Raw genomic sequence first — 72,089 nt, 5'->3', positions numbered from 1 at the left:
CTGGTCTAAATAGTGAGGCATCATCATTGCTTCACAGGTAAATGGAAACTATCAGTTTAAAAAGTTAATTTTCTGGATTCTTTGTGAATTTAGATATTGGTTTGTTTGGGAAGCACAAGGGAAGTAGGTTGCTGAACAAGCTTCTCTGAGCTACCTGAGCCATCCTCTATGGCCTCGCTGGAGAGTCATGTGAAGCACATTAGGCATTACTGAATGGTTCCAGGGAAAACTGTCAGGAAAAGGGAGACACAAGACACAAGCATTTGTAGTGGCAAACTGGCAGAACATGGACATTATCTACTGTGATCACACATGAGCAATGGCGGGACGAGAGGATGCTGGGGCCATCAGCATCCATTTTACTCAGGCTCCCTAGGGAAACAAAAAGACTCTAAGGCAAGGACTAAGTCTAAGTGCTTTATATGAGAAATGAAACCCTGGGAAAACAAAACAAAGGGAAGCTTATTTAAGGTTAGAAAGAATAGAGCAGCAGGTGCTGGCAGTACCCAGACAGGCAGGATTGGGCTCATGAGGTTGTCTGTAATACTATGGAACTTCCTGTCCACACAAATGCCATCCTTTAAGGAAGAGCTTGGGCTGTCTATAGAGCAAGTCAGAAACAAGAGGTGTGTGTGTGTTTGTGTGTGTGTGTGTGTGTGTGTGTGTGTGTGTGTGTGAATGTGCCTGGAAGCAACTCTCAAGCAATAAAAAATTTTCTCGTCCTCATGGGACATTTATGGGTGCTGGGTACCATCTCTCAGAAAGTTTTCCAGGATAGTACAGTGTGCCTTGGTTCCTTACCTCACACCCATTCGTTTATTCTTTGTGGATCTCTGCACTTTGCCCTGCCATATCCCAGTCCTTCACTGAACAGTCACATCGTAGGATTATATTTTAAGTCACAAATACTAGAGATCATGTCCATCTCATACTGCAAAATGTATTTCTCTTGAAGATTCCCTAGTGTTTCAGAATGAGCATTTCTTCCAAGTCCCCACCCAATGTCATCTTTCAGACTAAAACAAACTTATCTGGGAGCCTCTGTACAGAGCAAATGACCCCATTCCAAAACAGGAAGGTCTGGCCAAGTAGGTAAAAGTGACTGCTGTGGAAACCATAAAACCTGGGTTTGATTCCCAAAGCAATCTTAAAAAACAAAACGTGTGGTGATTTGCATCACAGCACTCCTGTACGGAGATGGAGACAAGAGAACTTTCTGGAAGCAACACACACACACACACACACACACAGAGAGAGAGAGAGAGAGAGAGAGAGAGAGAGATACACATGACACACACAGATGCATGCACATACACAGATGCACACAGACATCCCTACACACACTCATTTTTATTTTTTATTTATTTATTTATTTTTAAGAAAGAAGGTAGTATTGAGAGGTAGAATCAAAGCAAGGCCAAAACCTAGCACAGCAAACATTTAATCCTGTAGGTTCCAGTCAGACATTCGAGTCATATAGTAAACTCAAAGGGCTTGGACAACCACCCAGACCTTGCCATTGCAATCTGCATGGCCTCTTTCCTAGGATGGAGTTGTACTTTCCTCAGGAGGCTGTTTCACACTCCTGGCATCTCTGAAATTTTAGGGTCTCCATTGAAGCTTCAGTTCACACTCACACATTCACACATCATCCTGAGAGGGTCATTTGACCCTGCTACACATTGGTCTTCCAGGTGTCCATGTAAAATCTGAGTGTGGACCAGCGAGATGACTCAGCAAGGAAAAGCACTTACCACCAACACTAACAACCTGAGTGTGAGCCCCAGGATTTACATGAGGGAAGAAAAGTATTGATATGTTGTCCTCTGACTTCCACATGAGTACCAGGCACATGTCTGTGCACACACATGTTCTTTGTGTTCATACAATAAATGAGATGTTAAAAATTAAACTCAGGTCGAAGCCTCCTTGACTGCCATAGCTCTAGTATTCTGTATGCATGAGAAGTGAGCATCGTGAGGATGGCACTGTGAGCTGTTGCCAACTTAAGAGTAGCTAAGCCTTCTTCTTTTCTCTCTTCTCTTCTTCTCCTCTTTTCCTCTTCCTCCTCTTCTCCTCTTCTCTGCCTTTTCCTTCTCCTCCTCCTCCTCCTCCTGCTTTTTTTGGTTTTTCATGACAGGGTTTCTCTGTGTAGCCTTGGCTAACCTGGACTCACTTTGTAGATCAGGCTGGCCTTGGACTCACAGAGATCTGCCTGCCTCTGCCCCCTTGAGTGCTGGGATTATAGGGGTGTGCCACCACATTCAACTAGCTAAGCCTTCTAAAAAATTAATTTTATTCATTTATTCACTTTACAGCCCAACTGTAGCTCCTCTCCTTCTCCTTCCCTCCTTCTCATCCTCCCTCCTCTCCTCTTTTCTCTACCTCACCTCCCATACCCCTCAGAATAGGGGACCCCCCAACCCCAGCACATCAAGTTGCATCAGGACCAAGCTCATCCTCTTCCACAGTGGCCTGGCAAGGCAGCCCCGCCAAGGAGAAATGACTGAAAAGCATACAAAAGAGTCCTTGTCAGAGACAGCACCGGCTGTCCTTACTAGGGAACCCATATGAAGAGCAAGATAACCATCAGGTACATATGTGTAGGGGACTTAGGTCCCCCTATATACACATACATGGTCTTTGGTTGGTGCTTCAGTATCTGCAAGCCTGCCTAGGCCCAGGTTAGTTGGCTCTGTTGGTCTTGTGAAATTCTTGTCCCCTTTGAATCCTTTTATCTTTCTCCCACTCTTGAACAGTTTCCCTGCGTTCCACCCAGTGTTTGGCTGTGAGTCTCAACATCTGCTTTGATCTGTTGCTGGATGGAGCCTCTCAGTGGACAACTACATTAGGCTCCCATCTGCAAGCATGGCATAGTGTCATTAATAGTGTCAGGGATTGACTCCCTCCCTTGGTGTGGCCAGGGATTGGTTGGACATTCCCTCAATCTCTGCTCTATCTTTATACTTTCACATCTTCTAGGCAGGGTAAATTTTGTGTGGAAGTTTCTGTGGGTGGGTTAGTGTCCCTCTCCCTCTACTTGGAGTCCTGTCTAGTTGCAGGGTAGCTTCTTCAGACTACATGTCTCCTGCTACTAGGGATCTCAGCTAGAGTCACCCCCATATCCTCTCGGGAGCCTACCCTGTCATGGGTCTCCAGCTTGTCTCAGAGATGCCCCTGCCCATGGTTTCTCTTCTCTCTGCAAGCACTTTGTGGGGACAGTGTGGGGTAGGGTGAGGACAGAGGGCTTGTAGGTAAGTCTTCTTAAACCATGAGCGCAGTGACCTCTGAGTGGGGAGCTGAACACTGAATGGATGCTGAGGAAATGGTGTTCTTGGCCATATGAGCAGGGTTTCCCAGTATTGTCTCAAGAAAAATTCTTTAAGATGGCATTAGTTTGAAGGAGAGTGGGGAGGTGTATATGGGATGCATTGAAAGGAGGAAAGGAAAGAAGAAATATAATTAAATTCTAACCTAAAATGGAGAGATGGGGGAAGGAGGGAGGAGAAAAAGAGACTCTTTTAATTGGTTTATACTTCCAGACCTTTGAACTTAGGCTGAGGTGAGTCTAGCTAACTCCTGAGATGCCTTTAAGGGATTTTTTCCTATTGTGCCAGGTGCAAAGCACTTGTTATCTCTTTTAATAATGTTAGTCTCTTCATAAACCATGCCTTCCCCAGCCTGTGGATTTTTCTTATACTTCCATGCTTTCTTTTCTTTCTTTCTGTCCTTCCTTCCTTTCTTCTTTCTTTCTTTTCTGATTTCTTCTCATCTTTAGTGGAAAGCTGACTGAAAGTGGTCAGCAATATCCACACAACAGCCTAAAAACTAGACTGCCTCGACACTTCCTCTAAAATCATTAGGGGCTTGCCAGATAAGCCACAAGTACATAACACTACACATGCACTAAAACAGCAAAACCTGGTATCTTCTTTCAAAACTCAAGATTACAGAATCCATAACTTACATTTCTACTTGTCACACTGTAATGTCAACATGGTCATCCTTTGGTCTATCCTCTAACGTAGAGAAAATAGATTAAAAAAATACTACGACTACTAATTACACCGAGGCAGGAACACCAATGCTGTTTTCAATAAGACCACTCAAAAGCCATGTTAAAGGATGCCATCCTCTTTTGGGCTGAGTAATTTTTTTTGTTTTGTTTTTGATAAGTATACAATGAAATTTTATTTAGCTCCAAAGAAATAAAAGCAATTTTCAAAAAATGATGGAACTAGAAAACATTATAATATAATGAGATAGTCAAGGCCCAGCTAGAAAAATGGCACATGTGTTTTTTCTCTTAAATGGATCTGAGCTTTGGGTGATTTGTGTACCTGTTGAAGCTTGGAAACTAGAAAGGGACCAGTGGAGTAAGGGTTGCCTTAACAGAGAGGTACAATAGAATACATATGAAACCAAGGTATGGAGGGAGCATTTTAGGAGTGTAAATAATTCAGCAGAAATGAGGATTGAGGGGAGGGATGAAGTGGAGTTGGTTTTTATACAACAAAAGTTATACAACTGCATATATATATTTATATATAATAACATTTATTTAAGATTTAATAAACCACCATTAGTTGATAAGACCCTTTTGCTAAAGACAATAGACACCCCATAGATTCCTGTGGGCCTGGAGGGCAGAGGGACTGGAGGATGCACCATTGGTTTTGGCCAGCTGTCCCAAACTTAAATGCAAACTGTCAGGCAAGATGTACCCAAAGCAGTTCATGATTGGGTTTGAGGACTGCTCCATGAAAGGGAATGCATACCTGGTACCTCGTTATGGATCGGGTAGGGGCCCTTGGGGCCATACCCCTCCCTGAAATGCTTTGGATGTGATCTATTCCCAAAGGTTTGTGTGTTGTAGGCTTGGTCCCTTGTGTGCTGCTAGTAGTGCTGAGATGGTGAGGCCACTAAAAAGTGGGGCCAAGAGGGAGTTGTGTAAGTCATTGTGAGTGTTATCCTAAAACGTTGGATAGAAGTGACTCAGGTGGTGGTGGCACACGCCTTTAATCCCAGAATTTGGAAGGCAGAGGCAGGTGAATCTCTGTGAGTTCAAGACCAGCCTGATATACAGAGTGAGTGCCAGGAGAGCCAAGGCTACACAGAGAAAACCCATCTTGAAAAACCAACCAACCAACCGAACAAACAAACAAGCAAACAAACAAACAACTCTCCTTGGTCTCTGGCTTCCTATCTTATTTCTCCTTTTTGCATTTTTTGCATATTTTCTCACTGCAATGCCATCTTCCATGAAGTGACTCAGCTAATGTGAAAGGCTACATCAATAGGGTTGTCCAATATAAAACATTCCCCCCAAAAACTATAAGGAAAAAAAAAAAAAAGATCCGCACAAGCTACCTGGCCTCAGATATTTTGTTAAGGAAATGGGAAATTAACATAGCCATCAATTTGAATGGTAGTTTTACTTTTAAATTCATTTTCATCTTGGAGCAAGTATTTTCTTTCTCTAAATCCTTGATTGCAACCAAATAGTAAACATTGTTTAACCAAGAACTATCTTATTCTCTTCCCTATTCAGACAAGTAACTATGTCACTAGCTTTTGATTTCTTTTCAGTTTTTAGTTTTAGAAAACTGAGCAAATAACTGTGCAGAATTGAATCAATCCTCCCTTAAACATAGCAGCTACATCTGCATCCTGTGCTGGATTGGGGTCTTATCACTTAAGGCTAGGTCTTCCATGTAAGGAAGATCAGGTAGTATCACTGTGCTGAAACCTTCTTTTTCTTGTTTTAAAGTTGAATATAGCCATTGTGCTGAAGTGCCATGGTTTACTCAATGAAAGCTAGGGCAAATGCAATGGATTGAGTGGTTTGTGTCCCCCCAGGAGCTGTATGTTGAAGTTCTAGTTCCCAGTGGGATGATATTTGAAGTTGGAACATTGGGACACAGTTTGATTGTGATGGCAGAGCTCTCATGAATGGGATTCTTTTTTTCTGAGACTGTTTTTTTTTTTTTCTTTTTTTCTGTGTAGCCCTGGCTGTCCTGGAACTAGCTCTGCAGCCCAGGTTAGCTTCAAACTCAAGAGACTGGCCTGCCTCTTCCTACTGAGTGTTGAGATTAAAGGTATGCACCACCATGTCCGGCTATGGATAGGATTTGTATACAATGGATGAACAAGATGGTCTTCATTCACCATATGAAGAAACAGCAAGGATTCTGTTTGCAAACCAGGGAACTGGCTCTCACCCTGAATTCATCCAACACCTTGAACTTGATCTCTGTTAGAACGGTGAGGGAAGAATTCTGCTAAGCTACAGTCCACCCTAAAGTATTTTTAAAGAGGTGTCTATTTTATATGCATGAGTGTCTTGCCTATGTGTTTGTATGTGCATGGTGTGTGTCTGCACAATGAGAAGAGGTACCTTGCTGCCGCTTCCTCTGGAACTCTCCATCCCCATCTCTTCAGTCCGCCAGCACCTACATTGGTACCTATGTCCAAAATGAACACAGGTAGAAAATTTTGTGACCCCCAGTATTTTGTCATTTTATGCTACAAAAAGCTTTATATCACATTATTTCAATTTTTTAAAAATTTTTTATTTAACTTTTATTAATTACACTTTATTCACTTTGTATCCCCCATAAGCCCCTTCCTCCTCCCCTCCCGATTCCACCCTCCCTCACTCCCCCTTCTTCACGCATGCCCCTCCCCAAGTCCACTGATAGGGGAGGTCCTCCTCTCCTTCTTTCTGATCTTAGTCTATCAGTTCTCATCAAAAGTGGCTGCATTGTCCTCTACTGTGGCCTGGTAAGGCTGCTCCCCCCTCAGGGGGAAGTGATCAAAGGGCAGGCCAATCAGATTATGTCAGAGGCAGTCCCTCTTCCCATTACTATGTAACCCACTTGGACACTGTACTGCCATGGGCTACATCTGTGCAGGGGTTCTAGGTTATCTTCATGAATAGTCCTTGGTTGGAGTATGAGTCTCTGGGAAGTTCCCTGTGTTCAAATTTTCTGGTTCTGTTGCTCTCCTTGTGGAGACCCTGTCCTCTCCAGCTCTTACTATTTCCCACTTCTTATATAAGATTCCATTCACTCTGCCCAACAGTTGGCCATAAGTCTCAGCATCTGCTTTGATAGTGTGCAGGACAGAGGTTTTCAGAGGCCCTCTGTGGCAGGTTCCTAGGTTGTTTCCTGTTTTCTTCTTCTTCTGATGTCCATCCTCTTTGCCTTTCAGGATGGGGATTGAGTGTTTTAGTTAGGGTCCTCTCTCTTGCTTAGTTTCTTTAGATGTACAGATTTTAGTGGGTTTATCCTATGTTGTATGTCTATATGACTGAGTATATACCGTGTGTGTCTTTTTGCTTCTGGGACAGCTCACTCAGGATGATCCTTTCCAGGTCCCTCCATTTACCTGCAAGTTTCATGATTTCCTTATTTTTTATTGCTGAGTAATACTCCATTATATAGATGTACCACAATTTCTGCATCCATTCTTCAGTTGAGGGGCATCTGGGATGTTTCCAGCTTCTGGCTATTACAAATAAAGCTGCTACAAACATGGTTGAGCAAATGTCCTTTTTGTGTGCTTGAGCCTCTTTTGGATATATGCCTATGAGTGGTATGGCTGGATCTTGAGGAAGCGCTTTTCCTAGTTGTCTGAGAAAGTGCCAGATTGATTTCCAGAGTGGTTGTACAAGTTTACATTCCCACTAGCAGTGGAGAAGGGTTCCCCTTTCTCCACAACCTCTCCAGCATGTGTTGTCTCTTGAGTTTTTTATATTAGCCATTCTGATGGGTGAAATCTTAGGGTTTTGATTTGCATTTCCCTGATGGCTAATGAGGTTGAGCATTTCTTTAAGTGTTTCTCTATCATTTGATATTCCTCTACAAAGAGTTCAATTTTTTGACAGTAGCTTTGGAACAAAGTTCCAGAAGTATTTCTGGGGAAGGGTAATTGCACATGTATTTCTACTATTTACTAACTAATTCTGCTTCACAGGGGCTCTGCATATCGACATTACCACCTGAACTGCACATGACTCTATGTGTCGGTTCCCCATAATCTCATTAATGCTGCATGTGACAGATCAAGAAGGGACGGACATTCTTTAATATATCTCTCTATGACTTGTGGGATTGGTGTTACATCCCTTGAATATTTGCTTATTTTTGACTAATTTTACTAAAATAGTCTGGTAGGCCCAAGCTCAGTCTTGGAAAATAGTTGGGCTATCACAAAAGGCTGACATGATAGACAAGGTCTGGACAGTAACATATTTTCTCTCTCTTTTTTTTTAAATTTTTTATATTAGTTACAGTTTATTTACTTTGTATCCCAGCTGTAGCCCCCTCCTTCATTCCCTTCCAATTCCACCCTCCCTCCTTCCCTCATCTACTCCCTGCCCCTCTCTAAGGGGAGGTCCTCCTCCTCTGCCATCTGACCCTAGCTTATCAGGTCTCTTCAGGACTAGCTGCAATGTCCTCCTCTGTGGCCTAGCAAGGCTGCTCCTCCCTTGGGGAGGTCAGAGAGCCAGCCATTGAGTTCATGTCAGAAACAGTCCCTGTTCCCCTTACTAGGGAAGCCACTTGGATACTGGGCTACCATGGGTTACATCTGAGCAAGGGGTTCTAGGCTATATCCATTCTTGGTCCTTGGCTGGAGAAACAGTCTCAGAAAAGACCCCTGTGCCCAGATATATTTGGTCCTTGTGGAGCTCCTGTCCTCTCCAGGTCATACTAACTCCCCCTTCTTTCATATGATTTCCTGAACTTTGCCCAAGGTTTGGCCATGAGTCTCAACATCTGCTTTGATACACTGCTAGGTAGAGTCTTTCAGAGGCCCTCTGCAGTAGGCTTCTGTCCTGTTACTTGTTTTCTCCTACTTCCAATGTCCATCCCATTTGTCTTTCTAAGTGAGGATTGATCATCTTACCCTGGGCTCTCTTTCTAGTTTATCTTCTTTAGGTGTACAGATTTTAGTATGTTTATTCTCTTATAGGTCTACTATCCACTTATAAATGAGTAACATATTTTCTTAATAGGGAGTCTAAAGAACACTGTCCTAGTTAGGGGTATTATTGTTGTTATGAAGCACTATGACCAAAAGCAAGTTGGGGAGGGAAGGATTTATTAATATGGCTTATACTTCCACATTATTATTCATTATTGAAGGCTGTCAGAACAGGAACTCAAAACAGGGCAGGAACCTGGAGGCAGGAACTGGTGCAGAGGCCTTGGAGGAGTGCTGCTCATTGGCCTGCTCATCATGGCTGGCCCAGCTTGTTTTCTTATAGAACTCAGGACTCATCGTAAGGATGGCATCACCAACAATGGGCTGGGACCTCCCCATCAATCACTAATTAAGAAAATATCCTATAGGTATGTCTGTTTACAAGTTGATCTTATGAAGGCACTTTCTCAATTGAGGTTCCCTGTTTTCAGATGCCTATAGGTTGTGTCAAGTTGACACAGAACTAACCAAGGCATGTAACACTAAGAAATAAGACATGCCAATAAAAAACTGTCATGTAAATTGATGCATCAGGTATTATATGCATTAGACACTAGGCACCAGATTACTTTCAGGATCCACAGAACTAAGAGAAATAAAATTTTGCTGATTATTTTTGTAAGTTACATTTATTTGGTGTGTGGATGCACACACATACACATGACACACACATGGAGCTTGGAGGACAACCTGTAGAGAGGTTTCCTCCTTCTACTATCTAGGTCCTGGATATCACACTGGTTATCCGACTTGGCACTAAAAACCTTTAAGTTTTGAGGAAAATTAGTTCACACTGGTAGGAAACTGGATTCTGATATCTTAACTCTTGTTACAATGCTGAAAATATGCCATTAGCTTTGTTTCTGGTTAAAGAACAGAACATAGAAAGGCTCTGAGAAGATTGGTGAAAATTAGGAGGCTTTTGACGTGAATGTTATGGAGGGTTCAAAGTGAAGAAACTCTTACTGGAGCCTAGAGAAAGGAATCCTAAAATGTACTGGCAGAAAAGTAGCAGAGCTGTTGTTTGTGCATTGTGGATTGTGAAAAATGCAAAGGTTTCTTAATTAGTTTATTAATATTAATAAACAAATCCCTGGGCATCTCCTAATGGCTTCTGATACAGTATGAGAAGAGAGAAAGAAATGAGGAGTAACTATCTAATTACAGTTTAGATTAGGTATTTCCAAACCTGGGTTTTATAGGTTAGGAAATGAAAAAAAACTTCTTATCTTTACTTATATTCTTATGGCAAAAGACTAAGAATGATGAGGAATATGTTAAATAATATTATTTTATATATGGTGTCAGTAAAATCTCAAAGGAATTTCTTGGAGAGTATTTATGGATGTACCTTAAAACAATTCAGGTAGTACCTCACAGAAAAACTAAATGCCTTGTAAAAACATATAAGGGTATACTTTTCAAGTTAAATAATGAATAATGGGTTCTAATTTAGAATTTAAGTGTTTAGTCACACATCAGCTTCACAGGAGGTGCAAAGGTAGAGAGGATTCATATTGAAGAGATTTGTGACTGTGGCATTTGTCAAATTGAACTAAGCCTGATAAGATATAGGAAACTCAGTTTAAAAGACAGAATAGCCAGATTTGCAGCACAGGGAAAGGAATCCTAAAATGTTCTCATGTTGTATGCTAGTGACTCAAAGTCCAGCATACTTTCATTGACAGCCAAGTTGAGCGATTTGCCATAGGGTATCAATTTGCTCCTGTACGAGGTCAATCCTCTGATTGAACACCATCAAACCTCCTTTTAGTTGAGCATTAATACCTTTTTGTACATCTAAGGCATGAGCTACATTGGCTAAAAGGTTATTCAGGGTCTGAGCAGTCTGCCCAGTATGACTCATGGCTAATGCCGTGGTGGTAGTTCCAACAGCCGCCAATGAGATGGCAGTAACAATGGCAGCTGTAATTCCAGGATCCCTTTTCTGTCTGAAGAGTCATAGCGTGAGGGCATCAACGGGCACAGGCACCCAGCGAGGCATGCGAGTACCAGCTAGTAAATTTACTAGCATTCCAGCATTGGGCAAAAAAGCAAGTATCATTACCACAATTACTTGGCTCTATCTGGCTAATAATGAATAAAAATGGGGAATATAAACAAACAGGTGTGGGCTTATAGGAAATATTATGAGAAGCCTTAACCCCCTCGTTGGAACATCCTGCATTAGTTCTAGAACTAGCAGTGATGGTGTCCGAGGTCTGAGTAGGTTCAGGAGACCATTGCCCCCAGGGGCGAGACGTGCTCCATGTAAATTGACTAACTCCATGTTTTCCTCCACTTTTGAAAGTTATTTAAGGTTCTTAAATTATTTTTTCCCTTTTTTTTTTAAATTTTTCATCAATTACACTTTATTCATTCTGCATCCCCCCATAAGCCCCTCCCTCCCCTCCCAGTCCCACCCTCCCTCCTCCCTCTGCATGCATGCCACTCCCCAAGTCCACTGATAGAGGAGGTTCTCCTCTCCTTTCTGATCTTAGTCCATCAGTTCACATCAAAAGTGGCTGCATTGTCCTCTACTATGGCCTGGTAAGGCTGCTCCCCCTGAGGAGGAGGTGACTAAAGAGCAGGCCAGTCAGTTCATGTCAGAGGCAGTCCCTCTTCACATTACTATGTAACCCAATTGGACTCTGAACTGCCCTGGGCTACATCTGTGCAGAGGTTCTGGGTTATCTCTATGAATAGTCCTTGGTTGGAGTATGAGTCTCTGGGAAGTTCCCTGTGTTCAAATTTTCTTGTTCTGTTGCTCTCCTTTTGGAGACCCTGTCCTCTCCAGCTCTTACTATTTCCCAGTTCTTACATAAAATTCCATTCACTCTGCCCAACAGTTGCCCATCAGGCTTAGCATCTGCTTTGATAGTCTGTAGGGCAGAGGCTTTCAGAGGCCCTCTGTGGTAGGTTCCTAGGTTGTTTTCTGTTTTCTTCTTCTTCTGATGTCCATCCTCTTTGCCTTTCCGGATGGGGATTGGACATTTTAGTTAGGGTCCTCTCTCTTGCTTAGTTTCTTTAGATGCACAGGTTTTAGTGTGCTGCAAATCTGTCTAAACAATTGTCTAGCTATATTTTAGGTAATTGGACTGGAGAATTCGATACTACGATGGAGCAGCTGAGAGTGGCCATTGTCATGGTAAATTCTACCAGAGTGGACGCAGGACTAGCCACAGGATTATCATCATGGATTGCTGCAGCCATGAATCATCTGAAGGAATGGGCGGGCATGGGAGCGTTAGCAGGCCTTCTGGTGTTGGTCACCTTGGTTTGCCTGTGGTATATATGCAAGATTAGAGTCTCACAACAGCGTAATGCAGCCATGACCATTCAGGCCTTTACAGCCATTGAAGCAGGACAGTCTCCCCAAGCATGGTTGGCTACCATAAAAAGCCAAAATGTTACGCTCAGGATGCGAGGCTAAGCACTGCACTCAGGGTCAGCCGCTTTCGACCTAGAGAAGAGCATGTCTGATTGCATGCTGTTTGATGCCCCAGGTCCCGCCTCTGAGAAAAAGGTATCGGACGCGTCTGATGCTCTTTGGGTGGATGACACCTAAATGAACATCGGTACAAAGTCCCAATTTATTTCTAATATCAGAGATCAGACCTCTACTCTTGCCTGATGCGTCCAAAACAAAAAGGGGGAATTGTAGAGAGCTGCGTAATGCCGCGCCTGAAAGATGGAGCTGGTTTCCGCCTTCCACCTTCCCGATGGTGAGTGCTCTCTGTCACAGACAACTCCACATTTGGCTAAGGCTGAGGATCTGGCTTGCTTCCATGTATGTGGACCTATCTGCATTGCCCGCGTGGCATGCTGAGGTTGGCTACCCAGAGGCTATTTAAAGTGGGCTGGCTTTCCCCAGGGTCAGATGATTGTTCAAGGTTCCTGAATAAACTGCATTGAAAAAAAAAAAAAAAAAGACAGAATAGCTGGGCAGGACTATTGATTGCTTTTCTCTCTTGTCAGCTACATAACACTATCTAGTACTATGAGTGAAGGCTTTTAGTGCAGGGAGGAGTTTCCAGGTAATTTCCAGCTCGATTCCGTCAACTTGTTTCCAAAGTAAGCAGTATCTTCAGCAATTGAGACTTGCCTTCACATTCTGGGGAGGAATCAGTTATCCTACCTAGCTGTGATGCCTATGAAATGTAACAGTGATCAGATAGTACAAACAGTGGCCTTGGGTTAAACAATAGCTGTGTAATTGAACCTAAGACCCACTCAATAAGAGGGAATTCAGATCTAGTATTGTAAACCTAGCTAGTTACTCATGGATACTGAGGACACACCCACACATGGTGAAGCCAAGGACCCTAGAGGTCCCACTTTTCTAAACCAGTGTAATTTCTAACTACGTTCCAAGCATTTATCTTTAGACACACAGATAAGTATGGTTCTCACTCATCATTAAAGAAGTTTCTTTTTTGCAACAGTTGGAAACCATTACAGAAAGCTATAACTTGTCAAAATGCAGATAACAACTGACCATGAGACATCCATTCCAATTAATACTTCTACAACACAACTCCAACACGTAAGGTTCAGAGAACATTGTGGAAAACCTGGTAGAGAGGGTGTAAGATCCAGAGAACCAGGATACCCAGGTAGTGTCCTCTAGACATGAGAGGACGGTTACATCCATGAAATCTCAAAAATATGGTTGCCCGGACAATGCCTTAAAAATGGCAATGCCGGTTGACATGCCAATGTGTATGCCAATCTCTGCCCTATGTCCAGATGAAGAGTTATAGTCAATGATGGCTAAGAGAGGGAGAATATGTTTTTCCCAGAGATGAGGCAACTAACTGGCTATCCAATTCCAGTGGTCAGCCCTAAAAACATATATATACATGTAACACTAAATGGATTCAGCAGGTTGTATTTACCATGCATGTCAAACACAACTCTATCTCAGGGGCTAGAAGACTTCAAGGAAATCTTTCCTTGTCTCTCTGATGTAACACCGGAAATCAACTAAATCATCTGATATTCATAATGAAAGTTCTCACCTGAAAAAAAAAGTAAGGCATAAAAGCAAAGAAAATACACGTTAGATGAAAGGAAACAGATAGAAAGGGGGAATCCAATATGGCAGCAGCCAGTGTGTACTGTATCTGAGGGACAGAGGATTGGGAACTCCGAATCCAAGTGAGCGAATAGGCGACTGGATTTAGAGCATCGACTTTGGTGCTTTCCAGACTAGAAGGGACATCCTGGGAGTTGGGGTCGATTGGATCCAGGCCCCCTGTGACTGTCTCCTGGGTCTGGGAGTAGAAAACTGTGGACCCTTTGCCTTTGACGCATCCTCCAGTGAGTGTAGACCCCCAGATTCAGGGTCCCGATGCTCTAGCAGCCAGACATCAGATTCCTCCTACTCCCCTGAAGGCAGCCTCAGGATTCCTGTGACAGCATCCCAGCCTCCAAGCCACAGTTCTGCTGGTCACCCTGTGGAGACCACATAAACAACAGAATCACATGGATCCTGGATCTAAGATGGTGGAGCCCAGACCATTCTGAGTACCAAGAGCACAGTGTCCAGTAGGCCTGTAAACTGGAGCCCAGCTCCCTTTTGAGGGACCTTAGGGGTGCTGAGCCCTTTGGACCACCTACCCGTGCTCATGCCTGCACCCAACAGGTGTCCTGCACTTGCACCCCACCCTTCAGGGGTGCTCTCTCGAATGCACGCTCCCCTCATCTTCAATGCATCCACCTGTGCCTGCACCTGCATCCCACCCTTCAAGATACTTGTGTTCATGCCCTGCCTTTTGTAGCTGCATCCAAATCTACAGCACCCATTCTTGAACCCCTGTATCTCTCTCTCATCTTCCTGAAGACTACTCCAGACTCCAAAGACAGGCATATCCAATTTTCAGTGCAGGTTCCAGGAACAAACAGCCGAGGGTACAGAAAACAGATGGCTAAAGCCTGGCAGAAGAACACTATCAACAAAAAAACCAGACATCATGGCTCCACCAGAAACCCTCCAAAACAATGGATATTATAATGCAGCTGAAACACAGGAAAATGACCTTAAATATATGATTATGCAGTTATTAGAGGCACATAAAGAGGAAGCGAACAAATCTCTCAAAGAAATACAGGTAAATACAATCAAACAAATAGAGGCCATCATAGACAGACAGGAAACCACAATCAAACAGGTGAAGGAAATGAACAAAATAGTTCAAGACATGAAAATGGACTTAGAATCAATAAAGAAAACACAAACTGAGAAAACCTTAGAGATGGAGAACTTAAGAGATCAGGAAGCACAGAGGTAAGCATCACCAACAGAATATGAGACATAGAAGAGAGAATCTCAGGCATTGAAGATACAATAGAAGAAATCAATACTTCTATTAAAGAAAATATAAAAACGGAAAAGTTCCTGACACAAAACATCCAAGGACACCATGAAAAGACAAAACCAGAGAATAATAGGAATAGATAAAAAAGAAGATTTCAGGCTCCAAGGCTTCTATGATTTCAAAATCATAGAAGAAAATTTCCCCAACTTAAAGAAAGAGATGCCGTTAAGCATACAAGAGGTCGACAGAACATCAAATAGACTAGATCAGAAAAGGAATCTCCCCTTTCCACATAATAATCAAAACACTAAATCCACAGAACAAAGAAAAATTTCAAAGCGGCAAGGGGAAAAGGCCAACTAACATATAAAGGTAGACCTATCAGAATCACACCTGACATTTCAACAGAGACTAATAAAAGCCAGAAGGGCCTAAGCAGATTTCATGCAGACACACAAGAAACCATAGATGAAAAACTAAACTACTATATCTAGCAAAACTTAAATGGTGAAACATCTAAGAAACAACATAGATGGAGAAAACAAGATATTCCATGATAAAACTAAATTTAACAACATCTATGCAGCAACCCAGCCCTACAGAAGATATTAGAAGGAAAACTCCAACCCAATGAGATCAACTACACACAAGAAAACACAAGATATAGATAATTTTACAACAACAACAAAAAAAATCAAATAAAAGAAGCACACAAACACACTATTATCACCAACTACAAAATAAAAGAAACAAACATTCACTGGTCAATATCTATCAACATCAATGCACTCAACTCTCCAATAAAAAGACACAGACTAGCAGAATGGTTGGGGAAACTGGATCCAACATTCTTATGCATTCAAGAAACACACCACAACAACAAAGATAAACACTACCTCAGAGTAAAATGCTGGGAAAAGGTTTTCCAAGCAAACAGACCCAAGAAGCAAGCAGGAGTAGCCATCCTAATACACAAGAAAACAGACTTTCAACCAAAGTTAATCAAAAGATATGGGAAAGGAAATGTCATTCTCATCAAAGGGAAAATTCCACTATGATGACATCTCTATTCTGAGCATCTATGCCCCAAAGTCAAGGGCACCTGCTTTTGTAACAGAAACATTATTTAATCTTAAATCACACATTGATCTCAAAACATTAACAGTGGGAGACTTCAACACCCCACTTTCACCAAGGGAAAAATCATCAAGACAGAAGCTAAATAGTGAAATAATGAAACTTACGGAGGTCATGAATCAAATAGACCTAATAAATGTCTACAGAACTTTTTACCAAAATGCAAAAGAATATGCCTTCTTCTCAGAATTTCAAGGAACCTTCTGAAAAATTCACCAGATAGCTGGGCACAAAGCAGGCTTCAACAGATACAAGAAGATTGAAATAATCCCTGTGTCCTATCAGACCACCATGGTCTAAAGCTGTACCTCAACAATAACAGAAATAGCAAAAAGCTTACCTACACATGGAAATGGAACAACTCTCTACTCAATAACAGGTGGGTCAGGGAAGAAATAAAGAAATTAAAGACTTCCTAGAATTCATTGAAAATGAAGGCACAACATATTCAAACTTATGGGACACAATGAAAAAAATGCTAAGGGAAAGTTCATAGCACTAAGTGCCTTCAGAAAGAAATTTGAGACATCTCCTACAAGAAACTTAATGTCACACCAGATAGCCCTAGGAAGAAAAGAAGCAGACACTCCCAAGAGGAGTACACGGCTGGGCATAATGAAACTCAGGGCTGATGAACAAAAATTATACTTCTTGCCTAGATCAGGGAGAAATCTATAGATCTCAAGAGTAGAATGAATCTAAGTATAATTTTCCAAATAAAAGGTTACACAAGACAACGGTTGTTAAAATGTGTTACTCACAAGCATACTTAAGTTATGTGAATGTCTTCTGTGATGCCACTCTGCTGGCTGCACACACATTAGAACCCATAGGGAGACTGTACAAATAGACTCAAGGAGCTCAGACTCCAATGATCCCTTCTAAATGTTCATACTGTAACAGAAAACTCCAATTAAAACTTTAGTAGTGTAAAGGGAAAATATTCAATAATGTTGTCAAATAAAAAAAGCAAGTGAGTAACATGAAAAAAAAATTTGTTTTCATTAAAAAAAGAGAATTTTGGAAATTAAAATGATCTGTTTTCCTAGAATTCTGTTCATACAGTAATGAAGTTAGAAGCTGGTTCCTGTAAGAAATAGTTCATGGAATGTATGATGAATAAAATAAATAAACATTGCTAAACAAAAAAAAAAAAAAGAAACTCAGGGCTGACTTAATAAATTAGAACAAAGAAAACAATTCAAAGAATCAATGAAACCAAGAGGTGGTTCTTTAAGAAAATCAACAGGATAGACAAACCCTTACAAGATAGACAAACTCACTAAAAGGTAGAGAGACAGTACTTGAATCAACAAAATCAGAAATGAAAAGGGGGACATAACAACAGACACTGAGGAAATCCAAAGAATCATTAGGTCTTACTTCAAAAGCTCTATATGCCACCAAATTTGAAAATCTAAATGAAATGGACAATTTTCTTGACAGATTTCACTTATCAAAGTTGAATCAAGATCAGGTAAATCAATTAAATAGTCCTGTATTTCCTAAAGGAAATAGAAGGTGTCATCAAGTCTCCAATCCAAAAAAAAAAAAAAAAAAAAAAAAAAAGGGCCAGATGGTTTCAGCACAGAATTCTACCAGACCTTAAAAGAAGAGCTAACACCAGTACTCTTCAAAGTATTCCACAAAATAGAAACAGAAGGAATATTGCCAAACTCATTCTATGAGGCCACAGTCACCTTCATACCTAAACTGCACAAAGACCCAACAAAGAAACATATTCAGACCAATTTCCCGTAGGAACATTGATACAAAAATAATAAAAATACTCACAAACTGAATCCACGAACACATCAAAGATTTTATCCACCATGACCAAGTAGGCTTCATCCCAAGCATTCAGGGCCAGTTAAATACACAGAAATCCATCAATGCAATCCACCATATAAAGAAACTGAAAGGAAAAAACAAACAAACAAACAACAAAACAAAACCACATGATCATCTCCTTAGCTGCTGAAAAGCATTTGACAAAATCCAACACCCATTCATGTTTAAAGTCTTGGAGAGATCAGGGATACAAGACATATACCTAAACAAAGTAAAGGCAATATACAGCAAGCCAAAGCCAATATCAAACTAAATGGAGAGAAACTAAAATCATTCCCACTGAAAGCGGGGACAAAGCAAGGCTGCCCACTCTCTTTGTATCTTTTAAAAATAGTACTTTAAGTCCTAGCTGGAGCAATAAGACAACTAAAGGAGATCAAGTGGATACAAATTGGAAAGAAAGAAATCAAAGTATCATTTTTCGCAAATGAAATGCTAGTATAAATGAGTGACCCTAGTATAAATGAGTGACCCCGAAAATTCTACCAGGGATCTCTTACAGCTGACAAACACCTTCTCCAAATTGGCTGGATACAAAATTAACTTAAAAAAAATCAATAGCCCTTCTGTATACAAGAGACAAATGGGCTGAGAAAGAAATTAGGAATACAACACCCTTCACAACAGTCACAAAACCATAAAGTATCTTGGTGAAACTCTAAGCAAGCAAGTGAAAGACTTGTATGAAAAAAAAATAAACTTAAAATCTCGAAAGAAATTAAAGAAGATATCAGAAGATGGAACGATCTCCCATGCTCATGGATTGGTAGGATTAACATAATAAAAATGGCCATCCTACCAAAAGTAATCTACACATTCAATGCAATTCCCCATAAAAATACCAACACAATTCTTAAAAGACCTTGAAAACATAATTCTCAGGTTCATATGGAAAAACTAGAATAGCTAAAATAATCCTGTATAATAAAACATTCTCTGGAGGTATCTCCGTCCCTGATCTCAAGCTATATTATAGAGCAGCGGTAATAAAAACTTCATGGCACTGGCATGGAAAAAGAGTGTTGGATCAATGGAATAGAATTGAATACCCAGAAATAAACCTACACACCTATGGACCTTTGGTTTTTGACAAAGGCACCAAAACCATACAATGAAAAAAAAAAAAAAAGGACAACGTCTTCAACAAATGTTGCTGGTATAACTGGATGGCTACACATAGAAAAATACAAATAGATCCATATTCATCACCCTTCACTAAACTAAAGTCCAAGTGGACTTTTTTATTTTATTTTTCTTTATTAATTACACTTTACTCACTTTGTACCCCTCCCCCCCGTGGTTCTCTACCTCCTCCCGTCCCAATCCCTCCTTTCCTCCACCCTCTGCATGCATGCCCCTCCCCAAGTCCACTGATAGGGGAGGACTTCTTTTCCTTCCTTCTGATCATGGTCAATTAGGTCTCATCAGGAGTGTCTGCCTTGTCCTCTTCTGTGGCCTGGTAATGCTGCTTCCCCCTCAGGGGGAGGTAATTAAAGAGCAGGCCAACCAGTTCTTGTCAGAGACAGTCCCTGTTCCTATCACAACCCACTTGGATACTGAACTGCCATGGGCTACATCTATGCAGGGGTCTTAGGTTATCTCCATGCATAGTCCTTGGTTGGAATAGCAGTCTCAGGAAAGATCCCTGTGCTCAGAATTTTTGGTTCTGTTGCTCTCCTTATGGAATTCCTGTCCTCTCTAGATCTTACTGTTTCCCACTTCTTTCATAAGATTCCCTGGACTTTGCCCAAAGGTTGCCCATATGTCTCAGTATCTACATTGATAGTCTGCAGGGCAGAGTTTTCAGAGGTCCTCTGTGTCAGGCTCCTGACTTGTTTCCTCTTTTCTCCATCTTCTGATGTCCAGCCTCTTTGCCTTTCTGAGTAAGAACTGAGCATTTTAGCAAGAGTCCTCCCTCTTGATTAGTTTCTTTAGGTGTACAGATTTTAGTAGGTTTATCCTATATTATATGTCTATATGAGTGAGTATATACCATGTGCATCCCTCTGCTGCTAGGCTAGCTCACTCAGGATGATCTTTTCCAGATCCCACCATTTACCTGCAAATTTCATGATTTCCTTTTTTTTTTATTGCTGAGTAATATTCCATTGTGTAGATATATCACAATTTGTGCATCCATTCCTCCACTGAGGGGCATCTGGGCTGTTTCCAGCTTCAGACTATTACAAATAAGGCTGCTACAAACATGGTTGAGCAAATGTCCTTATTGTGTACTTGAGAAACTTTTGGATATATGCTTAGGAGTGGTATAGCTGGATCTTGAGGAAGCGCTATTCCTAGTTGTCTAAGAAAGCACCAGATTGCTTTCCAGAGTGGTTGTACAAGTTTACATTCCCACCAGCAGTGGAGGAGGGTTCCCCTTTCTCCACAACCTCTCTAGCATGTGTTGTCTCTTGAGTTTTTGATATTAGCCATTCTGATGGGTGTAAGGTGAAATCTTAGGGTTGTTTTGATTTGCATTTCCCTGATGGCTAATGAGGATGAGCATTTCTTTAAGTATTGCTCTACCATTCAATATTCCTCTGCAGAGAATTCTCTGTTTAGCTCTGTACCTCATTTTTTAATTGGATTACTTAATTTTTTGCTGTTTAACTTCTTTAGCTCTTTATATATAGTGGATATTATCCTTCTGTCAGATATAGGGTTGGTGAAGATCTTTTCCCAATCTGTAGGCTGTCGTTTTGTTCTGAGGACAGTATCCTTTGCTTAACAGAAGCTTTTCAGTTTCATGAGGTCCCATTTATTAATTATTGCTCTTAGAGCCTGTGCTGTTGGTGTTCTGTTCAGGAAGTTGTCTCCTGTGCCAATGAGTTCAAGGTTATTCCCCACTTTTTCTTCTAAGCGGTTTAGTGTGTCTAGTTTTATGTTGAGGTCTTTGATCCACTTGGACTTTAGTTTTGTGCAGGGTGATAAGTATGGATCTATTTGCATTTTTCTACATGTAGACATCCTGTTGGACCAGCAACATTTGTTGAAGATGCTGTCTTTTTTCCATTGAATGGATTTGGCATCTTTTTCAAAAATCAGGTGTTCATAAGTGTGTGGGTTTATGTCAGGGTCTTCTACTCGATTCCATTGATACACCAGTGTGTTTCTATGCCAGTACCATGCAGTTTTTAATATTGTTGCTCTATAGTACAGTTTGAGATCAGGGATGGAGATACTTACTGAAGATCTTTTACTGTAGAGAATTGTTTTAGCAATTCTGGGTTTCTTGTTGTTCTATATGAAGGTGACCTAAAGAAACTAAACAACAAGGAGGATCCTAGAGAGGATCCTTAAATCTCATTCAGAAGGGCAAACAGGATAGACACAGGAAGCAGTGGAAGAAAGGTAAGAGGATGGGAGTCCACCACAAATGTCATCTGAAAGGCTCCATCCAGCAGGGGATTGAAGCAGATGCAGATACTCACAGCCAAACTTTGGGCAGAGTGCAGGGAGTCTTATGGAAGAAGCGGGGGACAGAAGGACTTGGAGGGGACAGGGGCTTCACAAGGAGAACAACAAAGTAAAAAAACCTGGACCCAGGGGTCCTGCAGAGACAGATGTGTCATTGAAAGACCATGCATGGAGAGGACCTAACCTCTCTGCTCAGATGTAGTGCATAGGCAGCTCAGTCTCCAAGTGAGACCCCTAATAATGGGAGCACAGGTAGTCTTGACACAAATTCGGTTTTTGATCACTCCTCCCTGGTGTGGTGGCCTTATCAAGCCATAGAGGAAGAGGATCCAGGCAGTCATGATGAGACTTGATAGGTTAGGGTCACATAATAAGGAAGGAGGACTCCTTCCTCCCCCCCCCCATTGGACAAGGGGCGGAGGATAGGGGGGCAAGAGGGAAGGACGGTGGGACCAGAAGGAGATGAGGGAGGTGGCTACAATCAGGATACAAAATGAATAAATTGTAAAAAAAATAGTAAAAATAAAAAGAAAAGAAAGAAACAAAAACAAAAACAAAAAAGAAACTTAATTTAAAAGAACCTAAAAGATGCTTTGAAACCCCGAATATATACAGGTGTGAATCAGGCTGGGATCCCTTTCATGTAAATACAAGCTATTGTCTACAGAAAAGGAAAGACCGAGTATGCAGGAGGCAGAGTTAGCAATCCAGAAGTCAGAGAAGTCAGAGAATCCCACTTTGCAAGCAGGTGTAGTTTTAAATCAAAGAATCTGTGTCGTGCTCAGCTGCTTTTCAGTATGGACCAGTGCCTCTAAATACACTGCTGAAGGTCATGGACTCTTATGTCCCTTCTGCTTTAACAAGGTTGTTCTGATTCGGGACCTTTTATGGTAGCCATCATGTGTCAATTCTCCCATTGTGTGATAAACATAATCTGGTTTATTTGGTTCATAAGTGGGTTAGTCAGATTTCTGTGGTTGAGACAAAATGCAGAGAAAAGCAACTTGAAAAGATTTATTTTGACTCACATTTTCAGAGGTTTCAACCACAATTGGTTGGATCTGCTGTTTTTAGGCCCATGGCAAAAGGGAATGCCATGCCAGGGAGTTGTGTCTGGGAGCAATGTGAAAGGAGAAGCAGCTGGGGTCTCAATATTGCCTTCAAGAGTACATCCTGAATGAATTGGCTTCTTTCCATTTAGTCTCACTTCCCAAGGATTCAGGAGTGCCATAGATTGGCAAACAAACCTTTAGTATACCTCATCTGATATATTTAAGATCCAAACCATAATATTTTGGCTTCCAAAGGATTATTTTTATTTCAGAATGAGTAATGCATTTAGTTTGTTTCCAGGAGTCCCCGAAGTCTTAACTGTCCCGATATTCCTGCAAAGTTCAAGTCCAAAGTCTTCCTTAAGGCAATGCTATCCACTGACCCTCTGTTCAATCAATCAATCAATCAATCAATCAATCAAATAAATAATAAAGGTTCATGGCACAAAAAGATACAATGGTACTGGGTAAACAGCTTCATTATAAATCAGAGGAACTTGGGCATAGAAACATAGGTTCAGACATAAGCAAAATGAACTCAACATATCAAACAGTAAATGTTGCAGTTGCATATCCAGCATTCAGGGCATGAACTACAAAGAGCCTGGGAAGCCCTTTTCCTATGGCTTTGCTGCGGGTAGCCCATGTGACCACTTTGGATTGGTTTTGCTCGCTGTCTATTAGTTCCCTCTGCATGTGGTCTACATTCTGGCATCTCCACCTGATTAAACCATTTTTAAAAAACTGTTAAGCCTCCCGCAAAGGCTCAGAGAATGGACAAAATGTAGACAAGTTCTTTGGCAGATTGAAATACTACATGAGCTCTAGTCCAGTTCCCAGTAGTGTCCTGCTTAACACTTCATCATCACAGTCTTTTCTGTCTGCGTTTTGTCTTCTGAGCCCCCACCAGAATTGCTCCCTCACCTCTACTTGCCATATTGTAGGCTTTTAAGGGTCTGTTTCCCCAACACTTTCCAAATCCTTCTTAAACAAACTCCCAGTCCTAATGAACCACCCTGTCATGCGTAGTCTCGGCATGAACACTTTCTTCACAAAGTTGCTTTTCTTTGCATAACTTTCTGTTTTATTTCTGTTTCTGTATCGAAACACCTGAAGAAAAATCAATGAGTAATGGTTTGGTTTGACTCACTGTTTCAGTGGATTTAGTCCACTATTGTTTGCTTCCATTATTTCTTAGCCCAGGGAAAAGCAGAACAACATGTATGTCCCTTCCCAGATTATTCTAGGTTGTATTAGGCTGACAAATAAAAGTGGCCATAATCACAGATGGAAACTTTCAGACTGGTATGGTCAGTGTATCTGGGCTCACTCATAATCCTGTGCTTCATCTTGTCAACAGAAATTGCTTCATTTTGAATAGTGCTTTCTCTACTCTCAAAGCCCAAGAGGTGAAAACCCGTGTGGCAAAATGCATCTTGTTGAGGAGATATCCAGGGGGTTAAGGTCCTTGGGTTTAGCTGTCAGGATCAACCTGAGAGTGTCTTCAGCATTTATCACATCAGGCCTAGATAAAAAAAAAAATACTGCCATGAGTTTAGCTCAGCAGTAGTCGTGGTAACATGTCACTTGGAAAGGTAAAGCAGGGCTCAGCCTGAAAGCGCCCATTTCTGGTTTGATAATTTTTTTTTTGTTCCTTAAAAAGAAAATGATGTTATTCTCATGTCACACATCCCAATCAAGTATATCACAGATGAGAAAAGAAGGTAAAATGCCAAAAGAAACCCAAATCTAAAACATGTATACTCCATCTCTACAGGAAGAAAGAAAAAAACCAGTAAATTTTGTTGTTGTTTTTGCTTTTTTCACTGCTTTGTCATTTTCCCTCACCTTATACCTTTATCTATATGTATTTCTCTTTTACATACCACTTTTCCCCAATCTCCCTATGTTAATTATACAATTATGTATTAATACGTTTACCATTAATAATACTTAAATTCCTAGCTTATATAATCTAATCTCTTTTCTTTTTTACTACCCTTATGGTGTGTGTTTGATATTTCCAGGTGTATAAAAATGTCCTTATTGTCTGTGTTTGCATGATGTATGTATAAGGTGTGTGTATCTGCGTGCATGAGCGAGTGTGCGGTGTGTGTATCACAGCCTGCAATGGAGGCCAGGGGATAACTTTATGGAGCTAATGCTCTTCTTTCATCTTTATCTGGGAGTTGAAGTCAAGTCTTCAGTCTTGCTCAGCAAAGTGCTTTTGCTATATATTTGTCAGATATTAGAATAGCTATCCCTGCTTATTTCTTACTTCCATTTACTTAGAATACCCTTTTTCTAACCTTTTACCCTAAGGTGGTGTATATCTTTGGTGATGAGTTATATTTCTTGAAACAGCAAAAACATGGATCCTGTTTTCTAATCCACTTTTTCAGTCTGTGTCTTTCTTATTGTGGAACTGAGACCATTAATAGTCAAATTATTATTATTGAAAACATGGTTTAATTCCTGCCATTAAGTGTGTGTGTGTGTGTGTGTGTGTGAATGTATGTTTCAGATCTCCTTTGATCACCTGTCCTGGAATTGTTTCATTATATTATTCCTCCACCCAATCCTCACCTTCCCCTACAGCTATTCCTTGTTATGTAGTACAAGGGTATTGCAGAAGGCCAGCACTGCTCCCTATTGTTAATTCTCTCTTTCTACTTTCTCCCTTTTTTTTTCTTTCTGTTTTCTGATACCCATTCCTTTTACTAGTACATGTCCAAAAGTCCAGAGGCTGATTTTGTTTAAAATGTATGGCTATAAACATTTATTACCTCTTTTTAGTCTACTATCAACTAAAACTCCCACATATTAACCCCATTTTTTCCTTTGCTTCAGTTATTCTCACTCCTATGTATGTCTCTCTCCTTTACTTCCCATCTAACAATCTGATACTTATCACTAGTCTCACCATTATTGTTTACCTCCCTTTTGTCTTTTCCTTTGTATTCACAACAACTTGTTAGTATACACCCCCTAAACTAATTGGTACTTAACAAATGTCTGTGCTCTATTATCAGAGTGGGTTGCCTGCTAGATCGTGACAGTTGCTGTGTACAAGAGACAACCTACAAAGACAGACTGGAAATAAAGCCTGGTGCCTGACCACCAGTCTAATAGACAAAAGCATCACTATATATAAGAATTAACAAGCCAGCTTATTTAATATTCTGAGCAAAATTGTCTTAATTGACGGGAAAAAGAAAAACCTTTTCAGGCTAAAGGAATACATGATCACCAAGGCAGCACTGTCAAAAATACTGGAAGGAATAGGTAAGTCTGAAGAAAAACAAAACAAAACAAAAACAAACAAACAAACAAACAAACAAACAAAAAACACCGAAGAGACCAGGAGGGGGCAAAATCAACAATGCCTTCATGATAAAAGGCAGAGTAGGTCTGGAGGAAATATATTTCAACATAATAAAAACCATATATAGCAAACACACAGTGAATAATGTCCTAAATGGAGAAGAACTTGAAGCAATTCTATTAAAATCAGGAACAAGGCAGGACTACCCACTATCCACACTTCTCTCCAACACAGTGCTTGATGCCCTAGCAAGAGCAATAAGACAAGAGAAAGAAAATCAAAGGGATACAAATAGAAAAGGAAGTCAAACTCCTATTTGCAGATGATATACATGAGATCCCAAAAATTCCATGAGAAAACTTCTAGAACTTATCAATGAGTTCAGCAAGGTGGCTGAATACAAAATTAACTTAGAAAAATAAGTAGTTTTTCTTCATACCAATAGCAAACATACTGAGAGAGAGATTAATGCTTCCAACTCTCATTCACAGTACTCTCAAAAAATATCTATGAATAAGTCTAACCAAGCAGGTGAAAAAGCTCTAAAAGAAAAAATTTAAATCTCTGAAGAAAGAGATTCAGGAAGATACTAGAAAACAGAAAAAAATACCCATGCTCATGAATTGGTAGAATATTGTGAAAATGACCATTCTAACAAAAGCAATGTGCAGATTCAACGCAATCCCAATCAAAATCTCCACATCATTCTTCATAGATACAGAAAAAAAATTCATATGGAACCGCAAAAGTACCTGGATAACCAAACCAATACTGAGCAAAACAAACAAACAAACAAACAAACAAACAAAAAAACAACTTTGGGAGGATTACCATTCCAGATCTCAAGATACATTACAGAGCTATAGTGATAAAAACAATATGGTTTGGCACAAAACAAAAATGACATGTAGACCAATGGAAGAAATAGACCCAGACATGAGTACATTCAAATATAGCCTTCTGATATTAAACAAAGATACTAAAAATCATACACTGGAAAAAAGACAGCATCTTCAACAAATGGTTCTGGGGAAAGTGGATTCCACATGTAGGAGAATGAAATCAGACCCACATCTATTACCCCACATAAAAATTATATCCAAGTGAATCAATGACCTCAGTGAGAAACTGAAACACTGAAACTGTTAAAACACCGGCAATACCCTGCAAGATACAGGTATAGAAGGATTATCTAACCAGAACTCCATCTGCCCAAGAATTAATGCCAACAATTGACTGGTAGGAGCTCATTAAAAATTGTTTTCATAGTGAAGGAAAAATAAAGACTAAGACTGCTGTTAGACAGGTAACTTTCACTTTTCTCAATTTCCTCCATCATGATCTCTCTCCAGCCTCATCTGAGCCTGTAACAATTTGCTGGCAGGTATCCCTCCTCCCACCCACCTCCATTCTCTAGGGACTCCATCAAACCTAGGTGCACACCCAGATTTCCTCCTTCCTGTGGACTCTCTCAGCTATCCCTTCCAGACCATTCCCATTCCTTTTTGTCAGATACAGATACCTAGAAACAGCCTCTACTTGGGACCCCTACTGACCATATCAGGAGGAGACTCAGGTAAGTTGATTTTCTTTCTCCTTCAAGTCCTCTATAAGAGCTCTATAGTGCTGATCTGGGTGTGGTGGTGAGTCTGGTCTACATAGTAAGTTCCAGGACAGCTAGAGCTACATAGTGAGACTCCAAGAACAGAAGATCTTTCAGTCTCATCCTAGGCCTGAGTGCTTGCGGGTGCTGCTCTTCCCATACAACTCCATTGACCAGAGATTTCAACTCTTAGTATAAACTCAGGGTCCCTTTAGACTTTCATTCCTGTCTCTCCACATTATTCTTTGTCTTATTGAAATCTACTTGCTGGAGCTTCTCCTCCTACCACCCTGGGGACTCTCCCCCCACCCACTCATAAAGTGGTTCCTGTGATCACCAAGTACTAGCATGTCACTGGCAAAGAAATAGCAATCACACTTTCTTAATCTTTATTCCAACCCTGGGCCTCTGAATAAGCCCCTGAGCATCAGGAAGATGCCTGGATGGGCATTTTGGACAGGCTTTGTGGCAAGTGCAGTTAATGTGCTGAGCCATCTTGCTGGCCCATGTTTTGATGTTTTTGTTTGTTTGGTTTTGGCTTTTTTTTTTTTTTTTTGAGACAGGGTTTCTCTATGTAGCCTTAGCTCTCCTGGAACTCACTCTGTAGAGCATCCTGGCCTTGAATTCACAGAGATCCTCCTGCCTCTGTCTCCCAAGTGCTGGGATTAAAGATGTGCACCACCATGCCCTGCTGTTTTGATGTTCTTAAATCACATGAGTCCAGAAACAGTTCCATTTCTTTTATGTTTCTCATTTTAGTATCATATACCTTTTCATAGCAATCCCTAATAATACTTTCTATTTCTCTGATAGGACTTTGGATGGTGTTTTTCTATCATTATTTACACATGGTCTCTCATTAGGTAAAGGCTTTTTGATTCTTTTTATCTTTTCAAAAAATCAACTTTTTTATCTTTTGAACTATATAGACACAGCACACACACATATATATATATGTGTATTTATGTTACATTCCTACATTTTTTTGTGTTCTAATCTTTGCCATTTATTTCCTTTTTGAGGTTGTTTTTTGGTGTCGGTGGCCCTGCTTCTTGCCTTTGAGACTTTGTTTAGTGAAATCTTTCCAATTCAGTGCATTTCCATTTAATACATTCCACAAGTTTGAGGGTGCTGTATTTTATATTTGGTTGACTGTATTTTCATTCAATATATTTTTATCGGCCCAAGAAATTGTCTAAGATCACTTTTTTTGTGACTGAGTTTCTCAGTAATAAGATTAGTTGTGTTTTTAAATTTAATAAAGATAGGAAATGTTGAACATTCTAAGGATCCCAAATGCACCCCAAAGACTGTGAAAAATTGTTCCCCATTGGTGGTAAGGGTTTAGGGAAGCTGCCAACTCTAGGGGAGTGGGAGGTTGTGAGAACTGCTATTTTGTGAGGTTAGACTATGCCTCATTGACAAGACATGCTAACAGTTTAGATGTAACTGGAGCAACAGAAGTCTTCCGTGTAAGGTCAAATCGTTGGTCCCTCATATTGTGAAGCTTCCAAAATGCCCACCCAGCCATCCTGATGCTCAGGGGCTTATGCAGAGGCCCAGGGTTGGAACAAAGTTTAAGGATATATGATTAGGGTTGCTATTTCTTTGTCAGTGACATGACAGTGTGTGGGGTATCAGAGGAACCACTTTATGACTGGTAGGCAAATTAATTCTCTACAAAGGCCTTCTTAGTAGAATAATTGGGACTTAACAAGGAAATTGTTTTGACAAGTAGAGGGCAAGGGCATCTCTGAAAAAGAATTTGGGCTCTGGTTTCAAGGTATGGCTTCCAGAGTAGAATAGACTGTTGGACAAATGCCAAGCTTATTGACCAGAATGCTTCCCGCTTGTGGACCACACTGTGATACACTGGTCTTAGCAACAATGATTATGATGAAGTAAGCTACCTTCCAAGCTAGAAATATGCAACGAAGGAACAGTAAGATCTTGGAGGAGGCCTCTTAGTCCTACCCCCTCATGTTCCTCTTCTTTACTTCTCCCTCCTTCACTGATGGTCCTATTAACATGGGAGTCCTTTCCATTCATTCTTGTGAACACAAGCATCAGGAGTGCAAAAAGGGCAATCTGATTGGCACTTTTTCCTCTTGCTAGCCAAAGTTCAGATCCTTTCCTAGATATTTAAACATGCTGTTTTAAAAGCTTTTTTTTTAAATTTATTTTAACATGCTTTCCTTTAATACCATTTCCTTATCTCTTTTCATCTAACTGGTTCAAATTATAGTTTACAGCTTTTCTGTGGGAAGACTGGTATACACAAATACACACACACCCTCCCAGGTTAAAAACCAAACAAACCATAAACTACCTTAACCATGTTTGACCACGATAATTAAGGACACAGTCCAGGAATTGGGGCTGAATGTAGAATAGGATTATAGGAAAACCTGGCTCCCCGACAGGGCCTGCTAATCAGCCCTGGACCACCTATATTTAGAGTTCCTTATTATGAGAGAAATAAAATTGTCCTTGCATATAGAATTAGGTGCACACCTTTGTGCTAGGCTTCCTTTGTGATCTGTCTGTAGGCCATTTTGTCAGTGTCATTATGTAGACTCTGTGTTTCATTATATAATGTCTCCAATTTAAGCACTCCAGTCACTCCTGATTTCATTATTTTCCCTGAATAGGAGCTCCTGTTGCCTATTTTTTGGCCTTTTTACATATTAAGCTTTATCACTGTACATCCATTGTGGAGTAAAGTTACACAGCCCACCTGTCACTCCTCGTTTCACCACTCCACATTTCACTATCCTTTCTTGAGCTTATCCAGTGACCTTTCTTTCACTGCCTTATGTGTTTTCCTGGAAGCTCTGTGCTCAGATAAAAGAGCACAATCTTCTCTGGTACAGAATTGTGATTTTTATCTTAGCCAGTGAGAATCTTTGTGGGATTTTTTTTGCTTTATAAATCTCCTCATTGGTGACATCTTGATTTATTTTTCCTTATCAAAAATATTTTTATTGACTCTTTGAGAATTTCAGAGAATTTTGATTCTTCCCCATTTCCAGTTGATCTCTTTCTTTCGGCATTCCAGTATCCCTTATTTCTATCTTTTTTCAATTTTATTTGCCTCATGATCATTTTATTCTCTCATCCAAACAAAGTATGTGGAGGAAGTAGTCACTGGAAGTTGGAGAATCTGCCCAGAGAAAAACAACCAAAGAAAGGCTCAAAGATGGTGTGGAGGAACCTGATTGGTCACCCAAAACTATATAACGTGCTCTCATCTTCTGCTTGCCCTTGGTGGTTTGCATTTACCCTACCCCTGGTGTCTGTGTGATGACTCTGTGCCTCTCATTCCCTCGGCCTGGATGCCCTGTCCTCACCCACGGGCTGGACTCTTGGGAGGAGGAGCAACAGAGGAATGTTACAAGAAAGGCACTCTATCTGATTGAGTTTTAAGTATAAACATAATTTTGAAAATTTCACTTTAGAGTCACGCAGTAGTCGTATGCATCTTTAATACCAGCACTTGGGAAGCAGAGGCAGGCGGATCTCTGAGTTCAAGGCCAGCCGGGTCTATGGAGCAAGTTCTAGGACATCAGGACTACATAGAGAAACCCTGCCTTGAAAAACCAAAATCCCAAAACAAACAAACAAACAAAAATTCACTTCATTAATCATTTAAACAAGGTTTAAGAAGCTATTGTCACTTTCTTTTGAAGATGGAGAAACAGAATTTGTACATTAGATTATTTCTCTAAACCAGACAACTGGAAGAGATATAACTGAGAAAAGGCTGACTGGCATCTTCTCTGGGGTTCTTTCCATACACCGTGTTCTGTCTGGGTGAATAAATTAGAGGTCTTCATGTCAGTGTTAGGGAGTACTGGCAAAGGTGGTACAGAGCTCCAGAGTCAACATCAGCAACCCAAAGAGTTCCCTAGAATTTTAAGGACCTTAGATGAAGCCAAATCAGAATTCGTGGCTTTGCTGCTGAAAACGAATTTTAAGGACAGCCTAAAGATGTTTTAATTCACGCTTATGATGAAAATTAGGAAACAAGGCACCCAGAAGAAGGTAAGGATAGACTGGGTATGGGCTTCTCAGAAAGATGTGGTGCAATATTACTTTCACAGTAGTCATAGATGAGATTTATATGGAGTCTGAAGTTACTGTCTTACCACTGTGTGGCTGTGGAGGAGCACCTGACAGGATTACAGTCCACAGAGTGGGTGTGTAGTCCTACAAACATAAAGAAGGGTAGGATATGTTACATTTGAGTTTAAGAGTCTCAGGCAATTTTAAGAGAAAGGAATGAGGCCCCTGCCCACCCAGGGCCATACATAGTGAGGGCTTAAGCCTAGGCCGTTGCCAATTTTACATACAATATCTATGCAGGGAAGAAATAGTAACTCTGTCAGTAGCCTTTATAGCAAATGTTGTTAATTGTGCTAGAATCCTTGCTCAGCTGGCACGAGGCTTTAATCAGACTCTGATATGACAGGATATGTCTCCCCCCATGCCTAATAGGTTCCCTGCCTTCCCATTCTGTCTAATTCCCGTAGAATCCACTTCTGACTTGTTTAATAAACAGTAGTTGCTGGCTTGATTTTTTAACTGTAAGTTTGAAAAACTTTATGCTGACTTTGCACTCTTTGATTCTCTGAACACCTCCAGGAATCCCTCGAGTCTCCCTACACATGTAGGGTCGCCTTCCTGGTTCTTAAGGCCTTTGTATTTTTTGATCCCTGAAAGTTCCTTCATCCTCTGTTTGGAATGTCCTATCTCAAAAGCTGAGATGGCTGGGGAGGTCACATCCTAAGTCCTGTTAAAAAGGAGTGCCTTTTCCCCCTCCCCCTTTCCCTGGAGGATTTTCCCCAAGGAAGCCAATAATTATCCTTTCTCTGTATCTTTGTATGAGTATGTACACATTTCTTGAGTCAGATGAGCCTGTTATCAAATGCAAGCCATAGATATATATACACACATATTACACACACACACACACACACACACACACACACACACATATTTAAAAGATGAAGCGCTCAGCAGCTGCTGCAACCACTCTACTCACCTTGAGTGAGTAGATACATACATGGCTGAGTCTAGGCATTGCACCTAACTAACACTGAAGCATTTCTTTTGTGTGTGTGCCCATTGGATGAGAACAGGTGGTGATGGAAGGGTTCTTTCTCACGGCCATCTAATTTAAAGCAAAAATAATCATTTCCTAATATCTTGTTCTATTTTCTTCTTGTCAGGAATTCGAAAAGACCTTGGCAGAGTGATTCTTATTTTGCCTTCCCCGTTATAGTCACCTCGGTCTCTCTTCATCAGAATGCTTGCCTGGGGCTGGAGGAACCCCTTCAGCGGTAATTCACTTGACAGGCTGAGACCCAGCTCCAACCAACCCTTAGTAAACATATTTTCTGAGGAAGTTGCTCAAATTCTGTAAGCTCTTGTCTACTTGGCTATCAAATAAAAAATAGTGATGTTAACACACACTTGGTACATTGATTGGAGAGTCAGTGAGCTTATGTCAAAGACGGAACATAGCTTACGGTCCATAAAAGGAAGCATTCTGCCATAGGGAAGAGGAATGGAAACCCGGTTCCACAAAACCAATGAGCTCGGTAATTACTCTCTCTAAGTCCTGCGCTTACCCAAGAGTCCTCTCGTCAGGTTGATCTCTTCCTCCGTGACTAAGTAATCCAACCATCCGTTCCTGTCAGACTGTGTAGCGTAGGTGAAGGTGAATCTATCTATCTATCTATCTATCTATCTATCTATCTATCTATCTATCTATCTATCTAATTAAGTAAGCGTCTTGTCAGCTTTAAGCCGGGGAATCTTTTCTATACGGTCCTGGGAACCAAAGCGTAAATATCATACCCACTTGCTGTCATGTAAGTCAGGCTAGGTGCCTTGCTTTAAGCAGTGAGTACTTGCCTGACACAGAGAGAAGTCCCCCCCACCTTTGGATAAATTCTATTAACTAACACAAAGTTCACTGTCAACAAAGGAACATGACACAGTGTTCGCTTACATGGGCATGAATGGGCTGTTGCCTGTATTATACAAAAGGTACAGTTTCCAGCCCAATATGCCGCCAGTAGTTTGTCTGTGATGCCTTTCCCAGTGTGGTTTGAGGCTTGTAAGTCCTCCCTCCCTCTCCCTCTCTCTTTTTTTTTTTTACATTTGTGGATATTTTAAGATTTTATTTAAAATATCAACAATATCAAACTACTTATATCCCATATAGTTATTGACCTTTCTCTGTGACCTCCTTTCTACATGTTTTCCCATCGCAACCAGTCATTGTACCTTTCTTCATGGCACCTCAGGATCTGCTAAGAATGGGGCGAGATAACAGGAAAACGCTTGGCGGGCACAGAGAACCACCACTCCCAGCATCCTCGGCGCTCCAGTGCCCGCGGTTTCCTCTTCCGGTCCGGCGGCTGAGAAAACTGTATAAGCTATGCTTGGGGACGCGGCGCGGAGCTTGATTCACCTTCACCTCCGCTGAGCGCCAGCTGACCCCGGGCTTCCGCCCGGAGAGCAGTCTGACATGAACGGACGGGTGGATTACTTAATCACGGAGGAAGAGATCAACCTGACGAGAGGACCCTCGGGTAGGCGCGGGACTTAGAGGGAGTAATTACCGAGCTCGTTGGTTTTGCGGAGCCGGGTTTACCTGGCTGGAGAGCAGGCAGGCCCCGACCGAGCCGCTTCCAAGAACGCTAGGAGCCCATTGGCATCCTTTGTTAGCTAGTTAACGGACCCTAGGGCTGCTTCACAGTCCAGTCGGATTACCACAGGCATTTATGGCCAGGAAGGCTTGCTTTCTGCTGGTTGTAATAGAAAAGACTAGAAAAACGCCCGCTGTTTAGCCCCCGCTGTAGTAGACGCCGCATCCGTTATTCAGTTGCCTGCTCCATCCCTGTTTCCAAGAGGGCACATTCAGGTAAAAGCGAGAGCAGTAAACGGCATAGCAGTTTTCCTGGTGCTAAGGTCCGTGTCTGAATTTCTGGGAAATGAATGTACAATGTCAACTGGAATGCTAAAACAGGAGTAGACCTTTTACAGAAGTTTCCAGACTTGGCGCCATCCCAGAACGACTTGGCCTTTTCGTTTTTACTTCTTTTTTTTTTTTTTTTAAATAAACAAAGTATTTAAATGAAAATGCTATTTTCTATTTCCATGTTTAGGGACTTGGATTCAGGATGGATTAAACAATTCCTTAAACAAGTACTTCTTGTGATTCTGACAGGAAAATTCCGAGTCAGCCCTGCTGTATGGTCGTCCTCATTGATGCTCGTGGCTGGACTGGCCTCTTGACATTATTACTACATAGTGCTACTGCCTTCCTTGGACTTTGTTGTTTTCTTTATGGCTGTAACATGGTTTAGGGTTCACCATTTGTGGCCGAGTTTTTTTTGTTTTTTTTTTTTTTTTACCAGTTTATTTTTTATTTTTTAATTTTTTGTATTTTTGTTTAATTTGTTTAATTTATTGGCAGAGGAACTTAACTGATATATGCTTGTAGTTTCTTCTCTGTAAAATGGAGATGGTTATGAAACGCATAGTGTTTCACATATAGTATAAGGATGAAGGCAGTTACCCTCCAGAAAATATTTAGAACATTATCTTGACATGGTAAGCAGTGTCTATTTGTTACTGTTGTTGAATTTGTGAGTGAATGGCTGGACTGCCTCCTGCAAGTTCTGCTTAATACTGTATTTCAAGAGTTTAATAAATCATTGGTTACTGTGAATTACTATTTAGAATAGTCTGTCAACTTTTCTCATCTAGAAGCTTGTAATAGCTTAATCACTACCGATAGATTATTCTCTATAAAGCACAGCAGTTAGAATTAGTCATACTTTTTGTTTTCCTGATAGGAGAAAATTGGAAGTTGATTGTATTTATGGCAATAACTCAACTGATAATCTTTATGGTTTAATACAGAAGCTGTGTTCTGGTTGATTTTTTATTTTATTTTTTCAACTTGACAGAAGCTAGAGTTATCTGGGGAGAGGAACCTTAGTTGAGAAAATGCCTCCATCAGTTTGCTTGTAGGCAAGCCTTTGGGGCATTTTTTTTTTTTTTTTTTTAATTCATGATTGATATGGGAGGGTCCAGCTCTCTGTGGGTAGTGTTACCCTGGGGCAGATGTGGTCACAGATTGTAAGAAAGCAGGCTGAACAGGTCATGAGGAGCAAGCCAGTAAGCAACACCACTTTAGTCTTTATGCTTCTGCCTTGAGTTCATGTCCTGACTTTTCTTCATGATGGACTGTTACCTGAAAGTATAAGATTAAATACCCCCTTTCCTCTCTTACTTGATTGCGTCATGGTGTTTTTTCACAGCAATAGACACGCAGGCCTGGGGGCGGGCAATCCTATTTCTGCTGATCTCAGGGTGAGATTTTCGGGGTTTGGACACACTTAGACCCCACTCTTTCTCCTGGCCAGGCTCTCCCCAGTCCTATTGTTCCTTAGCTCCACAAATTTTCTCCTTCTGTCATGTGGGTCCCAGGGATTGAACTCAGATTGTCAGACTTGGTGGCAAGTACCCTTGAGCTATCTCACCAGGTAGTCTCAGATCTTTCAATAAAAGTCTCTCTCTCTCTCAATCTCTCTCTCTTTCTCTCCCTATGTATAATCTTTTGGTATTTTTTCTTTCCTTTTTTTTGATCAGTTGCTAGGTACCTATCTTATTTGTTTGTAAAGACATAAAGGCATCTAGTTCTTTAAACTAAGTAACCTACCATGATACTATTTTTTATGAGGTTTGAGGTTTTCTACTTGCCTCATGGCAAGAACCTAATATACTTTGATATATAGTCTCTTTGCTGTGGAATCACAGTATTTCCAAGTCTTATGATATTATTATTCTTGCTATCAGCACTAAATTTAACATATCATTGTTTGAGCTTTTTGCATTTGAATAGGCATTGTCTAATTTCCAAGCATTAATCTTACAGATCTAAAGTTTCTAGTGTTAGTGTTCTTCAAACATTAGAGTGACGGAAAGCTTCAAGAGACTAAATAAGAGGAGTAATTATATCTAGTTAACAAAGTTTTACACAAAAGTGGTTTATTTTCTGTATTGTCTAATTATTTGTTTAAAAATAAAGAATGAGTTTATCCATTGAGTGCTTTCTGGGATTTTCTTAAGTATTTCCAAGTATTAGTCATTGTTATTAGTCAGGGTTCTCTAGAGGAATAGAGTCAGTAGAATGAATATATGTATTAAAAGGGGATTTATTATATTGGCTTACATGATAAGGTCTGAGTAGTCTAGCAGTGGCTGTTGGCATAGTGAAGAGGCTGAGAACCTGGTAGCTACTCAGGCCATAAAGCTGGATGTCTCAGCAGACCCAACCTGGTACTGAAGATCTGGAGGCTACCTGAAGAGCCACTGGCCTATAGACAATATTGGAAGCCTGAAGATGCTGGGTTCTGATAGCAGTGAAGAAATGTAGCAGCAGGAGAAATTCCAACAATAAGTAAATGGATTACCCAGCAGGATAATTAAACTTATGAAGGAAATGTGAAGAAAATAAAGCTTTAAAAAGCTTGGGCTTCCTATCTGGTTGATATTGGAAGGTACTGCCTACAATTTAGGGTGAGTGTTGCCACTTCAATAACCTGATCAGGAAAATCCCTTATGTGTTTGTTCATGGCTAATGCTTAGTTGATTCTAGATTCAATCAAATTGAAAGCCAGTATTAAGCATCACAGTAATGTAAATCATTGAACTTCCTAGGAAAAAGTAATTACAAATTTAGGATTGAGTTTGGTAAAAACAATCATTGGATGTTTGTTGATTCAGTAAACAAAGTTCCTGCTTATCACTTTCCAGAGCTGGTTCATGGCCTGTGGCATTGTTGGTCTCAGAGTCTTCATGGTGACATCATAAAGATAAACAGTCACTAAAAACTTCTGAGTAATTTTGGTAGTACCAGAGGAATCTTTATTTCTATCTGAGAAATACGAGAGTTCTAAGAGTTCAGTTCCATTTGCAGGCAGCATTGTCTGGTTTAACTGGATGAATGTGTGTATGGTTACTTTTTTTGTGTTACTATAGCATCAGAAAGGAATCTCAGATATTTGTAGTTTTGTAAAGCAAATGAATCTACTGAAAACAAACAGTCATAATGATTGTCTAAGGAGTGAAAAGGAAATGGCATGTAGCTTGGCCTTTGTCCTGTGTTTGCTTCCTTGTCATTGTAAGGAAAGTCTCATCAGTCTTTGCTTTCAGAAGGCTGTTCTGCTTTTGACCTTAGGCTCATTCCTCACTATTTTTTCTGTCATTTGAAAAAAGATTAAAAAATATGTATCTGTATGAGTGTTTTGCCTGCATTAGCATGTGCACTATGTGTTTGCCTGGTACTCACAGAATCTAGAAGAAGGTGCTAAACAAAACAAAACAAAACAAAACAAAAAAACCCAAAAAAACAAAGCCTAGAACTGGAATTATAGGTGATTGTGAGCCATATAGGTGGGTACTGGGAAATGAAGTCTCTGTCCTCCGTAAGGGCAGCAGATGCTCTTAACTGCTGAGCTATCTCTCCAGTTCCCAGGTTTCTGCCAGTTTTTGTTTAGCTGGTGATCTAAGAAATCTCAAAGGCAGAAGTCATAATCTCAAATGCTTTCAAAGGTTGAACAGCTCATCTTTTATCCTTTATGAACAATTTCAGCTTGATTGTATTTGAAGGTTCTCACTTTTAAGTATCAAACTTAAGAGATCTTAAAGTTGTAATGACTCATTACTCTAAGCAATATGACAAGACTAATCTAACTCTTATTCTCTGTAGCAGAGATTGAATATAAAGGCAGTTCTACTGCAACTAAGTAGTTTTAAGGGCTCAGTGGCTTTCAGCAAGTTACACCCAATCTGCCATCTTCGGAGAGGGAAGAAGACATACCCCATATTGTTATTGTCTTTAGAGGCCTTTCAAAGGAAGGGATAGTTAGCACAATGCTTTCATTAAGAATAATTAAGGAAGTGTCTTTCTGGAAGTGTGCTAATTACTATATATTTTATGCTTGTATTTTATATTTTGTCTAGGCTAATGAGTCTCTGTTTATATCCACATAGGCTTAATTAGTTCTTCTAGAACCCCTAAATTGTAGATATTTAATCTATACTTTTAGCTTGAGAGGTTGTCTGAGGGAGGCTAAATATTTGGCGAAGATCTAAGGCCAGTGAGATCCAGAAGATTCTACTCTAGGTCTTTTGATTCTACTGTACTGGACTAGATATTTCTTTGTATTACAGTACAGTGAGAAGTTGACTATTAACCTTTTCCCTGGCTTTTTATTTTGTTATGGCATGCCTTATTCCCTACAGGGATTTGATGCATGCGAAAAGACTTAAAAATTCATTGTGGAAAGTTTTTAGATTTTGTTGGTAGATCTGTGGGCATATCAAGGTGAGAACCTGAAAACAGCACATTACATCTGAGCATTTATGATTTTCAGTCTTGTGCTACCCATTTAACCACTGATTGCAGTTGTTGCTAACAATTTTCTGGTTTGCTACTTCCTGCATTTGATAAGTAGACTGGAGACCATAGTGCTATTTTTTTATGGCTACAGAAAATTTAGTTCTTTACGGGATTTATAGAACAATAGAGACCTGTTATTCACATGTAAAGGGTTCAATATCATTTCATAGGTTCATGTGGTTTTGGACTGTGAGGGTATGTATGTAGCAGGAAGGCAAAGGAAGAGGGAATGTATGGAAGAGTGTGGTAGCCTGATCCTGTATTAATTGTTTTCTCATTACTGTGGCAAGATACCGACAAAAGCAAGGTAAAGGAAGGGTTTATTTTGGTTTATAGTTTGAAGGTCACCTCCATCATTGCAGAAAAGGCCCAACAATAAGAACTTGAGGTGGCTGGTCACATTGCTTCCACAGTTAGGAGGCAGAGAGAGATGAATGCTGGTTGTTCTTCTTATTTTTTTTTTCTTCTTCTTCAGTCGAGGTCCCAGGCCATAGAATGGTTCTGCTGCTATTCAGGATAAGTCTTCCTTTTTGTTAAGGTTTCCAGGAACATCTTCATAAATATTACCAGAATTTTGCTTCCCAGGAGATTATAAATACAGTTGACAATAAAGATAAACTCTTGCAGACTACATACAGGGAAGGGTCAAAGGATGGAGCTAAAGGCCATTCTGATAAGCTTACAGATGGTTGAACTTGTGGCTTTATAGAAAGGACAGATTTTAGTGCTAGGAACAGGGGTGAAGATAGTCTTAGATGTAACAATCAGGAGAAAATTAGAAAAATGTATTTTTAGATCAGTGAATAAACTATTCTGGATATAGGAGAAATTTTATTTAGGAGATTCAAGAGAGAAATTGCTAAGGTAAGCAGAGGTAGAATTTTGGAGAATATTCAGTATAAGTAGAGAATCAAGCTTTCCCTAAGATTCCATCTTAATACCTCCTCTTCCTATTCATTGATTAAGACTTAGCCTAATAATCATACCATCTGGAAGTCTTTACCCAGGCTAGAAGCTGCCTTATTATCAGTGTCATATATGAGTTATAAATTGTCTTTCATTTATTACCAAAGCTCTCTGTCCAATAAGAAACTGATAGAATGGCTATCTCCGTTTTACAATGAGGAAACTTTGAATTCTGTTGTCACACAGCTCTCTGGCAGATTTGGACACTGTGTGACATGAAAATCCAGATTAAATACTGTAGGTTTTGTCATTATTATTTGCTGTTTTGCTTGTGTCTCGTTTCTATACCTCACTCTAAAACATTCTTTAAAAAAAACATATAGTTTACTGGGTATGGTGCACATCTTTAATCTAGCATTTGGGAGGCAGAGGCTGGCAGATCTCTTTGAGTACAAATCCAGATTGGTCTGGTTAGGGCAGTGTAGTAAGATCTTGTCTAAACAATACAACGGTTAGAAAAAGAACATATATTTCATTTCTTATTTTCATAGTGCTTTGTTTACTTCATGACACAAGTTGTCAGTAAATGAAATTATGAAGCTGTCAGATGTAGAATACTGTAATGGGGTATTTTTAGGAGAACTAGTAATGTGTGCTGTTTTACCTTTCAAAGTCATCAATAACAGTCTTCAAAGACTAGATACAACTTAAGAGAAGCTGAAGGATTGGACAGAAGCTGTTATTGTGATGGCTAGGCAAGAGCTAAAGTTATAAACAAGAGGAAGAAATGGGAGAGCTCGCAACAGAGAACAAAATATGGTTATGTCTTTTGAGATTGTGTTAAGGATCAGTTTAAGAAATAATTCTTAAGAAAAAGGTCTGGAAAAAAGGTTTTTCAAGCAAACAGACCCAGAAAACAAGCTGGAGTAGCTATCCTAATATCTAATAAAATAGACTTTCAACCAAAATTATTCGGAAAAGATGAGGATGGACACTTCCTTCTTATCAAAGGAAAAATTCACCAGGAGGACATCACAATCCTGAACATCTATGCCTCAAATACAAGAGCACCTGCATTCATAAATGAAACATTATGGCTCATATCACACATCAATCCCAATACCTTAATAGTGGGAGACTTCAAGACTCAACTCTTTACAAGGGACATATCATCCAGACAGAAGCTAAATAGAGAAATAATTACACTTACAGAGGTCCTAAATGAAATGGACCTAATAGACATCTATAGAACTTTTCACCCAAACTCAAAAGAGTATACCTTCTTCTTAGCACCCCATGGAACCTTCTCCAAAACTAACCATATAGTCGGACACAAAGCAAGCCTCAACAGATACAAGAAGATTGAGATAATCCCTTGTGTTTTCTCAGACTACCATGGCCAAAAATTAGACCTCAACAACAACAAAAATAACAAAAAAGCCTACACATGCATGGAAACTAAACAACTCTCTACTCAACCACAGCTGGATCACAGAAGAAATAAAACAAGAAATTAGAGACTTCTTAAAATTCAATGAAAGTGAAGGCACAGCTTATGGAAATTTATGGGACACAATGAAAACAATGGTAAGAGGAAAGTTCATAGCACTAAATGCCTTTTGAAAGAAGTTTGAGACATCTCATACAAGCCACTTAATGGCACACCTGAAAGCCCTAGAAAAATAAGAAACAGACACACCCAAGAATAGCAGACAGTTGGAAATAATCAAACTCAGGGCTGAAATCAATAAATTAGAAACAAAGAAAACTATTGAAAGAATCAATGTAACTGAGAGCTGGTTCTTTGAGAAAATCAACAAGATAGACAAACCCTTAGCCAAACTAACTAAGAGGTAGAGAGAAACTATCCAGATCAGCAAAATCAGAAATGAAAACGGGGACATAACGACAAACACTGAGAAAGGAATCATTAGGTCTTACTTCAAAAGATTATACACCACAAAATATGAAAATCCAAATGAAATGGATAATTTTCTTGATAGATTCCATTTACCAAAGCTAAACCAAGATCAGATAAATAGAATAAACAGTCCTATATCCCCCAAGGAAATATAGCTATCATCAAAAGTCTCCCTGCCAAAAAAAGTTCAGAGTCTGATGGTTTCAGTGCAGAATTGTACCAGATCTTCAAAGAAGAGCAGATGCCAGTACTCTTCAAACTGTTCCACAAAATACAGACAGAAGGAACATTGCCAAACTCTATGAGGCCACAGTAATCTTGATACCTAAACCACACAAAGACCCAATAAAAAAGACTTTCAGACCTATCTCTCTTAGGAACATTGGCACAAAAGTACTCAATAATTCCAAAACCGAATCTAAGCGCACATAAAAGGTATCATCCATCATTACCGAGTAGGTTTTATCCAAGGCATGCAGGGATAGTTCAGTATACAGAAATCATTCAATGTAATCCACCACATGAACAAACAGAAGGAAAAAAACCCACATGACCATCTCCTTAGATGCTGAAAAAGCATTTGACAAAACCAAGACCCATTTATATTTAAAGTTTTGGAGATACCAGGGTTACAAGGCACATACCTAAACATAGTAAAGGCAATATACAGCAAGTCTATAGCCAACATCAAACTAAACGGAAGCAAACTTAAATCAATCAGACTGAAATCAGGGACAAGGCAAGGCCACTCTCTCCATATCTCTTCAACATAGTGCTTGAAGTCCTAGCTAGAATAAGACAACTAAAGGAGATTAAGGGAATACAAATTAGAAAGGAAGAAGTCAAAGTATCACTATTTGCAGATGATATGTTAGTATACGTGAATCACCCCAAAGATGCTGCTAGAGAACTCCTTCTGCTGATAAAAAACCTTCAGCAAAGTGGCTGGATACAAAATTAACTCCAAAAAAATTAGTAGCTTTCATTTATGTGAAAGGCAAAAGGGCTGAGAAAGAATTTAGGGCAATAACACCTTTTACAATAGCCACAAATAACAAAGTACCTTGGTGTGACTCGAACCAAGTAAATGAAAGACCTGTATGGAAAAAACAAAAACAAACAAACAAAAAACAAAAAAACTTCAAGTCTCAGAAGAAAGAAATTGAAGAAGATATCAGAAGATGGAAAGATCTCCCGTGCTCATGGATTGGTAGAATTAACATAGTGAAAATGGCCATCCTACCAGAAGCAATCTACAGATTCAATGCAGTTCCCATAAAAATACCAACATAATTCTTTACAGAACCTGAAAGAACAATTCTCAATTTTATATGGAAACACAAAAAACACAGAATTGCTAAAACAACCCTGTACAATAACATCTTCTGGAGGTATCTCCATCCCTGATCTCAAGCTCTACTGTAGAGCAACAGTAATAAAAACTGCACGGTACTGACATAGAAACAGGATGGTGGATCATTGGAATCGGAGACCCAGACATAAACCCACACACCTACGGATACTTGATTTTTTGACAAAGAAGCCAAAACCATCTAGTGTAAAAAAGATAGCACCTTCAACAAATGGTGCTGGTCTAACTGGATGTCTACATGTAGAATAATGCAGATAGATCCATATTTATCACCCTTTACAAAACTAAAGTCTAAGTGGATCAGATACCTTAACATAAAACCAGATACACTACACCTGTTAGAAGAAAAAGTGGGGAAGATTCTTGACCTCATTTGAACAGGAGACAACTTCCTAAATGGAACAAAGGCTCTAAAGAGAGCCCAGGCACTAAGATAAACAATCAGTAATTGGGACCTCATGAAACTGAAAAGCTTCTGTAAAGCAAAGGACACTGTTGTCAGAACAAAACAACAGCCTACAGACTGGTAATAATCTTTACCAACCCTATATCTGACAGAGGGCTAATATGCAGAATATATAAAGAACTCAAGAAGTTAAAAAGCAACAAATCAAGTAATCCAATTAAAAAATGGGGTACAGAGCTAAACAGAGAATTCTCAATAATATTGAATGGCAGAGAAACACTTAAAGAAATGTTCAACGTCCTTAGTCGTCAGGGAGATGCAAATCAAAACAACCCTGAGATTTCACCTTACACCCATCAGAATGCCTAAGATAAAAACTCAAGTGATAACACATGCTGGAGAGGATGTGGAGAAAGGGGAAGCCTACTCAATTGATGGTGGGAATGTAAACTTGTACAATCACTCAGGTGCTTTCTCAGACAAATATGAATGGTGCTACCTCACGACCCAGCTGTACCACTCTTAGGCATATATCCAAAATATGCTCAACTATACAACAAGGACATTTGCTTAACCATGTTTGTGGCAGCTCTGTTCGTAATAGCCAGAAGCTGGAAACAACCTAGATGTTCCTCAATGGAGGAATGGATACAATATTGTGGTACATTTACACAATGGAATACTACTCAGCAATTAAAAACAAGGAAATCATGAAGAAAAGATCATCCTGAGTGAGATAACACAGAAGCAGAAAGACACACATGGTATATACTCAACTCAAAAATGGATATTAGCCACATAATATAGGATAAACATACTGAAATCTGTACTCGTAATGAAGCTAAACAACAGGGAAGACCCTAGGGAAGATGCTCATTCATCATTCAAAAGGATAAACGCGACAGACATCAGAAGCAGGAGAAGACAGCAAATAGGACAGGAGCCTACCACAAATGGCTTCTTAAAGACTCTACTGATTAAGGTATCGGAACAAGTTGAGACTCATAGCCAAACTTTGCACAGAGTATAGGGAATCTTATGAAAGAAGGGGGAGATAGAAAGACCTGGAGGGGACAGGAGCTCCAAAAGGAGATCAACAGTGCCATAAAAACCGAGCCCTGAGGGCCCTGAAGAGAATGTCCAACCAAGGACAATGCATGGAGAGGACCTAAAACCCAAGCTCAGATGTAGCCCATAGACTCAGTCTCCAAGTGGTGTCCTTAGTAAGGGGAGCAAGGACTTTCTCTGGCATGAAATCAGTGACAGTCTCTCTGATTACCTCCTCCTGGTACGTGCAGCCTTTCCAGTCCACAGAGGAAGACAATGTAACCAGTCCTGATGAGACCTGATAGGCGATAGAAGGGGAGGAGCACCTCCCCTATCAGTAGACTAGGAGAAGGGCATAGGTGGAGAAGAGGTAGAGAGGGTGGGATTGGGAAGGGAGGAGGGAGGGGTCCACAGCTGGGATACAAATTGAATAAATTTTAATAAGTAATAAAAAGAAAAAAATAAAATGTTAAAGTAATATATCTAGGCATTATTTGGGGTAAATAGAAAAGCTAGCTTATTGATGCTAAACTAGAGAAATATTTATTTAAGCAAAAAAGTGGCCAGTGATTATATTTGATAAATGTAATATCAAAAGAAAGATATCCAAAATTCACTTAGATCATAGAAACAAAATTGTTACTTTTAAAGGATTTAAGAAAATGTAGTAAAAGCGTGTCTGTTGTGTAGCTACATTATGATTAGGAATTGTAGATACTATAATTAAGAACAAGAAATCATCTCTGATTCTAATTCTTAGTACAGTAGGAGAGGGTGCTAGCTTTCCATATTGGTGACAAAAATTTCTGATACAATTTATATGGAAGGAAGGTTCATTTTGGCTTATGGTTTCAATTTTGGTCTATTGGTTCTGTTGCTTTTGGTCTTATGATATATAAGTATATGAGAAAGTTGTTCATTTCATGGAAGCTAATAGGCAAAGAAAAGAGTCCAAATATCTAGGAAGTGTATTCCCCCTCAGTGACATAACTTTATCACTAGGTCATACTTCTCTACCAATTCCCACTAATGGCACAGTCTCATAACTAAGCAAACAGTACCTGAGTCCTGGGGGAAAACATACCTAGACCATGACAGAGAGTAATGAGGGGCAGGCGCTAAAATGTACCCTTAATAATGAAAGCAACCCAAGAGCTATTAACCTTCATAAGATATGTTCTGTTTCTTTTAGATTCAGATTCAGTGGTATAGTCCAGTGGGGAAAACTATAAACTAGAAATGCCTTTAGTAGTTTTTTTTTTTAAATAAATTAGATAATGGTACTCTCCCCTTGTATCAAAACTATGGTTCTATGCCTGTTACATGTAAAGTTTACTATATATTGAGTAAGAAACAGTAGAAAAAATTGGGAACAGAGGGTTTCTAAAGAATTTTTTGGATTTGAAATGCCTTAATTATTTAACCTCCTGAGTTGGTTATTTGAACCATCAATTTATCCTGTTCAGTTCATATATATTTATGTATTCAGAAACTACTGTATGCACAGGTTTCTGTACTAGTCACAGAAAACAGTTTCAATATAAATTCACTGAATAGAAGAATGGGGTGTTTAAAACTCAGAATGGGTTCTTGAGTACTCTGATTTATGTGGCTTACTGTCAGTCTTGACAGTGTTGTTTCTTTATTAATTTGTACTGCCATTTTTTGCCTTAGATAAAGTTATCTTGCTCCTTTGGAGGGGGAAAAAAAGACAGAATGACTGAATGCAGATCCTAACTTCACCACGTAACAATAGGACTTGTGCAACTCATTTCCCTTTATAAGTTTCTTTAGTTATAAAATCAAAGTAATATTAGAACTTACTTGTACACTTGTGAAGATTATATACTTTTATTTTGTTTTTTACCTGTGTAATATTAAATCTGCACCAGGTACTTTTAAGTACTTTATCAAAGTTGGGGCTGGGATGGAAGATTATTTAATTCATTTAAAGTGCTTAAATGGTGCCTGCCCTTACAACTCTTTTGTCTGTAATAGACTTTAGTGGAGCAAGAACTGCTGGAATGCACCCTGAGAAATGAGGCCCGAACACTGGAAACAGAAGAGGGTAGAGTGCTATTCAGGGGATCCTGGGAGGTTCCATGAGTGTGGCTACCCTGTCTAATTAGAAGATGCAACCTCACAGCAGACTTACTGGTTCTCTGCTCTTAGAGTTTTTATACCCTTTCTTTTGAGATGTTCCCTGAGCCTTAGTTGGAGGGGTTAAGTTGTAGATGTATCAATAGGGGCTACACACTTCATAGTCAATTCTATTAATTTTAACAAGTGACAACACCAGTTGACATGCCAGTGTGGATTGGGGAAATCTCATGGAGCTCCACCCCTACCTGAAGAGCTACAGGCCATTTGGCAACTGCTGAGAGAGGGAGAATTATTCTTTCTCGGGGATGAGCCTCTTGATCCAATACCAAGTGGTCAGCCCTAGAAACATTGTACATGCAAACAACACTGAATGCACTCAGCAAGGTATATATGTTAGTTTATATGTGTATGTAATAGCAGTGTTTAAAGAAGAGGAGGCCACTTGAATTTTGGAAGGGGACACATGGAAGGAGTGGGAGGGAGGAGAAAATTATGTAATTATAGTTTAATAAAATGAAAGTATTTATATGTAAAATACTGAGTCATACTTTATGTGTTTGTTAGGAAGATTAAATGAGACACTATGCATGTAAAAATGTATACCATATTATTAAGTAATATTATGTAGTCCATAACTATAAACTGTTGCTGTTGCTGTTGACTTTAATGGTAAACTGGGTCCAGAATTAGAGTCAGGAGGCATTCAGAAGGCATATCTTGTTTAGCTTTATAGGGGTCTTCAATTGGGTACACTTTATTTCCTTTCCACCCTCGTACCAGTACCATTCTTTTTTTTTGGGGGGGGGTGTTAAAATTTGATTTTATTTTTTTATATTAATTACAGTTTATTACTTTGTATCCCAGCTGTAGCTTCCTCCCTCATTCCCTCCCAATCCCACTCTCCCTCCCTCATCTCCTCCCTGTCCCTCTCTAAGTCCACTGATAGGGGAGGTCCTCTTTCCCTTCCATCTGATCCTAGCTTATCAGATCTCACCAGGACTGGCTGCAATGTCCTCTTCTGTTGCTAGCTAGGCTGCTCCTCCCTCGGGGGAGGGGTGGTCAAAGAGCCAGCCACTGAGTTCATGTCAGATATAGTCCCTGTTCCCCTTAGTAGAGAAGCCACTTGGATACTGAGCTGCCATGGGCTACATTTAAGCAGTGGTTCTAGGTTATATCCATGCATGGTCCCTGGTTGGAAAAATCAATCTCAGACAAGCCCCTGTGTCCAGATATATTTGGTCCTTGTGGAGCTCCTGTTCTCTCCAGGTCTTACTAACTCTCTCTTCTTTTATATGATTCCCTGCACTCTGCCCAACGTTTGGCCATGAGTCTCAACGTCTGCTTTGATACACTGCTAGGTAGAGTCTTTCAGAGGCCCTCTATGGTAGGCTCTTATCCTGTTTCTCACTCTTTTTTGTTTTGTTTTGTTTTGCTTTGAGACAGGGTTTCTCTCAGCAGCCTTGTCTGTCCTGGAACTTATTTTGTAGACCAGGCTGGCCTTTAACTTAGAGAACTGTGTGCCTTTGTCTCCCAAGTGCTGGGATTAAAGGTGTGCACTAACACTGTCTGGTTTCTTCTTTCTTAAGACTTATTTTTGTTTATTTTATGTGTATGAGTGTTTGCCTGCATATTTGTATGTGTACCACATGGATACCTGATGGCCCTGGAGGGAGTCAGATCCTCTGAAACTAAGTTATGGATGGTTGTGAGCTCTCATATGCTGCTGGGAACTGAACCCAGTTCCACTGCAAGAACAGCAAATGATCTTAACCAGTGAGCCATATCTCCAGCCCCTTTTGTTGTCATATTTTATATATATATAAAATATATATATATAAATATATATAATATATATAATATATATATAATATATAATTTAAATGACACATATCTTGTCATATTTTTGTTTTTTTATAATTATTTTACATGTGTTCATGTAAGAAAAAGACTAACTCATTTTAATTTTGCCATGTCTTAAAGTTTATTAGCACTTTAAAACTAGAATTTATAATGTAATGTTTCTTCATTTTTTTTTTTTTTTTTTGGTTGAGTCTCACGTTTAGTTTTTCTCTTTACCTTTAACACATTTGGGACCTTTGGTGCTGAGACTGAATTAATTACACTTTTTAGCTTCAGAGAATACTGGCGTTGTTAGAATGGCCCTTTCTTATTTTATTCTTACTCTCTATGTATGTGACCCAATGTATCCTCTCTTATTGGTATTCACTGCAATATATCTTTACACATCCTTTTTGTAAATAGATAATACAATGCATGCCTTTTTGTAAATAAGTAATACAGTTTTGCATGTGTTCTTATTTATCAGAAGGGTGTTGTACTATAAATAACATTTCAGAAATCTATTTATGTTACTTTGTATATTCTTATTAAATTATTCTAATTTTAACTTTGAATCTATTCTGTAACACAGATAACTGACAACAGTACACTGTATGTTGCAATGAGTATATTCATGTATTACTTTTTTTATAGCTAAGATGATCACATTTGCCCTAGTTTGGGGTGTTTTGAAATTGAAAGGTGAATCTTTATAATCATACTTGATAATTATACTATATATTATACTTTTTAATAATGTTGGGGCAGTAGTTGTATACCAAGATTCCCAGTAAACCAGCATATGTGCCCAATTCTGCTTATAAAAGATCTTTTCTGGGATGCAGTTGGTAGCTGATGTATAAGAAAACTATTCCTCTGTCCCCTCTTTGTTTTCAGCTGATACCTCTTCTAGTTGGTTGGTACATATGCCGTGTAATTACTGCAGATTTTAAATAGTACTCTTGTTAAAAGTTTATCTTTTAATTTTATCTTTTTGTTGTGTGTTCTTTACATGAGTGTTTTGTCTGGATGGATGTACACCACATGCAAATCTGGTGCCCTCAGAGGTCAGAAGACAGCTTCAGGAACTGGAGTTACAAATCAAACCCAGGTCCACTGGAAAAGCAGACAGGGTCTTAACCACTGAGACATTCCTCCAGCCCCTAAAAACTAGTTTTGAAGGGGATTTCTAGGAAATAAATTACAAGCATACTTAATTTTAGTGAATTTGAGTTATAATCAAGTCTTTTATATTCCTAGATAGGTAGATTTTTTTTTTTTTCCAATGCAGTTTATTCAGAAACCTTGAACAATCCTCGGACCCTGGGGAAAGCCAGCCCACAGCTTAAATAGCCTCTGGGTAGCCAACCCAGGCGTGCCACGTGGGCAATGCAGATAGGTCCACATACATGGAAGCAAGCCAGATCCTCAGCCTTAGCCAAATGTGGAGTTGTTCGTGACAGAGAGCACTCACCATCGGGAAGGTGGAAGGCGGAAACCAGCTCCATCTTTAAGGCATAGCATTCCGCAGCTCTCTACAGTTCCCCCTTTTTGTTTTAGATGCATCAGGCAAGAGTAGAGGTCTGATCTCTGATATTAGAAATAGATTGGGACTTTGTACCGATGTTCGTTTAGGTGTCATCCACCCAAAGAGCATCAGACCCGTCCGATACCTTTTTCTCAGAGGCGGGACCTGGGGCATCAACCCGCATGCAACCAGACATGCTCTTCTCTGGGTCCAAAGCGGCTGACCCTGAGTGCAGTGCTTAGCCTCGCATCCTGAGCATAACATTTTAGCTTTTTATGGTATCCAACCATGCTTGGGGAGACTGTCCTGCTTCAATGGCTGTAAAGGCCTGAATGATCAAGGCTGTTTTTTTCATTCTTAATAGAATTTTAATGTCTACATCATCTATTCCTCCTTGCCCCATCAGACTCTTAATTGGAAACTTAACAGTCATTAGTGTTGACAGAAACTCCTAGTGCCTTATCCCAATGTAACAATCCTGTTTTACAAAGAAAAAAAAATTCAGATTTTGTTATGGGAGTACAACAATTACCTTTGAGGGAGAGAGGGTAGAATTTGTAATCCTTATTTTCCAGAAAAGAAAGCTGATCATCAGACTTAAACTGCTTCAGTCCACATCTGGTAAGTTATGGAGTTGAACTTGAAACTAATTCTTCTGCCATGTAATATCCAAAAGGGACAGGGAAAAGGATACATTTGTGGTTAAAGTCAGAACTGAACAGTTTAACACAGGTTAGCTTTCCACCTCCATCAGGACATAACAGTGCATAACTACTAGTAAATGATCAGTGATTTTTATTAAACAAATGGACTAGGAATTATGTGAATAGATATAGGACTAAGCTTTTGTCTGTTTGTTTATTGATAGTGCTGGTTATTGCCCAGCATGCTAGTCAAATGCTGCATCACTGAGCTGTATCTTCAGCCCCAAGATACACTACTTACTGCTGTGGTAACTGTCATTCATTCCAGCAAAAGTTTTGAGACATACGTTCATTTTTGTAAATAAGGTTGAAGAAAGGGTTCTCAGTTTAAGTGGTTTAGTTCACTTACAACAGAAATAACAATGTGTTAAATAAATGTACCATTATGATGTGGTATTAGAGGTGTATAATAGACTGTACTTTCAAATAATAGATCTCAGGTATCATTTTTTTTTAAACCACTTTTTAGATGCTGTTCTATAGCTTTTAATAACCTGTAACAAAGTCTCTCTGGCTAATCACTGTGTTTCATTTGGCCACTTGACACTTGTTTTTGATTCCCAACATCTTCAAAGACAGTAGCTGTTTTGGGAGAGACTCAAGCCATAGTGAAGATGTTAAATTTCACTGGAAGACTTTTCTCTGGTGTGTTTCAGCATTGAGAGAAGCTGATTGGCTTTGGCCTCCTTGCTCAAACCTGCCACTATTTTAAAGTGTAAATTTACAAGGCCTCCCATGATCTGGCTTCTGCTGCCTTACTAGCCCCTCCTCACTTAACCTATACTTAAGGGAGTTATAAAAAATGAATAAGTAATTTAGAATTCATGTTTTCCTATGTTATCCCTCAAGGTTATGAAAATAATCTTCTAGAAGTAGTTCTTTCGATTATATATCATAAATTCCCAAACAAGTAACTACAAACCTCTCTTGATGGCAAAGACTGAAGTACAAGATATGCTAGTTAAATCCTAAACGTCATGATGTTTCCTTCCTGTCAGTTATAGTTCTCATTAAATTGTGGATTATTTGGTAGTGTTGTGTTAGCGCTTTGAGTCTCAGCTTCATTCTACCCCTGGAAAGAACTTTAGAAAAAACCCACATATTATTAAACTTTTTTCTTCTGAGATCATGAGGATGACTCCTATTGCACCAACACACTGTTTTTTAAAATTGTTTCTAATTGTCTTCCTTCTCTTTGTGTCCCTAAATTATGACTATAGTTACATAAAGAAGAGCGTTTTTTTCCCTCTTTTCTCTCTTCCTCTTTCTTTCTCCCTTTTTTCTTTTTTACATATGTTAAAGAATTCTTCAAGGAAATTAAATGATTTTCATAGAGTATGATCCTTGCCACAACACAACTTAGTGATTGCTTCATGAAAAAAAATTTTTAGTTAGCTAGCTAACTTGTTTGCTTGCTATAGTTAGTATAATAAGGATACTTAAATCTACCATATTAGCATATTTGAAAGCATACTATACACTATTATTTTGGGTAGACAGTCTTATACAGTAGCTCTCTAGAACTTTTCTTCTGTAACTGAAATTTGTTACTCATGTCAACTGAGTAAACTCACAGAAACAAAGAATAGAATGGTGGTTACCAGGGACTAGGAGGAAGGAAGTGCCCAGTCACTAATCAGTAAGAAATTGTTTTTTTTTATTATTATTTTTTATCAGTTACATTTTATTAACTCTGTATCCCAGCCATGTCCCGATCCCTCATTCCCTCCCAGTCCCTCCCTCCCTCATCTCCACCGTGCCCCTTTCCAAGTCCACTGATAGGGGGGAGAAGGGGAGTTAGTCTGATGGGGAGAGGATAGGAGCTCCACAAGGACCAAATATATCTGGGCACAGGGTCTTTTCTGAGACTGACATTCAACCAAGGACCATGTATGGATATAACCTAGAACCTCCACTCAGATGTAGCCTGTGGTAGCTCAGTAACCAATTGGTTTCCCAAAGTGAGGGGAACAGGGACTATTTCTAACAGGAACTCAATGACTGGCTCTTTGGTCTCCCCACCCCCGAAGGGAGGAGCAGTCCTGTTAGGTCACAGAGGAGGGCTTTGCAGCCAGTCCTGAAGATACCTGTTTTTTTCTACAGTGAGTAAACTTGGCCATCACTGTGTGCAGGTATGTAGTCAGTTGTAATTGTTGTAGAAAGAGAAAAATGAATTTGGTGACTTGGTTGTCCTGTAAAGCAGCAGTTGCTTTTCTAGTTCTGGCTTCCCGCTAACAACCATATCACTACTCTCCTATCCCAGTACAAAATAGAAAAAGATAAACTACCAGGACTGCTTCTTCCAAAACACTGCCATATACAAACATTCCTGAATCTTGATGGAAGAAACACCTGGAGAGGCTTCAGTTAGGAATCATGCTCCCACTAAATTGGTAACATCTTATTTGATAATTAGTTAAAAACAAAGTTTCCTTTCATGAGCACAGCTAACCCTACTACATTACTACAGGAATACCTGCATTTGGGTCATCTGAATGTCACCAATAGGATCAAAATCAAGTGCCAGCAGAAGCGCTTCTATCAAGACTCACCTTTACTATTTTTCCACGTTATGTTCAGCTCAGTATACTCAACCAGTCATTTTGATCATGGTGTATGTACTTTCAGTACTGCCTGGTTCAAATCAGCAATCTAGGTACTTTGGCCTTTGTTGATAATGCCTTACTGGCTTTACTTATGACTGTGTGTTGGCTACCTCACAGTCTGAATTGATAGTCTCTCCTCTCCACTAGACCATTTTTCTCTCCTTTCTTCTCTAACTTTCTTTTTTCTTCATCCCCCTCTCCTTCACTCCTCCTTGATTTTCTCAGGGCTGGGCTTCAATATCGTCGGTGGGACAGATCAACAGTATGTCTCCAACGACAGTGGCATCTACGTCAGCCGCATCAAAGAGGATGGGGCTGCGGCCCGGGATGGGCGGCTCCAGGAGGGTGATAAGATCCTCTCGGTGAGAAATGGCTTTGGCTCCCTTTACTGTACTTTGCTCCCTAGATCTCCTCTCACCCCTTCCTTGGGAAAATTCCTGCCTGCCTGTTTGGAAATGAAAATAGCTAGATTGTATCATTGAATGGGAAGAATATTGTTCAGTCTTCAACTTTATCACTGGGCTTGGAGGGTAGTATTATTCTTGATTGACAGACAAGGCAAATTTAACATAGAATGTGAAGTTAGTTAAAAAAGCAAAACAAAACATGAAGCAGGTAGAGATAAAAGACTGGTTTGAAGGAAAAGACATTTAAAGTCCACAGTTTTCAACTTGTTAATGTTACCACTTCTCTTTTATTGACTGAACACTGATTTGTGCCTTTTCTTGGAAGACTGTCAGCCCTTACTAATGGTCTTCAAAAAGGAAGGTAAGGATTAAGTTTCTGCTTTAAATTTAGGGCCCTTCCTTACCCATTATTAAGATGAAAAATTGAAGTTTAGTTTGGCTATCTATCAGTTGTACTCCAATTTCATCTTGCTAAATGTCTCTTATTATATAGTAGTTAGGAATCTTACTATCTTTTTTTATATATACAAAGACAGGAATTAGATTCTTTTTAGATTTCCATATCTTAGTACAGTGCTCAGTACAGGCTTAACAAGTAAGCAAATCAGAAAATTCATGCAAATTTAGAAAGGTTGACTAACAAATACAGTCATATGGATTCATAGACCCTTAGTCTTTAAAAATTTTATTATTTTCATGAACTGAATGGGGCAAAAGGGCCAAACTGGTAAATGGCTGAAGTAAATGAAGTATAGACCAAGACAAGATTTGATTAAGAGTTAAGTATTATGTCAGAGGCTTGATTTGGAAGTTCCATAAAACAGGAATATCTTGAAAAGATTTTATTATAGTTTTGTTTTGAATGTTTGCCTTTGAATTGAGTTTAGTTGATTAGTGATAAAGTCATATGAGTGAAGTCTCCTGGTCCTCTTAGATATACTGTCATTGACTACTTCTCTGCCATCCAACCCGTTTGGTAGCAGTACGTGAAGGCAGAGACACAAAGGGAAGATAAGAATGCTTCCCTTGTTTTCACTTGACATCTGAGTATGTGAGAGACCCTTAGGAAGACACATAGCCAGGCATGCTGGCACATACCTATGGTCCTCTAGTACTCAGGAGGTAGAGCAGGAACATTTGAGTTCAATTGTGAATCACTGAGTAAGAGCCTATCTCAAAAAAGAGATACATGTAAATGAGGGCAACTAGCTATGGAACTATACAAATTAATTCGAGAATCTTAAGAATGTGTCCAATATATAAGTATAGTACCATGGATGGCGTCATTTTAGTCCATCTCATGACTCTTCGCCATTTTAAACCCACTAAGCTTTTTCTAGTCCCTCTGTATTAGTCCACAACATAGGGGTAAGTGATAGTGCGTTTGCTATGAAAACAATAACAAATTTAGGAGCAGGTATTTTCTCAAAAGAAAAAACATTGTAAAAACACAAACCAACTTTGCAGTAGGACAAAAGAAAGGAAGAAAGAAAGAAAGAAAGAAAGAAAGAAAGAAAGAAGGACAAAAAGCAAGCTTGTGAGTGGTTTGTTAAAGGTATAATGTGTAGTTAGTATTTAGACACAGATATCACAATCTCTCCAAACACTAGCACCTATACTCTTGTGTGAAAAAAGACTTGAAAAGTATAGGGTTCAGTGTAGGGCTTAAGAGAGAGCCATATTGTTTGAAAAAGTTTTGCTTAAAGGTTGATTATCTAACCTGGGCGCAGAGGCGTACACCTGTAATCCCAGCACTCAGGGAAGCAGAGGCAGGCAGATTTCTGTGAGTTCGAGGCCAGCCTGCTCTATAAAGTGAGTCTAGAACAGCCAAGGGTACACAGAGAAACCTTGTCTCAAACAAACAAACAAACCCCCAAAACAAAAAAAACCCAAGTATGAACAGTATTTAAGCACAAAATGATAATCTTCAATGTAATCTTGTTTAATAGTAGGGTAACCCTGTGAAGTGGGTATAATCATTGTGCCCATTTTCCACCTACGGAAAACTGAGACTTGATGAAGTCAGGTGGTTTACAATTCACATAATTAGTGTTGGGGAACTAAAAACTTTCATTTATTTGAATTTGGATCCTTTGCTAAAACTAATACTAATGCTAAAATTAATATTATGTTGTCTTCCTAAAAGGTAAATGAATAAGTAAGATTAATTACTCTAAAAAGGAAGTTACATATTGAATAACTAATAGATGATATGGATGGCTTTATTAAAAAGAAACTGATATTAACCTTTCTATCAAGGATAAAATTAATTAGTATAAGGATTAATTAATTAGTATAAGCCAGAATTTAAAATAATTTGTTAGGTATAAACTGATACCTAACAGTTTATACTGAGTAACCTTATGTGGTCCATTTTCTCATAGAGAATCAAACTGGGAGGTCTCAAGAGTTCAGAAAGAACTGGAGACAGTGGGTGGCAAGAGAAATGTTAATGAAGAGAAAAGTATATGCCTGAAACCTATAAGTCATCTAGCTTTAAAACTTATAGCACAGGGGGTTTTACTTCAAGATATAAAAATATTACAAAATATTACAAAAAATAGATATTAAATGTTACACACATATAAGACATACTACAGAGAATGGCAAATTTCTGTTATAGCCACTTAAGAAAAAGGTATGTGAATAAAAAGGGGCAAATGCCAAGGTTTGGAAAGGCAGAACTAGAAGGCTGCTGTGGGAGAATAAAGAATACAGATCGCAAAGTATGCTGCAGAGGAAGAAATCTAATATATCTTTCTCATATCTAAATCAGCTTTCTATTGACTTTCTCGGGGGGTGTGTGTGAAATGGAATAAGAGTTTACTCAAGGGGTTGGGAGATGGTTCAGTGGTTAAGGGTTTTCAGCTCCCAAGTTGGGTGCCACATGCGTGCGCACACACGCATACACAAAACAAAAAACAAACAACAAAGAAAGACTGAGTGAAAGAAAAAAAATCATGCAGATAGTCTCACCAGCCCATGACAGCGTCTTTCTTCTCTAAAGTGAACTTTGTAGGCTATTAATTTTAAATGGCTCCATCTATTTAACTTGATAGTTTCTTAAGTTTTCACTTATTCTTGGCTATGCTGTATCTATAAAACTAGTTTATTTATTAACTAGTTTTGTTTAGTTAGTTGTTCTGTAGTTCTAGGGATTGCATACAGGGCCTTGTACAGCTAGGTTAAGTGGTCTGCCATATCTACTGGCCTCCTCAGTTATTTTTAATGGGTTTTCCTGTTTCTGTATAGAATGCTTTCTAGGTTGTAAAATATGCCCCATGTTTTTGTAACATTTTATGACTTATCAGAATAAAAAATGTGTTTCTTCTCAAGCACAATCCATTTGAGACGATCAATAGAGTTAAGTATAAATTTCTTCTGAATTATTACAATTTGCTCTTGATTTACTCTTCTCCCTAAATATTGTCCATATATTGTCTTGATTTTCAGTTCTGGAATGTTTAAAGTTCTACATGATTTATTGTGCAGTGTTTTTCTTTTCTCATAAGAAGTGGAGTTTAATTTTCTATGACCACTGAATATGATTTATACCAAAAGATAATAAAGGAAAAATTTAAGCAATGTAAACAGTTTTTTTAAGCAGTCATTTACACTGTGATTGAAATGTTCATGATAAAGGAGTAGATCTGAAGTTGAATGAGAACTAGCTATTCCTCACTCACTGTTTATTTTGTGTGTGTTAGTTAGATGGCTTGATACTAGAAGCTAGGAGAATATTCTTTATGGTAAGAAAAGGTAAAAGCCAGTTTCTCATTTCTCCTGTGTGTGTGAGTGAAGGAGGGTAGCTAGTCAAGAATGGTCATTCCTCAGTGAACTTAATATTCTTTTGAATTTCATGGTGATGTAGCTGGTTCTTACATACTACATACAGGAATGCTCTATTTCGACCAACCCCCTAAAAAAGTCATAGGAGTGACAGAGATTGGGCCATTAGCCAGCTGCATTTCATAGTGCAAACATGTTTCTTAATTGGATGAAGGAAAGAGTTTGTTAATCACACATGAAAGGAAGGTAGTGAGAGATTAAACAAAAGATGTGCTGGAGAACTTTTTACACTACCAAAGTAAGTGAAGAGTGCATGCTTCCCTTGCTTAACCAGTTCCATTCTTGTGTCCTAAACAGTAAAATGGTTATTAACAGAATTAGTTGAACTATAGGAAAATGGATTGTGAAATAGCACTTAAGATGGGAATGAGAAACTGTGTAAAGTAAATCAGAAAAGGCAGCCACCATAATTTAGCTAAGTATCCACAACCTAAAATGGCAAGCATAGGGAAAAAATAGCATATAATCATGGTGTTAGACTGCAGAACAGAAATTACATGTGCGGATTAACTGATTACAGTGTTTAAATGTTATACATCTGAATGAAGGGATAGGAGTGTCATTAAAAGGGAAGTTAAGATATTCTGCTATGTGGGAAGTTATAAAGAAACATCTGACATACTGAATTGGATTTTACCAGACTAAGTATAAGCATCCAGCAGGACATTGGCAAACCCCAAAGCATAAGTAGAGTTATTTTGGAGAACGTGGTAGAAATGGTGAAAGAAGCTCATGTGAGATAACTGGAAAGGAAAAATATTTAACAGTCAAGAATATATAACTACCATTAAAAAGAGAGAGAATGGCACAGGAATCAAGAAAAAATAATTAAGAGAGCTAAGTGTTCATCTAACATAATAGCTGAATACAAAAGGAGGTGGTTTACTAGAAAGTGGCAAAATCTGTGCATTTGAAGTTCCATCTGACCTTCAGGAGAACATCTTGTTTCACATTACATATGAAGGGGATAATTATTGAATGGATGGTGAGGTAGTACACACAGTACAAGCAAATTGTTTTGTTTTTAATGTGCATGGTGTTTTGCCTGTGTGTATGGATGTATGTATATCATGTGTTGGCCTGGTGCCTGCAGAGGTTCATTGAGGCATCTTGTTACTTGGAACTGGGGTTATGGATAGTTGTAAGCTGCCATGGTGCTGGGAACTGAACCCAGGTCCCCTGGAAGATTAGCTAAAGAGCCATCTCAGCAGCCTTGCAAACACTTTTTTCAGTGATTTTTTTTCGGTGAAAGAAAGAGATGTCATGTATGTACAATGTCATGTATGTACATTGTTTTCTTTATAGAGGACAGTGGCTTTAGTTGAGAAGGAGCATCAAAAAATTATAATCAAGAGAAGAAAGTGACTGAGTTCTGCAAATATGTAGTAGATGGGTTATTCTTGATAAATACGACTTAATTAAAGATTAGGGAAAAAGAGCAGTGAAAGAATATCTAAATTTGAGGGAGAAAAAGGAGTGAGCTGCCTTCAATATTCTCACAGAGTACGGAGCAAAGGAATGTGATGAGGTGAATCAGGGTTATGATAACAGAGAAGGTGTGTAACAGATACTGATGAGTCCTGATTACTGAGTTTGCTTGGTGAATAGAAGGGTCTTAAGGATAAGCTATAGCAGCTAATTTGGACCTCTGTACAGAATGTGACCATGGTTTCCTCCAGGAATATTCAAATCAGCAATGGCAAAGAAAGTAGATGCAGTGTATTGCCAGGACTAGAAAGATGCCAGGTAACGGGGACAAAAGATTTTCAGTAATTTACAAAGTGCTTTGTTGACTTTACAGCCAAGTTCCTAAATGGGTAAAATACAAGTAAGATATGAAGAGGTTAAAAGCCCTGGTGATAATAAAGAGGGCTAATCTAATGGAGGAATAGAAGTATGAAGGGTAGAAATTGTGGTTAGGTGTTTTTAGAGTTGGCTATGTGTTTAGTATATCTTGTGTTAATGTCTGAGTTTAATCTCAGTTGGTAACCAAAAAAATTATAATTACTGAAAATATACAGTCTGTAAAATAAAAGTATTGGTAGTTCTACTTATCAAAGATACTAGCAGGACTCAAGAGTAGAAGGAACAATATAAATCTATCCATAAGAGAAGGAAGACATTAGGTTTTGGATGGGGACACTGAGATAGATTTCTATAGGGTCTTTAGACTCTTCTTTGTCTATTCTCACTCTTGCTATCAAGCCTGCCTCACTGCTCTTTCTGCTGGTGACTACTTGGTGTCATCTACTGTGAACAGGGATTTTCTACACCTGCTGTGTTTCTTATTGTCCAGATCTACTTTTGTACTCAATAATGTAGATGTGACCAGGAGAATGTATGTAAGCTCCCCTACTGGACTTTTCCTGGGCTCCCCCCAAAAGGAGAACTCTACACAGACTTGCTCTGTCTCCATATCCTCTTGAGCCACCACTCTTGTCTAAAACCTAACTTAAGACTGTTAGATGAGAAGAGTAAAAATGTAAATAGCCTAAGCTTCAGCTGAGCAAAGGGGCAGTTGACAAGTCAGGGTGGGAAAATAGAAACAGTAAAAGAACAGTAAAATGCAAGAGTACTTTGAACTTCACTTCATTATTTAAAATCTCTAGCCCTTGCTTCTACACTCATGAGCCTCTCTTTGTGTCAGTTACTTCATCAACAAAATCAATAGGATAATTATTACAGGAATTAAATTTGATAGTGTATATAAAACACAGAACCTATTAAATATAGTAAATATTCTTGCTGCAAATGCTGTTAATAGTGACAGTGACATGTATTATATATATATATATATATATATATATATATATATATATATATAAAATCTTGCACAAAGTGAGATGTGTTGCAGTATAGAGAACACTTGTGACTCCTAACACTGAAAAGCATGCTAGTGCTTCACATTTGTCACCTGTATAGGAATGACCTACATTCAAGTGCTTTGTTAAGGTTGCTATCTTCAGTAAAATAGAATTTTAGTAAATATGAGGAAGACAAATATACATGGAACCAATATAAATTGGTTCAATTTCCACAATAAAATAAGCCTGCTAGAATAGGCTAGAGAATTATGTTTCCAGGGTTGAAGCTAGAAATGCTGAGGATTAGGAATATAAAGGATAAGGGGATAACCTAGAAGATTATAATATAGAGGGTCACCTGTTGTTACTTATATAGAGATAGACAGATACCCACAGATGATGTACAGATACAGCATCAGGAGTCGGTACAACCAAACAAGATAAGCACAGAAAGAGGAGAGACAAATCTATTACACCTGGCTTCACTCAGATGGTTCATGGATCCGCAGTTGTGGAAAAACATAACTTTGAAAATGAAGAAATTGCCTCTTGAGTGCTTATGAGCTTAGCCCATATGCCTAGCCTTTGGAATTTTCCCTGAAAGAGTTTGGTTTTGCTTTTAAGGGATTGCTTGGCTGCATGAAAGTAAATCGTTCACGTATGAGACTTAGTTTCTTACCTTTCTCACTTTTCTTTTTTGGGATTTTTGACAGGTAAATGGCCAAGACCTAAAGAACCTGCTGCACCAGGATGCTGTAGACCTCTTTCGTAATGCGGGATATGCTGTGTCCCTGAGAGTACAGCACAGGGTAGGTGTCACTTGCACCTGGATATAGGACAGTAGGCTTTTGCACTGCACTTGTGAATAAAATTTTAATCTTCAAAGTCTGTTTTACTTTGTCTTTTGTTATGACTGCCTTGTAAAGTTTGTTTAGCAGAGGCAGGAGTCCTTCAACATTTCTGCTTATCAGTAAAAGAAGTGCATAACCTAGGTTTTACTTCAGTGAATTAAAATTTCATCAAGTGAAAATGGAAAGAAAGTAGAATCATTTTTAATTTTTGTTAGGAAAAGTACCATTTGTGTACCTTTGCAAACTCTTATTTATGAAAGTCTGACTACAAAGACGGTATGCTTTCTGTCTCCCACTATAAGGCTTCTCTTCCCATGACCACATTAGCTAAGACCTGAGTGCTTGAAAGGCAACTCTGAAGAAAAAGGAAGTGGTGTTTTATAATTTGGATGAGAGAAAGGAGGTCCAAGTTCCTCCCACAGCACCAAGGATTTCTGAGATCATTTACAGCCCAAGTTCAGTGTGTCTGTGATTCTTTCTTAAATTGGTATACTCTCTGCTAGGAAGCCAAGTGAGGATTCAGAGGCTGAAGAAGATTAAAGGAGCTAGTAAATACTGGAGAAAGCAGAAGCCATCTTGAACTATATGATGAGACTCTTGTCTTAAAGAAAACAAAAATTAAAAACAAAACAAAACAAAACAAGAAAAAAGAAAAAAGGCAAAACAGAAAAGATACCCAAGAAAAAAAACAGAGTTGCAAACAGAATGTGGGTGTGTTCATCTCAAAAGAAATTGGTAATTACTAGGATGTAGTAGTTTATTTATCTCTTGAGTCTCTAATGTCTCCTCCACATAGATTCCACATTTATCTGTGCCTGGCATTGCAAACTTAGGCATGAAGGACAAGACCCCATCTTAGAAGCAAGATAGTGATTTGGAAGCTGTAAAGCATATCCAAGTAATGTCATTGCAACTGCGTTTTGACACAATTTGGATCTACTATTCTTACATTCTAATGACTGATATTCTTTATAAGTAAATGTTTCCAGAAAGAAGTCTTCCTTCTCCCTTTTCCTGCTCAGCAATATCCAGACTTCCTATAGGATCATAGGTTTCATTTCGTCCCTTCATTTTCCTGATAGAAAGCATATATTGCAAGATACATTATGGAAACAGAAATTATCTACTTTATCCTGTGAGGTTCCATAAAGTCAGTACCAAACAAGGTTAAATGCTTTCTATCAGACTATTTTCTTCCCAGAATATCTGTGGAAGTGATGCATCAGCTAGGACACGAGCTCCTTCTGGTGGAAGGTTTGTGGGTTTTATAGCTTTGGGTGGTATAGACTACACCTCCAAGTAATTGTCAACTTGGATCTTTTAGTTGTGGCATACACAGTAGTCAGAGTTAATATTTCTCCTTCCCTTTCAGTTACCAGTGCAGAACGGACCTATAGTACATCGAGGTGAAGGAGAACCAAGTGGAATTCCTGTAGCCATGGTGCTGTTACCAGTGTTTGCCCTCACCCTGGTAGCAGTTTGGGCCTTCGTGAGATACCGAAAACAGCTTTGAGTGCTTGCTGTCTTCCAGTGTGTCCCATGAACTATTTTTCTCATTCACCTTCTCTGACATTCTCTCGTATCCTTTCTTCTCTAAATAGCCAACACGTGATTTCAGGTGACTGATTAACACCCAAAATCTTGCTGTTCAAAATCTCCAAGACTTCAAATTCTAATGGAAGAGTAAAGGTATTATTTGAAAAAAAAATCTGGGGGGGAAAAAGCCTTGCTTAGAACAAATGAGAAGTTACATATTTACTAGAACTGCCAATACAAATTCAGCTGTCACCCAAAGAGGAAAAGCTCAGTCTTCCTGTCACCATGGATGACACCTTTTTCTTAGCTGACGTGCGTTGAAGGCTATCTGTGCTACGTGAAAGGAGGAGCTGATTTTTTTTTTCTTTTAATGCCTTTTCTTGGGAAGTATTTGTGGCCTTTAATTTGTAATTATATGCCTAGATGCCTATATTGAACATAGGTAAATGAAGTTTTTATTTTTTTTTCAAAAAGAAAATACATATGTACAGTAATACACATATGCATATATTGTAGCATAACATTGATGCCTTATGGAGAATTAAAGAGGTGAGAAAACTATACTGGTTCCTGGGTTTGTAATGGACGATTTTTTGGGACTATGGGATCATATTTCTTCATATATAATCAAGATTCACATTGAACAATGAGTTCTTGATTGTTAAGAGAGCTTACTTGTACATATGTTTGTAAGTCTTCATCCACAAGTTAAAAACATACACAGTGCTAAGGAATGATATTAATTGAAAAACTTCAAGAGCTATTGGCAGAGCGTAAGTCTTACCGTAAGTCTCTGAACTACCTTAGTTGGGATTTTACAGTGCTGTTAAAAAGATCCACTGGAATGGGTGTGGGCAGCAGAAGCCAAATAAACATCAACACAACTGAAAAAAAGAAGATCATGCCTCACAGGAGCACTTGAACCCTCTAAGCTATTTAACAGTTTTCAGTTTCTAGTATCAGGCAAAACCCAGGGGAAGAAACTGCCTTCCTAGTAAGGTGAACCTAAATCAGCCTGCTTCTGATTGAATTCAGATGAGAAGGCCTGAACTGCTGTGGTTTTTCTTTTTGTTTATTCCCCCACCCCCAAAAGCTCTAAACATTAGTTTTGGTTTTAACAAGTTAATGGACCATTTTTCAGAGAAGGGGAAGGAATAGGGGGGCAATGAAATTTGGTGAGCATTTCTGAGGAAAGCTTGAAAATACAATGTGGATGAATAGATGTCAGAGAATAGCAGGGATATTGGTGAGGTGGGAGCCAAGCTGTTGATATAGTATTTAAGTTGGTTTTAGAGTGCTGAGGATAGTTGACCCACACCTAGGTTTTTTTTTTTTCACTTTACTAAAATAATTTCCATCTTTTAAATACATTGGCTAGACTATTATTTTGACACAAGATTATGAGTATTCCTGACAATCTAGCAGTTACTTAACAAATTTTGATTGCACATTAGTTTCGTCAAGACAACTTTACAAAGAAGGAAAATTCACGGACTTCTTCCAAAAGGACATCGTGGTTACAGTTAGGAACAGAACACTTAAAATGGAATTAGTTAAGTGTACATTATTTATATTGCAGACAGCAAAAGAAAATGGCTCCTGAGAACTGGAGTACTTAAGATTTCATAGAGGAAGGGACAGGGTGAGGCTTTTCAGGTGCTAACCATTTACTAAGAGCATGCCTAAACAGTTAAGAGTCTATCAGGCTGAGCAATAGACAAGACCATTAAGAAAAGAAATGTTGCCGTGTAAAACAGCACAATGAACCAACAAAGAAGATATGCAGATGACCAGCAGTTGTAAAGAATTCAGAAAAGGAAAGCTGTTGTGTTATGGCATCCTGGTAGAATGGAAAATCTTACATAGTCCAAACAGTTTGCCTCTGGGTAAACTATTGATACAGGGAGACATTTGCTTTAACAAATCTTCACCTAACTAAGTCATTCAGTACTTTTTGAAACTGATTTAGTAACAGGAGTCATTACGTCCCACAGAAAACAAAGTGTATTCCAGTTCTTGTTCCAAGCAGCACCACTCTGGAGGTCCAGTACCTTCCTTGTATCTGCTAGCATGTATATCCGCCCTGCCCATGGCTTGCTTACCTCTGGTATTCACCTCTGGGCTTGAAAATTTATTTTGAAAAACCTTCACACATACAAAGTGAAACAAATGGCAAGGCGGATAGATTACTTGTGTGTTGATACATGTAAATAAAAAAATACTACTGGTAGAAGTTTTACTTTGGTTGCTAGGGATTCTGATACACTTGGGTCTCCTTGGGAAAGAAACAGCACTTACACAAAACATTTAAGTTTTAGGCCACTCTTGGTTGTATGAGAACTAAAATTATCATAGATGAGGTGTTAAGACTCCATTGTAGATTATTAAAAATTTATGTTCCTTATAGACCGACTCTAATATTCCTTATAGACTATATATGATGCTACTACCACATAAATTATGTTTAAAGTTTTGAAAATTGATTGTAGGTATTTTTAAGTCCCTGTACTTAAAAGTATTTCTTGTATTTATCATTGTATATTATATGTAATTCTAATTGATATTGCTTGCTTCAGTCGTTTCTGTTTGCTTTTCCTGCAGTTTTCTGTGTGGGTGATTTCATATAATTAATTGGACCATCTAGCCACATGTGACAGATAAAAATAGTGTTTTTAATTACAGTTTATGCCAGGGACTTTACTAAACTGATTGGTAACACTCTGTATTACCCCATGATCTAAAAATTGCTATAAAGAGACTGAAGATGAGGGAACAAATCATTTCCCTAAGATTATATAGGTTATAATAATAGAATCCCAATTTAAACTCAGAACTTTGGATGACAGTATTGGTAATATTCCTTATTCCTAGAGGTTCTCATGCAAGGTCTCTGGACAAGAGTATCAGTATTACCAATTTTGTGTCTCATCCCATACTTACGGAGTGAGATGAGTGTGGCAACCAGCAACTTTATCTTGTAGGTAACTATTTAATGCTGAACCTTGAGATTCACCACTGTCAGGTGCTGTCTCTCTGCTTAGAATCACTTGGAAAGCTAGCTGGTCAACTCACATTAAATAAGAACCTCTGGCACTTTAAATAAGTCTATAAAAAAAACCTCTGGCACTATAAAAAAGTCAACAATAAAATGTGTTTCATCAGGTGGCCAAAATGTGTAGCCTCTGTTGGAAATGTTCCATGGCATTTAAACTTTCAAATCACCTGCAGACACAGCTCTAGCCAGAAGCAAGAACCTAAGCCCAGAGCCCAGCTCTCTGAGCTTCTGCCCCAAATACAGAGGCAGAGTAAGAAGTGGAGCATTGTTTTTGCCTGCATGCTAAGGACAGACTGCTCAACCTCCAGGAACACATGTGGTTAGGAAGTGCTTCAGCTTGTGCAGGCAATAAGAACAAAATCATAGGATAGAATCTAAAATTCTCTTAGATACAATTTATATTAGAATGGAGAAAAACAATTTTAGAAAGGTGAGCTAACTTCAAGTTAGACCCAGTCTGTCTTGGAGATAGCCTCCTACCCCTTTTGGTCTAAGATTTGTTGAGTGTGTGTCCACAACATGATACATAGAAAAACTACATATTAAAACATTTCAGTTTACTTTTTTCTTTTCTCTTTGGTCTTTCAACAAAGACCAGAAGGACTGAGAGACAACTATAGACGATTGTAGGCATCAAGATTGGAATGGGAGAGTACATTGAACTGAGAAACCCAGTTGTTTTAATTCCAGTAATTTTAGATATAAACTGCTTGTGCTGTTTTGGGGTTTATTGTGCAAATAAGCAATTAAAATATATTTAGAGGCCAAGCATGGTGGTACATGTCTTTAATCTCAGCATTTAGGAGGCAGAGGCAGAGGCAGAGGCAGAGGCAGAAGCAGGCAGATCTCTATGAAGCCAGATCACTCACTGGCCCCCACTCCATGTGTATATGTGTGTCAGTAAATTTTATTCTACTCACTTTTAGTTGAAAATATCTTTGTACAGATAATGATCACCCCCCTTCATTTAGCAGATAACTATCAACACCAGTACAAACATAAAATTTGGTCATAAACTGAAATAGCCTAGTATCTGAGAGCAGGTAGTCTTGATGTTAATATATATCTCTTTAACATCACTGTAAGTACATATTATGAGTTCTTAAGGTCTCTACCTCTTAGAATAGTTTTAGGGTTGGCTGCTATCCCAGGCTAAGCCTTCTGTGCTGTTCCTTTTAACTGCAGAACCTTTTTGAGACCAGCCTTCAGCTCCTACAGTGTAGTTCTGATAAAAGAAAAGAAAAAGACAGCATTTTAAAGAATTCTTCCAGATTCTGGGGAACCAGATTCTGAGCTACCATTGACTCTTGTGTTGATACTTACATATAGAATACAAAGCATGTGATTGTTGACCTGATGCACTTAATAATATAAAAATTGACAGAAGAAAGCACTGTTGCTATAACAAGACTAGATCCATTAAACACTAATGCCTATAAGAGTTAGCTTCATTCTGTGTTTACAGGGAAGGAAGGGAAGAGGACTGACGTAGGTTTCCAAACGCAATTTTGTTATTTATCAGCAGGGTATAAAAGAACTGTAATATATTGACTAGTCACAGGAAAATGGGATGATTCTTTTCTTAGTTGGCAGATTTGCAAATGAAGACACAGAATTAAATCCTGTTTCAGTTTTAATGCTGTGTCTCCAATGCTAATTGGAATATAAATATGTTATAATTAGATACTTGTACACCTTCCAAGCCGTTCAGTTCTTGGAAAATTATTTTCCTTAAACACCTTATGTTGTTTCCTTTCTTTTTAAGTCCTTGTATCCCTGAATGTAAATAGCAGCTGTATCACACGTTAGATGCCTGCAGGCTACTTGGAAAGCAAGTAGATGTAAAGGCACATTAACTAGGAACCACAAATCCAGTGTTGATGCCAATTTCAAGTTCACAGATACGAGTGTGTCCAGATTTGCCTATGAACTATGACATTCAGTAAAGTCCTGTTGAACTTGTTGAATGTTTACAGTGCTGGATTCTTTTTGAGACTATTAAATTAGTATTTCCTTATTTTTCAGTCACTTTCTTAAACCAACATCTCTAATGGGACAAAGGGAAGTGGAAAGAAACTAAATTTGAGGCTTACTTTTGACAGAATAGGTAAACACTAGGACTCAACACTGCTGACAGAGTTGCCTAACAATTACAGAGTGCTCACCAGTGTTCTACTATTATCTGAAGCCCTTAACCACTTTAGGCTCACAACACTCCTAGAGTAACTGTTATGTCCATTTTATGGTGAGATGCACAAGACACAGAGAGGTTAAGAAACTTGCCCAGGTCACACAGTTCTAGGATTTAAAGCCAGGCAGCCTGGCTTCAGAACCTTCCTAACCAGAACCATCTACTGCCTCTACTTTCCAGGTGCTAAACACTGTATTTTGTGGCTCTTTCCCAATATTAGATTCTCAAAACTACAAGGCAGATTGAATAGTCCCATTTTTATAGGCAAAGATAATTCAATGTTTAAAGAAGACGATAACTTGCTCCAGAGCCATAGCTGTTGTGTTACCAGACCTGTCAGTTTACTTTAAACTCAAGGGATCAAGTCAGCAAGCCTTTCCTCAGAAAGCCTAGTAAATGACTAGGGTTGGGGAGATGGCTCAGCATGTACAGGTACCTGCCAGGCCTGAGGACTACAGTGATTCCTGGAACCTACATGTGGAAGACATCTAGCTCCCTCAAGTTGTCCCCTGACCTCCACTCTAGCGCGTGCGCGCACACACACACACACACACTTTTAAAATGTTTTATGTTTGAAGTTCCTATATTTGTATTTATAGTGTGAATGCAACCATGAATATTAAAAAGGCATGGGCTATATTCCAATAAAGTTTTACAGTCATGCATTATTTAATATTGATACAGTCAGTGTACTGCCAATGTTACTACTCTCAAGTATCATAAACTATACTTAGGCAAATGCAGAAAGTTGAACCTGTTCTCAGATTTCAAATTCATATAGCATGTTATTAAGCTTTTGTATATCTAAACAGAAAAGATACAGTAAAAATACTAGTCTATAGGAATTTTCAGCTGTTAAATTTTCCATGAATCCCTGTTTTACATGCAGGTCATGGATGGCTAAAATACACTATGTTCCGTTACTAGTCATGAAAGTGAACAATCTAAACTTGTCCTTTATAGGCACTGGGTAACATTACTAAAAATTGTAGATTTATCTGAAGTAATCAAAATGGAAGAATTATCTCAAACGTTGATTCCTTTGAGTTCTAAGTGGAAAACCATCACACATTTAAAGAATAGCTCCAGTGTGTATGGGGGTGGGGGGGCAGGCAGGGTGAAGGCTCAGTAGGTAATGGCTTGCTTTGCAAGCATGAGGACTTAAGTTTGGCTACCCATTAACCACATAAAAGTTGGCCCTGACAGTACTCATCTGTAATTCCCACAGTTGGATGAGAAGACAGGATCCTTCTGATTATTGGTTGGCTTCCTGGTCAGCCAGTCTAGCCAAAATGGAAAGCTGCAGATTCAAAGAGAGACTGCCACAAGAAATATGGTGGGGAGAGAGGAAGACAGCCAGTGCTGACTTTGACCCCTACATGAGCTCATAACATTGAGAGGGGACACACACAAACAACAACCTCCAGAAAAAATCCTATAAAATTTCGCCTTGTTTTGTTTTCGAAAGTGAATTGAACAGTGACTACTGCCAGAACTGAATGTGAACATATGTTATGGCCAGAACCCCATCCATAAGTTTCAGGCATTTACATGAAAATACCGAGCTATATTGGATATTTCCTTACAGTAGTATTCTCACTGTTTAAAATAAGGGTATCAGGGCTGGAGAGATGGCTCAGCAGTTGAGAGCATGTACTGCTCTTTCAGAGGAATCCCCACACCCAGTCTGCGTATCTCACAACCATCTGTCACTCCAGCTTCAGGGGATCTGACACCTTTGGCCTCTGAGGGCATCTGCATTCACATGCACATATACACAGAGCAGTACAAACAAATACACAGGGTTATAAATAAAAATCCCTTAAGATAAGCCTATCATTTTCCCTATTTTAAAGATCGAAAAGTAGGATTTATGAGGTTTGAAGTTATATCTCCAGTTATATGGAATTTTAAAGGAGTCAAAGTATGAAGCTTGGATTGCAGCTTTTTGAGCAAATGTCCTATAAAGAGCCATGAAATTCAGCATGTATAGACAGACCACTGATTTCTTCACTTAAGCCCAACATTTCATTATGCTTTAGGCCACCCCACTTTACCTCTCACTTACTTCTAAATCCTCTAGGAGGAGAATCTGAGACCTAATGTCTCTATGTAAAACTGCACTCCATAAACTTTACTCAATGCTTCGGTGATTGATCTGATGAGGTTGGAGGCTTGACTCAGTAACACTTGATTTTGAAGTGGTTACTTTGAAAAAGTAGTTACCCTTTTGAGTTCAGTAGGATTGTTTTTATATGATCAATATTTTAATTCTTCTAAGAAATGTGTACAGTGATATCTGACCAATCTTTTAAAAACCAATTTGTGCACAAGTCACTCAAATACTTAACAGAAAATAAGCATATAAACTGGCCAATTTTGTAGTGCTTTTATTTGCAAAAAGATAATTATGAGATAACAGCAGCCTAGCTCAAGAATTAAACATTTGTCTTTAGATTTCTACTGTTTCTCTACAGTTGTGTAGAGTTGTGTGTGTGTGTTTGTTTGTTTAAGATAGGTCTACCTGGAAGTGCCTATGTAGCCCAAACTGGCCTGTAACTCACAGTCCTCTTGCCTTAGCCTCCTAGATGCTGAAATTAGAGGTATGCACTTCCACACCTGGCTTGAAAATGTTCAAGCCTGGTCAGATTGTTTAGTGAGTAAAGGTGCCTGCTACCAAGCTTAACAATCTGAGTTTGATCCCTAGACTCCATACCATGAGGGAGCGTGTTGTTATAAAGAAAGAAAATCCCAACCATTTGATTTTACTGATAAAGACTCGAGTCAGATGCTGGGGTGAAAACCAACTAGCTCAGAGAGACAGAGAAAACACCCAGCTGATCTTCCTATTCAGCCAAAGTCCCAGAAGGAAAATGACAAAAATCCAAAAGCTCAAGGCCAAAAGCTTGCTAGCTCAGCTGATGGCTCAGTAGGAAAAGGCCTGCTAGCTCACCCAATAGCCCAGGAAGAAAAAGCCAATAAGCTAAAAAACAAAAAACCCAAAGAGCTGAAAAGCTCAAGAGCTAAAAAGCTCTTTCTTCTCCATGCTGTTTTAAGTATCCTTCAACTCAATGCCCCTCCCTACTACTTAATCCCTGTCAACTGGTTTCTTGCTCCTCTTGACCTAGGGTTATATTTATTAACTCCTATGTACAGACAGTTGTAGGATTAAAGATGTGTGTTAGGTCTGGGACACACCATCATCTCCTGTTTACAATAAACACAAACTTCTTGCATAAAGGTGTGTGTTGGGGGCTGAACCACACTATACAAGATACAGATTTTTACAGTTCACAACCTTGGGGTTCATAATGAGATAAAATATCCTCCAACAGGAAATAAGTTATTTTCCTACATTGTCTCCTGACTTCCACATGCCCACAGGACCATGGGACACAGCACCCCCACATACATACACAAAATAAATACATGTAAAAACTAGTATCGTTTCACCATTGGTATACAACAAATCTCATATTCATCTACCTGAGAAGGAAGCCCCAGGTAATTGTCAATAATTTGATAGCTTTTAAATGAGATCTTGGCTCTTGGCAATTGAAAGGTTGGATGGATCTGTGCTCTATGTGACAAATCTTGTGGTAGAGGTAATTGTATCAGCTACTTTTCTTGTTGGTATGAAAAAATTAAAAACAAGGGATGGATTTTTGTCTTAGTTTGATGGACAGTCCTACCATGGCAGGCAAAGCATGCAGCAGCAATGTGAGGCAGCTGCTGCACTGTCCACCATCAGGAAGCAGAGTGATGAATACTGGTACTCTTCCT

General features: G+C 39.1%; 1 protein-coding gene across 1 annotated transcript; it reads left to right on the top strand.

Annotated features, from left to right (window-relative positions):
- Positions 1 to 34,116: 34,116 nt before the first annotated feature.
- Positions 34,117 to 63,621, top strand: Synj2bp (synaptojanin 2 binding protein). Its single transcript, XM_060387795.1, has 4 exons — positions 34,117 to 34,298; positions 53,839 to 53,975; positions 61,387 to 61,482; positions 62,897 to 63,621. The coding sequence occupies exons 1-4, from the start codon at positions 34,235 to 34,237 to the stop codon at positions 63,035 to 63,037; spliced, it is 438 nt and encodes a 145-aa protein (XP_060243778.1). The 5' UTR covers positions 34,117 to 34,234; the 3' UTR covers positions 63,038 to 63,621.
- Positions 63,622 to 72,089: the final 8,468 nt, after the last annotated feature.

Source organism: Meriones unguiculatus, chromosome 7 (assembly GCF_030254825.1).
Source record: "Meriones unguiculatus strain TT.TT164.6M chromosome 7, Bangor_MerUng_6.1, whole genome shotgun sequence".
Taxonomy (NCBI): Eukaryota; Metazoa; Chordata; class Mammalia; order Rodentia; family Muridae; genus Meriones; species Meriones unguiculatus.
Note: the sequence above shows the minus strand (reverse complement) of the source record. Positions and strands in the feature narration are given on the sequence as shown.

Bases quoted from the DNA above. Each gene is read 5' to 3' on its own strand.
- Synj2bp (XM_060387795.1), top strand. From the start codon at position 34,235: ATGAACGGACGGGTGGATTACTTAATCACGGAGGAAGAGATCAACCTG. The intron at 34,299-53,838 runs GTAGGCGCGGGA...TGATTTTCTCAG, and splicing joins CCTGACGAGAGGACCCTCGG to GGCTGGGCTTCAATATCGTC. The intron at 53,976-61,386 runs GTGAGAAATGGC...GATTTTTGACAG, and splicing joins AGGGTGATAAGATCCTCTCG to GTAAATGGCCAAGACCTAAA.